The 72,089-nt window shown below is 37.0% G+C and overlaps 4 protein-coding genes and 1 pseudogene across 4 annotated transcripts; all 5 read left to right on the forward strand.

The window, feature by feature from the left end:
- The first annotated feature begins 9,299 nt into the window (after positions 1-9,299).
- LOC150079765 (poly(A) polymerase type 3 pseudogene) lies at positions 9,300-10,772 on the forward strand (annotated as a pseudogene).
- A 6,611-nt stretch (positions 10,773-17,383) lies between these two features.
- Positions 17,384-18,847, forward strand: LOC150079766 (poly(A) polymerase type 3-like). Its single transcript, XM_090383225.1, has one exon. The coding sequence runs from the start codon at positions 17,384-17,386 to the stop codon at positions 18,845-18,847; it is 1,464 nt and encodes a 487-aa protein (XP_090239351.1).
- Positions 18,848-25,303: 6,456 nt separating this feature from the next.
- On the forward strand, positions 25,304-26,774 carry LOC150079767 (poly(A) polymerase type 3-like). Its single transcript, XM_090383226.1, is given in 2 exon segments — positions 25,304-25,653; positions 25,655-26,774. Coding segments are annotated over 2 exon segments (1,470 nt in total).
- Positions 26,775-33,265: 6,491 nt separating this feature from the next.
- LOC150079768 (poly(A) polymerase type 3-like) lies at positions 33,266-34,702 on the forward strand. The gene has a single exon (XM_090383228.1). The coding sequence runs from the start codon at positions 33,266-33,268 to the stop codon at positions 34,700-34,702; it is 1,437 nt and encodes a 478-aa protein (XP_090239354.1).
- A 7,385-nt stretch (positions 34,703-42,087) lies between these two features.
- Positions 42,088-42,510, forward strand: LOC150079769 (uncharacterized). Its single transcript, XM_090383229.1, has one exon. The coding sequence runs from the start codon at positions 42,088-42,090 to the stop codon at positions 42,508-42,510; it is 423 nt and encodes a 140-aa protein (XP_090239355.1).
- The last annotated feature ends 29,579 nt before the right edge of the window (positions 42,511-72,089 follow it).

A 72,089-nucleotide genomic window follows, 5' to 3' on the forward strand; every position in this document is an offset into this window, starting at 1 on the left:
TGCTGTGTCTGAGCTATAACTGAAGTCTTGTCTAGATGATACTGCAGTGCTTCTTTAACCAGTGCCTCCATTAATTTTCCTGGAACAGAAGTTAAGCTCACAGGTCTATAATTACTTGTGTCAGCCTTTGATCCTCCTTTGTGAATTGGGGTCACATATGCACATCTCCAGTCCATGGGTACTTCCCCTGAGTCCAAGGAAGCTCTCATAATTATGGCTAAGGGTTTGCTTACTTCCTTTGCTGCCTCCTTTAATATAACTGGATAGATCCCATCCACCCCAGGTGCCTTTCTTGTATTTACCTTCAAAAATTTCTCCTCCACTTTACTCTCAGTTATTACAAGATTCTCTAGCTTACTGCCAGAGTTGAACACACCTCTGGCATTCCCCTCGCTGAATAACTCCTCATGTGTGAATGTCGATGCAAATTATTCATTCAGTTTGTTAGCTACTTGAGCAGGATCATCAATAGTTGACCCATCGATATCAAGTGGACCAATGTGATTCATCCCCTTCCTTCTAGAGTTTACATAAATAAAGAACTCTTTGCTGTTTTTCTTTGCATCCCTTGCCAAAGATTTCTCGTAATCTGCCTTCGCCTGCCTAACCTCCTTTGTAACTTGGTTACAGATCAACTTGTATCTATCATAGGCTTTTGTGTCACATGTTAATTTATATGTATCCCATGCATTTTTCTTCTCTGCCACATGCCTCATTAGTTCATCTGACATCCATTTAGGCCTGAACCTTGAACAATATTTCTTAGTTGGTATGTAAAGCCTAGTAGCTTCCAAGATAAGTTCGTTGAATGCTTCCCATTTTGCATTTGCTGTTGGTAACATCATCAGTTGGTCCCACTGTATAGAATTTAAATACTGTCTCAGTCCATCGTAGTCGCCTTTGCGAAAGCAATAACCCTTCCCTTTACCCCTAATGGTAATTACCTCTTTGAGTAAATCCCACTTCAGCACACTGTGATCACTGCCACCTAGTGGTTCATTTACCTGCAGATTCTTAATGCATGAAGAATTACTGCTGATAATCAAATCAAGATTATTACTCCCTCTAGTTGCCTCCCAAACAAGCTGATGTAGAAAACAATCATCCAATAAATCCACAAAAGCCTTGCTAGTGTGTGAGTGACCAGCTCCCAAATTCCAGTCAATATCTGGGAAATTAAAATCCCCCATTATAAGACTCTCTGATTTACTGGCCCACTCTATTTCCCCGTACAGTTTCTTATTGTACTCATCAGAGTCATTAGGCCTATTGCACACTCCTACTCTCAATTTTGATCTCCCAATGCTTATGTCACACCAAACTGACTCGACACTGCACTGTCCAGCGATGTCGACTGGCTTCACTTCCTTGGATTTTATGTATTTCTTAACTAATAGCATAACCCCTCCTTCCTTCCTACCCTGTCTATCCTTTCTGTAGACGTTGTACTCCCCAAATTGCAGTTCTGCATCCCTTATATCTGTGTGACACCACGTCTCTGAAATCCCCACAATATCTGCCTTTGATGTTTTGAGCAATACCTCAAATTCATCAAATGTATTTACTAAACTCCTAGCATTGGTGTACACTCAAGTATACCAGCACCTGTTCTTTTTCTTAGCTACCCTAACACAACTTATGTGTTTATTTGTACCCCAATTATTCTCAGCAGTCTCTGAACTATCCTGCATCTTATTTTCCAGGCTGCTGCTCATTCCAATAGAGGCAGTGCAAGAATCACTTTCACCTCTGCCAGTGGCTACTGTTAATCTATTAATCCTTGTATCCCCCCAATCTAGCAGTTTTCCGACCCAACTGACACTGCCTCGATAGCATCAGCAAACATTCTTGCACCCTTTCTATTTAAGTGTATCCCAACCCCGTAGAAGCAGTCTCTCCTGTTAACAAGTACAGTCCAGGCTGAAAAAAATTTTAACCCTTGAGCCTTGCACAATCCTTCCTGGGCCGAATTGATCGACAAGGCTCTCGTCATATACTCCCTCCTATCGTGTCTGGGCAGAATTGCAGACACTTTCAAATTCAACCCTAATTCACGGCTTTTTTTCAACAGTGACCTGTACTTGTTAAGTAATTCCGCCGGTCTAAGGTTATAAACGACTGGCACTCCTTAGACCAAGGTCTTCTGGTATGTCGGTCCTTACATATATGTATTCTGGTATATCGGTCGTGTAAATGGCACAGAGTTGAATTTCAGCAATTGTCATCTTTATGACTAGTACATAAGCGTCTTGAACAGCTCTTTCGGAGCGACACAGAGGATATCAATATTAGCATTCTTGGTATGAAGATCAAGGCAGTAAGTGCCAAAAGTATATTTTACTTCTCATAGTTTCGGCGTATTACAGAGGAACATTCTTCCTTGTGCTATCTTCAAAAACCCTCCGTCTTACTGATTGATTTATATTGATGAGCATTTTTAATCTGTGAATATTCTCCCCAGGCAAAACAAACTGACCATACTCCAACAGCAACTTTCAGTTCTTTGCAATTCATTAACATTTTGGGAGATAAAGAGACGTCAATTCCAACTTTTTTATACTCATTCAGGACTGGAACTATCAAAACAACAACAAGTGATAGAGACTTGAGAGTCCTGCATATAAAGAAAAAACGAAAAATTAGTAAATTTTGTCCTTTTTAAATCTACCGTATATTGTCAGAATTTTTGTGGAATTAATATTGCAAAGAATTAGTGAATAATTGCAGTCGCATTTGGGTAATGTTGGCAAATTTGTGCTACAAGAAGGGCCCAAGATACATCTCTTACATATCCATGAATATTGGAATATATAGGACGCCGTTTAACCCAAACTCTAATTTAGATTAAAGGCAATTCGAAATTCCTGCTGTTAGAAAGGTGCTCAATTTCATCATCAGTGACTCGACATCCATTCATACCTTGCACACATATGGGATCTAAGTTTTCTCAAGAGGCTGATATTCCTTAAATTTATCTTCAGGTATGAATTTCTCTTTGAATGGAGCAAATAACAATCAAGATTTTTATTACTGGTAAGGGAGCTTTATCAACAGCTCTTAATCTTTGACATTATGTCCTCTCCCCATAAATTCCAAGGAACGGTCACTGAAATCTATCAACGGACGTGCGTTGGAGAGGAAAAGGATATAATATATATTGGCAATCTTGGTAGGAATATAAGTTAAAAGAATATATTTTTCCTCTTACATAATTTGCAAAATGTTCTGTTTAAAATTAATGAATAAAAAGAAAGTATTTTATATTCCTCTCACATAATTTTTAAGCACTTCACTACTAGTCGCACATAATGTAAACACGAAAATAAACATAATTATGGTCCCCGCTGAGTGCAGTGTTCAAATGTACAGTATCCCAATTCACAAAGAGGGATAAAAGGGTGACACGAGTAATTCCAGACCTGTTTGTTGAACTTTTGTTCCAAGAAAAACCATGATGGAGAATTTATTGGTTAAAGAAGTAATTCAAGACCATCTAGATAAGGCTGCTATACTTCATGGGTTTGTTAATGGGGAAAAAGGTTTTCTGCCCAATTTCATTGGTTACCATGATGTTTTTTGTTTGTTTGTTTGTTAGTTATTGGTGCATTGGCTTCTGTGGCCATATTGCACCTCCCAAGGTTTTTGCATATTCTACTCTGATCCATGCCCGAGGCGGGATTCGAACATGCGACCTTTGGATTACCATGACGTCATCAAAAAGAAACAAGATGCAAAAAATATTTTAATATTAAAATAAGAGAGCCAAAGTTTACATGACTACATTGGAATGGGCATATTACCGGATAGATTTCCTTTAGTGAAATTCTTCAAAGAGAGAGAAAGAAGTATTTTGAGAATACTTCAAATGGAATAATTTTCTTTATATATAGTTATAATAGCACTTCTATTTTCCACACTCAGTACCTTACTTGTCGCATTTATCCAATAACATACAACAAAGATGCTTTCTAAATGAAGAGGATTAATTTAGATAACACTCTAGAATCATCCACAATATTCAAACAACACTCCAACTTTCTAGAATCATCTAAAACATTTTACCAACTTAATCTTCTATACGATGTTCTACAAACCTCACAAATTTTCCTCTACTACAGCGGTGTTAAACCTTTTCCATGAGGGGGCCATATTCAAAATTTCAAAGATATATTGAAAGAAATGTTTGCAAGATCAAACAGACACTACTTGATAGTTGTTTTATTCGTTTCCCCTTTTCTGTCATTAAATTAACAATTTCATGACGCGATTTAAGAAAAGATATAATATTGCCACGATTATTTATTAATTAAAACTTTGTATTCAGTTTTCTGAAAGAAATTTGAAATTTGAAATTTGAAATTTCTTTCAGAAATTTGAAACATATGGTGATTAAGGCCAAGTGATCGTATAAAATTTACACTTGAAATAACCACATTCATGATTCGATGGGGATCCAATACTTTCCCAAAGAGTTTCTTGTTGCACAATGTAATGAATTCCAATCGGAAGTTGGGCTTCGATATCTAGCATTTTCTTGATTATTCTACTCGTAACACCAATGTTTCTGCCAATCATATTTTTTTCCACCATCAGTTGTTGCCCCTATCAGGTTTCAAATATTTAATCTTAACTTTTCAACAGATTAGCAAAAAATTTAAAGATTTTCACCAGCAGTGGTTCAGCGGATACTCTGTAATTCAGCTGAATCTTCAAATGGTACAAAATTATTAATTCCACGTATGAAGATAAGGAATTGGACTGTGTCATGTACATCTATAACGTCATCCACTGCTACACAAAAATATTTCATTTTTTTCCAAAAGTTGTTCGAACAAATTCTTTCCAATATCTTCTATTCTTCACATAATTGTTTGTCGAGACAAACTATGGCAAAATATGGATAGTTCTACCAATAATTATTTGGATAGTTTGGGTCTAAGACTAAATATTGGAACGGAAGGCTCACACAATGCCTCGGAAAATTATAATGAATCGGAAATCAAAAAATGGTCGCTTTATAGAACTTCGAGATCTTATCCACAGCATAATAAATGTGCTCGGCAAAGTAAATAAATTAGTAAAACGCGTAATTTTTGAAGTTATCACAAAGAGGAAAATTCCAGTATATTACGCTGAAAACATGAGGGCTAAAATATGTATACTTTTTGACACTGACTGCCTTGATCTTTATCCGAAATGTGCAGACATTGATATCCTGTGTTGCCACGAAGCATAGATCGATCAGAATTTATTTATCATTTCCGTAAAATTGCTCAAAAAAACGATATGAATTCAAATAACTAAGAGCAGTTGAAGACGCCTATGTACCAATCACATAGATGGCATTTGCAGGAATTCAGATCGATATTGTATTAGCACGACTAGAAATGACAAATATACCTGAAGATCTAGAAATTAAAGGACGTCAGTCTGAGTTATAAGATTTAATTTGGCAGAATTATTAAAGTACATTATGGTGGCTTTAAAACACCAAAATCATAGGACAATATGTTTCTACACTGGAATGGGAAAAGCACAGCTACAATTAAATTATTTTTAAAAGTTTAAAATAGCAAATTGATTAATCCGTTGAAGTATAAAATTACTTCATATTACTCTAAATTTATTATAAAATTTTAATTCCATTAAATTTTTATTATTATTATTAAAATCCGTTTATTAAAAAATAGCAAGTGTTTGCTTTCACCCCTTATACACAGCCGATATACAAATGCTTAAGAAACCCATACTGGAATAATGTTGAATCTCAGAATGTAGTAGAGATGAATAAGGATCACAGAGTCTCTGAACAAGGAGCAGAAAAGTCTTTGAGTAGGAGCTAAAAACAGAACTCTCCTAAACCATTCATAGCTGAACACTCATTCGCTGCTCTTCCTGAGTAGCCCGTTCTTCATTATCACCACCCCTTAAGGGTCCCCATGGAATATGATGCGAGCCAGTTAAATAACGTTTGGGTGCATTTCTTGGGACTTATGTGAATGTCGAGTCAACTAATGGCAGAGTCTTTCAAGAATAAGCTGCCACAGATATGATATTTCTGAACGTATACAAACATGAATGGAAATGGATAATAAACTTCCGAAGACACCAACTTTCCAATTATTTTTCAAATAATATTTTCAATGTGCGTCAGAAACGATTCCGTGTCCAAGAGCGAAGAGGCTGAAAAGAACTGTTTCGTTAAAATAATGCAGAGAACACTGTCCGTCCAATAAGATGTAGTTAGGACAGTAATTTTGTTAGTTACTAAATGTATTCTATAAAAATTCATTTTTCCAAAGCACAACCTGAGATTGTGTTTCGGGAAAAGAATTTTACCGAATATCATCTTTCTATAGAAAGAAAATGGAGTTCGAGTTCTCTACAGAAAGATAAATGGAAACCCTTCAATATTTGTTCAACGAGCTTCTACCCAGTACGTGCTCCACATTCACAAATCTTTCCCTGATACAGAGAGAAGAATCCATTGAAAAAAAGCTAACTTAAAACCAAATATAGTAACTTTGAAAGAAAATAAGGAGGCTGATATAAAGTACAGCCATAACCTCAGAAATAGTCACCTATATGCTGAAAACACATTTCAAAACAATGAAAATATAAAGCGGTAAACTTGCCAGAAAAAAGGGGTTATACTGGAAACTGAAAATTTCCAGGACCTCACTAATTTGGAATCTTCTGCATAATAGCAAGTGCGCCTAAACGCACTTGCTATTAAGTGCTTATTTTTGACTTCACAAAATTATAATCGCCCAGGTACTGCGAGGATATGGATATTGATGTTGAAAATATATTGGCATGTCGCAAGTTACCTGGCAAGAAATATTTTAAAGAGCAGTAATTGTGAAACATGTAAAGATTTATTACTGGACCCAAAAGATCATGATATGGACAAATTGTTGTTGTAATAAAGATGTTAATTTGAGAGAGAGTATGGACTAAAATGGCCATCATAGGAATTGTTGAATTCACTGAGAAGTGTATCAAATATTTTGCTTTTCTGAAGTCTATTTTTTATTTCATGAGGAAAAGTTACCAAGCACATTGGAAACTCGGTACAAGAGTAATAAGCACACGTGAAAAAAGTGCTTATTCACTCTATCCTGTAAATTATGTCAAAACAAAGTGAAAAATATGAATTTGGCTTGCCTGTCGAGTCAGGCATGAAACTCGCTTCAAAAACTATAGAAATATGTGTAACCGGGAAATGTTAAGCATGTGCTGTGAAAGATAGAGGGGAAAATTGTCACGATTTTTCTTTTTAGAGATTACTTGTATCAAAGCAATGTAAATCGATCAATACTGGATTAACTGACCATTTTGAACGACATATACCTTAATGATAAATAACATATAGCTCCTATTGATACGGAGCCTTTGGTTTCATTGCCTGGTTGAGATTGTTGATCAATGAGGATGACCAAACTCAGCATTGAAGAATATGAAAAATGACAATACAAAATACCCAGATGACTCACCAACCATAGTTTGGAAAATGTCTGTCACCACTCTTAATCCTATCATGCTTCATATTTGAAACTTATCTCTGAGACTGGGCATTTACACAAATCATTTCAATCAAATTAAGATACTTCTGGTATTCAAATAAGGTGACAAGTGGTCTGTATAAGATTTCAGACCAAACAAACACCACCTTTCTAAACCATTTGTCAGAGTTGTGCATAAACTCCAATTTTTTCAAGCCTTACATACATCAAAATCAACATGGCTTTGGTTGTGGTAAGTCAGCAATCGGTAATTTGCTATACGTTTGGTTATGTACATCCAAAATTCTTTTGGATGTACATACTCTTTCTCCTTAATTAATATTGTTGAAGAACACTCTACAATCATCTATAATATACATGGAACATTCCCACTCTCCATATATTCTTAAATAACCTACAATGTTCTGTCACTTTCAGGAATCTTCTCCGATGTTCTACAACTTTCAGCTACTTTCTACGATTTTCTTTTACCAGAGGAATCTTTTACACTTTCTTGAATATTTCGATTCTTCTAGAAATTGTTTAAATATTATTAAAGTTTTTTTTTTTAATTTTTTAAAAATTGATAAACATGTTGTTCTCATTTTAATAATACCGCTAAAAATAAAGAAAAAGGAAATGCCGTTCCAAACTTTCTGCCAGGATTGCAACTTGTCTCTGTCAGAATATACCACTGATTAAAATAAATATGAACTCTATTTTATGTACAAAAAAAGTTATGAAATTAAAACCGGGAAAATATAAATGCAAAATTTTTGTAAAACATTTTTCAAGCAAAAACGTTTGATTTTACAGAAGTTAGATTATATGGCAAATTGCAAAATTTGAACAAATGATTGGAAAAGTCAAGAAAAATCAAGGTATTTGTTAGCTAGACAACGTGGTCAAGCTAACAGATCCCTTGACATGACAGACCAGTTTTCTAAGTGGGTGTGGTCAATGGTATAGCACCTGAGGGCGTCACTAATCCGCGTAACCTCTAACTGAGATCACCTTTAGCCAATGACAGTTAGCTTCAGGAGTAGAGTTACTCCTGAAACTAACTGTCATTGGCTAAAGGTGATCTGGGATAGAATTATGCCTGAACCCCCAATATTTTTAATCCCATATAAACTCTAATCCTCAGCAGTTTTTCATCAATATTAGAAGAGTTTCTTCAGAGTCACTGCGGTTTTTCATCAGCCTTAGAAGAGTCTGTGGTTTTGTTTTGAAGTAAGTAAATTTTTCAATTATTCCATACAATAAATTCATTCATTTATTAGCGGTTAAGGTATAATTGGAAATATTAAAGAAAGCTAAATATTTCAAGTTTGCTGAATTTTCTTTGAAACGATTTAAATTAAAATCACCAAAAAGACTGAGTTCAAAAAATTAATTCTTTATTTTGAAAAATTTCTGTTTGACGGTTGGTATGTTTTATGTCCACGACCAGAACAGAGCAACGTTTTAATTTATTTTAAAAGGGTCACAATATTTTTCACTTGTGGACAATTAGCTTTGTTTATTTTATCTTTTATATCAAAATAAATTGAAATAGTATTTTGATAGGAAATCTCCCACTGTCTTTTCCGCGTTAAATTTCATTTTAACAATTCTAAAAACATTTCTCTGCATTTTTTCAAATTTGCGTAAAAATTTCAGAACAATTAATTTTTTACAATATCTGATAGATTAAAAAAGTGCAAACGTTTCTAATTTTTAGTTTCTTCTTTATTTGCAGAACCACAAGTCATTGTTCCGGTATTATTCGAATCGTTCTGGATTTTTCTGAATATGGAGTCAATTCTCGATAATGGTTCGCAAGGTTCTAATGAATTGGAAAGAACAAAAGAACTGAAACAAGTGCTCGTGGATTATGGTCAGTTTGCAGAGCCTGGGGCGTTGCTTCAAAGAGTTCGAGTACTGCACAAAATAAATCATTTGGTAAATCGATGGATCTTTAAAGTTAGCAGGACGAAGAACATTCCTCCAAATCAGGCTCGAAACATGAGAGCTAAAATATATACATTCGGCTCTTACCGCCTTGGTCTCCACACAGAGGATGCAGATATTGATATACTCTGTGTCGCTCCAAATCACGTGAATCGATCAGATTTCTTTGACAGTTTCCTGGAATTGCTAAAAACACGATATGAAGTGAAAGATTTAAGAGCTGTTGAAGAAGCCTACGTACCAGTCATCAAGATGATTTTTTGGGGAATTCATCTCGATATACTATTTGCCCGGCTGGAATTAACAAATATACCGGAAGATCTAAATTTAATGGACGATAATCTTTTAAAAAACCTAGATCCGAAGTGTGCACGGAGTTTAAATGGATGTCGAGTCGCTGAGGAAATACTACACATCATTCCGAACAAAAAAAGTTTCCAATTAGCTTTAACCACAATTAAGTTATGGGCTAAACAACGTTGTATATATTCTAATGTTTTAGGTTATTTAGGAGGTATATCATGGGCCATGCTCGTTGCAGAAATATGCCAACGTTACCCAAATGCAACGGCTGCTACAATTGTTCACAAATTTTTTTTAGTATTCTCAACGTGGTCTTGGCCTAAACCCGTATTATTGAAGCAATTGGAGGACATCAACTTGGGATTTTCTGTTTGGGATCCAAGAGTAAACTTTGCTGACAGATTCCATGTGATGCCAATAATTACTCCGGCATATCCATATCAGAACTCTGCTTTTAATGTGTCATCGTCAACAAGGACTATAATTTGCAGGGAACTTAAGCGAGGTTTAATTATAACTGAATCTGTCATGATGGGAGAGGAAGATTGGAATCAGCTATTTGAGAAGCAAAATTTTTTCGAGGAGTATGAATATTTCATCATTGTTATTGCATGTGCGAGTACAAAAGAAAATCATCTACACTGGCATGGCCTGGTGGATTCAAAAATTCGATTATTGATTGTTAACCTGGAGAAGATTCCGACAATGAAATTAGCACAGGTGCACCCAGAATCGTTGACTCGTGCAGATGCTCGGGAGGCTAATTTTCGGTCAAAATGGTTTATAGGAATAAAGTTCAAGAACACTGAATATGTGAATCTCGAATTAAATAATGCCATCCATCTTTTCAAGAAGAAGGTCATGAAAGATGCTGTTTGTAGAAACGTGTACAAAGTAGGAATGGAATTAGATACTAAACAAATCCGAAGAAACAATCTTTCCAATTATTTGCCGAAAAATGTTTTCAATGGTTCCATAGAAACTATCCCTCTCAAGAAGCGAAAATGCTAAAAAGAACTGTTGTGTTGAAACGATCTTCCCTTGAGAAGTAATTTTGTTTTGTTGTTGTATATTTACTACTGTTGATTGTTCAAAAATAATGTTTTGTATTTGCATTTGTTACAATAAATGTTTATGTTTTGTAAAATTTCTTGAATTCTTTTCTTGCCTATTTCATTATAGCAGTTTAAAAAGAAAAAATTTGAACCTCATTCCAATTCAGAATGTCAAATGAATTGGGAAATGATTTTTTTACCTTTTTTGTTTTAATTTACACCGTATTATAGTTACTTTGAGGGTTATTAACAGTATTCTGTAAAATTAATTTTCCAATGCAGGAAAGTACTTGCACCCTTCAAAATTGGGGCATCTGAGAATGTTGTCGTCTACCCATATGTATTTTGACCATATTTGCATGTCTTCTCTGGTCGATTTACATGATTTCCACAGGTATAACCGAGTTTCCGAGGGAAATCCATTACTTTCCCCGCCTGGGAGTGACAAGGCCTGACGTAGCCCAGTGGTCAGGAGCGAGAGTGCATAGCACGCGTTCCTTGAGTGGACCGGGGTTCAAGCCCGTGACTATTAAATACGATAAATATTTGTATTGACGATTTATTGTAAACTCTACTGACTTGGTTTTCGTGCCGGAGTATAAACAGAAACTTACATTTATGTAAAAGACCACTGAGTCAGTAAAGAGATTCGAACATTAATCCCTTTACTTTTCCACGTCTCTAGTGATGCAAACTTCTGTTTGGGATACAACGATGGTTGTATATGCATTTTAAGACAAAAATACAAATATTTCTCATACTCTAGCCTGCTACAATGAAGCAGTGGACAATGACCACGAAACATATAGAATTTCAAGATGCTTATTAATCAGATATAAAGATGGCATTGGGTGCAATTCAGATCAATATGCTATCTGCACCGCTGGAAAGCTTACATTAGGAAATTGACTAAGGCGCATTTATGATGCTAAGCACTTTATATACATTAGGAAATTGATTAATCAGTTGAAACAAAAAATTTCTTTACAATATTGTTAATGTGGTATAAAATTTGATTGCCATTAAATTCTTAAGAAACCCATGCTGGAATAACGTCCAATCTATTGATCTGTTTCTTTTTAAATATTTTTTGTAATGTGTGAAAAAGAATTGCTCGCAAACATACGTTAATTAGAACAAAGTAGCCATTTTCTTTTATCAGCAGAAAATCTTCAGATGGGAGCCTTATAGGAATTCAAGTAGTTTATTATGTAGTGCATTCACTTATTTTTGGACAGTGCTTTGGCTTGAAGATCAATAATTTCAAATTGCAAGCTGGGTTTGTAGTTCATGTCTTTTTCATGAGATCATATATCATCAAACGGACTTTAAAATTCGTCAAAAAGTAATTGTAATAACGAAAGGCAACGATTCTTTGGAATTATGTGTTTCTATTTTAGAAGGTACAACATTCAACTTGAACTAAATTGTCTTACCCAATTAGGGATTTAAATAATAACAACTTATTCTTAAATTATTTCATGTCAACATACAAATTAGAGACAAATTTTCTTTTTCCCTTGTAGTTTTAAATTTAGAGCATTTCAGTTACTAGAAATGTTTGCAAGATCAAACAGACACTACTTGATAGTTGTTTTATTGGTTTCCCCTTTTCTGTCATTAAATTATCAATTTCATGACGCGATTTAAGAAAAGATATAACACTGCCACGATTATTTATTAATTACAGCTTTGTATCCAGTTTCAAATTTCTTTCAGAAATTTGAAACATATGGTGATTAAGGCCAAGCGATCGTATAAAATTTGCACTTGAAATAACCACATTCATGATTCGATGGGGATCCAATTTTCCCAAAGAATTTCTTGTTGCACAATGTAGTGAATTCCAATCGGAAGTTCGTCTTCGATATCTAGCATTTTCTTGGATATTCTACTCACAACACCAATGTTTCTGCCAATCATATTTTTTGCACCATCAGTTGTCGTCCCTACCGGGTTTCAAATATTTAATCTTAACTTTTCAACAGATTGGCAAAAATTTTTAAAGATTTTCACCAGCAGTGGTTCAGCGAATACTCTGTAAATCAGCTGAATCTTCAATTGGTAGAAAATTATTAATTCCACGTTTGAAGATAAGGAATTGGACTGTGTCATGAACATCTATACCGTCATCCACTGCTACACAAAAATATTTCAATTTTTTTCCAAACGTTGTTCGAACAAATTCTTTCCAATATCTTCTACTCTTCGCATAATTGTTTGTCGAGACAAACTATAATTTTTTAAATAGTTCTACCAATCATTATTTGGATAGTTCGGGTCTAAGACTAAATATTGGAACGGAAGCCTCACATAATGCCTCGGAAAATGATAATGAATTGGAAATCAAAAAATGGTCACTTTATAGAGCTTCGAGATCTTATCCACAGCATAACAAATGTGCTCGGCAAAGTAAATAAATTAGTAAAACGCGTAATTTTTGAAGTTATCAAAAAGAGGAAAATTCCAGTACATTACGCTGAAAACATGAGGGCTAAAATATGTATACTTTTAGACTCTGACTGCCTTGATCATTATCCGAAATGTGCAGATATTGATATCCTGTGTTGCCACGAAGCATAGATTGATCAGATTTTATTTAACATTTCCGTAAAATTGCTCAAAAAACAATATGAATTCAAATACCTAAGAGCAGTTGAAGACGCCTATGTACCAATCACATAGATGGCATTCGTAGGAATTTAGATCGACATTGTATTAGCACGACTAGAAATCACAAATATACCTGATGATCTAGAAATTAAAGGACGTCAATCTGAGTTATAACATTTAATTTGGCAGAATCATTAAAGTACATTATGGTGGCTTTAAAACACCAAAAACATAGGGCACTGCTACTTTTCCACACTGGAATGGGAAAAACACAGCTACAATTGAATTATTTTTAAAAGTTTAAAATAACAAATTGATTAATCCGTTGAAGTATAAAATTACTTCAGATTACTGTAAATTTATTATAAAATTTTAATCCCATTAAATGCTTAAGAAACCCATACTGGAATATTGTTGAATCTCAGAATGTAGTAGAGATGAATAAGGATCACCGAGTCTCTGAACAAGGAGCAGAAAAGTCTTTGAGTACGAGTAAAAAACAGAACTCTCCTAAACCATTCATATCTGAACACTTATTCGCTGCTCTTCCTGAGTAGCCCGTTCTTCATTATCACCACCCCTTAAGGGTCCCCATGGAATATGATGCGAGCCAGTTAAATAACGTTTGGGTGCATTTCTTGCGACTTATGTGAATGTCGAGTCAACTAATGGCAGAGTCTTTCAAGAATAAGCTGCCACAGATATGATATTTCTGAACTTATACAAACATGAATGAAATGGATAATAAACATCCGAAGACACCAACTTTCCAATTATTTTTCAATATGCGTCAGAAACTATTCCGTGTCCAAAAGCGAAGAAGCTGAAAAGAACTGTTGCGTTAAAATAATGCAGAGAACACTGACCGTCCAATAAGATTTAGTTAGGACAGTAATTTTGTTAGTTACTAAATGTATTCTATAAAATTCATTTCCCCAAAGCACAACCTGAGATTGTGTTTAGGGAAATGAATTTTACCGAATATCATCTTTCTATGCAAGGAAGTGTTTCGAGTTCTCTACAGAAAGATAATTGGAAACCCTTCAATATTTGTTCAGCGAGCTTCTACCCAGTAAGTGCTCCAGATTCACAAATCTTTCCCTGATTTTGAAAGAAAGTAAGGAGGCTGATATAAAATACAGCCATAACATCATAAATAGTCACCTATATGCTTAAAACATATTTCAAAACAATGAAAATATAATCCGGTAAACTTGGCAGAAACAAGGTGTTATACTGGAAACTGAAAATTTCCAAGACCTCACTAATTTGGAATCTTCTGCATAATAGCAAGTGCGCCTAAACGCACAGAACCTTTAGTGCTTATTTTTTTTTTTTGATTTCACAAAATTATAATCGCGTATTTGGTACTGCCAGGATATGGATATTAATATTGAAAATATATTGGCATGTAGCAAGTTACCTGGCTAAAAATATTTTAAAGAGCAATAATTGTGAAACATGTAAAGATTTATTACTAGACCCAAAAGATCATAATGTGGACAAGTTATTGTTGTATTAAAGACGTTAATGTGAGAGAGAGTATGGATTAAAATGACCGTCATAGTAATTGTTCAATACATTGAGAAGTGTATCAAATATTTTACTTTTCTGAAGTCTATTTGGTATTTCAAAAGGAAACGTTACCAAGCACATTGGTAACTAGGTACAAGAGTACTATGCACATGTGCAAAAAGTGCTTATTCAGTCTATCTTGTAAATTATGTCAAAACAAAGTGAAAAATATGAATTTGGCTTGCCTGTCGAGTCAGGAATGAAACTCGCTTCAAAAAATTGAAACATGTGTAACCGGGAAATGTTAAGCATGTGCTGTGAAAGATAGAGGGGAAAATTGTCACGATTTTTCTTTTTAGAGATTACTTGTATCAAAGCAATGTCAATCGATCAATAGTGGATTAACTGACCATTTTGAACTACATATACCTTAATGATAAATAACATATAGCTCCTATTCATACGGAGCCCTTGGTTTCATTGCCTGGTTCAGATTGTTGATCAATGAGGATGACCAAAACTCAGTATTGAAAAATATGAAAAATGACAATACAAAATACCCAGATGACTCACCAACCATAGTTTGGAGAATGTCTGTCACCCCCCTTAATCCTATCATGCTTCATATTTGAAACTTATATCTGAGACTGGGCATTTACCCAAATCAAATTAAGATACTTCTGGTATTCAAAAAAGGTGACAAGTGGTCTGTATAAGATTTCAGACCAAAAAAAAAAAAAAAAAAAACACCACCTCTCTAAACTATTTGACATAGTTGTGCATAAACTCCAATTTTTGTAAGCCTTACATGCATCAAATTCAACATGGCTTTGGTTGTGGTAACTCAGCAATCGGTAATTTGCTATACTTTTGGTTATGTACATGAAAAACTCTGTTGAACGTACATACTCTTTCTCCTTAATTAATATTGTTGAAGAACACTCTAGAATCATCTGTAATATGCATGGAACATTCCCACTTTCCATACGTTCATAGATCACCTACAATGTTCTGTCACATTCAGGAATCTTCTGCAATGTTCTGTCACTTTCAGGAATCTTCTCCGATGTTCTACAACTTTCAGCTATTTTCTACGATGTTCTTTCACCAGAGGAATCTTTTACACTTTCTTAGATATTTCGATTCTTCTAGAAATTGTTTAAATATTATTAAAGTTTTTTTTTTAATTTTTGATTTAACTAAATATATATTTTTTTAAAAAAATTGATAAACATGTTGTTCTCATTTCAATAGTACCGCTAAAAATAAAGAAAAAAGAAATGCCGTTCCCAACTTTCTGACGGGATTGCATCTTGTCTCTGTCAGAATATACCACTGATTAAAATAAATATAATCTCCATTTTATGTATAAAAAAGGTTTTTAAATTAAAACCGGGAAAATATAAATGCAAAATTTTTGTAAAACATTTTTCAAGCAAAAACGTTTGATTTTACAGATGTTAGATTATATGTCAAATTGTAAAATTTGAACAAATGATCGGAAAAGAAGTCAAAACTAATGAAGGTATTTGTTAGCTAGACAACGTGGTCAAGCTAATAGATCCCTTGACATGACAGACCAGTTTTCTAAGTGGGTGTGGTCAATGGTATAGCACCTGAGGGCGTCACTAATCCGCGTACCCTCGAATTCGAGATCACCTTTAGCCAATGACAGTTAGGTTCAGGAATAGAGCTACTTTTGAACCTAACTGTCATTGGCTAAAGGTGATCTGGGACAGAATTACGCCTGAACCCCCAGTATTTTTAATCCTTATAAACTCTAATCCTCAGCAATTTTTCATCAAAATTAGAAGAGTTTCATCAGAGTCACTGCGGTTTTTCATCAGCCTTGGAAGAGTCTGTGGTTTTGTTTTGAAGTAAGTATATTTTTCAATTATTCCATACAATAAATTCATTCATTTATTAGCGGTTAAGGTATAATTGGTAATATTCAAGAAAGCTAAATATTTCAGGTTTGCTGAATTTTCTTTGAAAAGATTTAAATTAAAATCACCAAAAAGACTGAGTTCAAAAAATTAATTCGTTATTTTGAAAAATTTCTGTTTGACGGTTGGTATGTTTTATGTCCGAGACCAGAACAGACCAACGTTTTAATTTATTTTAAAAGGGTCACAATATTTTTAACTTGTGGACAATTAGCTTTGTTTATTTTATCTTTTATATAAAAATAAATTGAAATAGTATATTGATAGCAAATCTCCCACTCTATTTGCCGCGTTAAATTTCATTTTTTAACAATTCTAAAAACATTTCTCTGCATTTTTTCAAATTTGCGTCATAATTTCAGAACAATTAATTTTTTACAATATCTGATAGATTAAAAAAGTGCAAACATTTCTAATTTTTAGTTTCTTCTTTATTTCCAGAACCTCAAGTCATTGTTCCAGTATTATTCGAATCGTTCTGGATTTTCTGAATATGGAGTCAATTCTGGATAATGGTTCGCAAGGTTCTAATGAATTGGAAAGAACAAAAGAACTGAAACAAGTGCTCGTGGATTATGGTCAGTTTGCAGAGCCTGGGGCGTTGATTCAAAGAGTTCGAGTACTGCACAAAATAAATCATTTGGTAAATCGATGGATCTTTAAAGTTAGCAGGACGAAGAACATTCCTCCAAATCACGCTAGAAACATGAGAGCTAAAATATATACATTCGGCTCTTACCGCCTTGGTCTCCATACAGAGGATGCAGATATTGATATACTCTGTGTCGCTCCAAATCACGTGAATCGATCAGATTTCTTTGACAGTTTCCTGGAATTGCTAAAAACACGATATGAAGTGAAAGATTTAAGAGCTGTTGAAGAAGCCTACGTACCAGTCATCAAGATGATTTTTTGGGGAATTCATCTCGATATACTATTTGCCCAGCTGGAGTTAACAAATATACCGGAAGATCTAAATTTAATGGACGATAGTCTTTTAAAAAACTTAGATCCGAAGTGTGCACGGAGTTTAAATGGATGTCGAGTCGCTGAGGAAATACTACACATCATTCCGAACAAAAAATGTTTCCAATTAGCTTTAACCACAATTAAATTATGGGCTAAACAACGTGGTATATATTCTAATGTTTTAGGTTATTTAGGAGGTATATCATGGGCCATGCTCGTTGCAGAAATATGCCAACGTTACCCTAATGCAACGGCTGCTACAATTGTTCACAAATTTTTTTTAGTATTCTCAACGTGGTCTTGGCCTAAACCCGTATTATTGAAGCAATTGGAGGACATCAACTTGGGATTTTCTGTTTGGGATCCAAGAGTAAACTTTGCTGAGAGATTCCATGTGATGCCAATCATTACTCCGGCATATCCATATCAGAACTCTGCTTTTAATGTGTCATCATCAACAAGGACTATAATTTGCAATGAACTTAAGCGAGGTTTAATTATCACTGAATCCATCATGATGGGAGAGGAAGACTGGAATCAGCTATTTGAGAAGGAAACTTTTTTCGAGAAGTATGAATATTTCATCATTGTTATTGCACGTGCGAGTACAAAAGGAAATCACCTACAGTGGCATGGCCTGGTGGAATCAAAAATTCGATTATTGATTGTTAACCTGGAGAAGATTCCGACAATGAAATTAGCACAGGTGCACCCAGAATCGTTGACTCGTGCAGATGCTCGGGAGGCTAATTTTCGGTCAAAATGGTTTATAGGAATAAAGTTCAAGAACACTGAATTTGTGAATCTGGAATTAAATAATGCCATCCATCTTTTCAAGAAGAAGGTCATGAAAGATGCTGTTTGTAGAAACGTGTACAAAGTAGGAATGGAATTAGATACTAAACAAATCCGAAGAAACAATCTTTCCAATTATTTGCCGAAAAATGTTTTCAATGGTTCGATAGAAACTATCCCTTTCAAGAAGTGAAAATGCTAAAATGAACTGTTGGGTTGAAACGATCGTCCCTTGAGAAGTAATTTTGTTTTGTTGTTGTATATTTACTACTGTTGATTGTTCAAAAATGATATTTTGTATCTGCATTTGTTACAATAAATGTTTATGTTTTGCAAAATTTCTTGAATTCTTTTCTTGCCTATTTCATTATAGCATTTTAAAAAGAACAAAGTTGAACCTCAATCCAATTCAAAATGTCAAGTGAATTGGGAAATGATTTTTTTACCTTTTTTTTTTTAATTTACACCGATATCTAGTTACTTTGAGGGTTATTAACAGTATTCTGTAAAATTCATTTTCCAATGCATAGCCAAAATAATAATTCGGGCATCTGAGAATGTTGTCGTCTACCCATATGTATTTTGACAATATTTGCATGTCTTCTCTGGTCGATTTACATGATTTCCACAGGTATAACCGAGTTTCCGAGGGAAATCCATTACTTTCCCCGCCTGGGAGTGACAAACTTACATTTCTGTAAAAGACCACTGAGTCAGTAAAGGGATTCGAACATTAATCCCTTTACTTTTCCACGTCTTTAGTGATGCAAACTTCTGTTTGGGATACAACGATGGTTGTATATGCATTTTAAGACAAAGATACAAATATTTCAAATACTCTAGTCTGCTACAATGAAGCAGTGGACAATGACCACGAAATATGTAGAATTTCAAGATGCTTATTAATCAGATATAAAGATGGCATTGGCTGCAATTCAGATCAATATATTATTTGCACCGCTGGAAAGCTTCCATTAGGAAATTGATTAATCTGTTGAAACAAAAAATCTCTTTACATTATTGTTAATGTGGTATAAAATTTGATTGCTATTAAATTCTTAAGAAACCCATGCTGGAATAACGTCCAATCTATTGATCTGTTTCTTTTTATATATTTTTTGTAATGTGTGAAAAAGAATTGCTCCCAAACATACGTTAATTAGAACAAAGCAGCCATTTTCTTTTATCAGCAGAAAATCTTCAGATGGGAGCTTTAAAGGAATTCAAGTAGTTTAATATGTAGTGCATTCACTTATTTTTAAACAGTGCTTTGGCTTGAAGATCAATAATTTCAAGTTGCAAGCTGGGTTTGTAGTTCATGACTTTTTCATGAGATCATATATCAGCAAACGGATTTTAAAATTCGTCAAAAAGTAATTGTAATAACGAAAGGCAACGATTCTTTGGAATTATGTGTTTCTATTTTAGCTCGGTACAACATTCAACTTGAACTAAATTGTCCTACCCAATTAGGGATTTAAATAATAAAAACTTATTCTTAAATTATTTCATGTGAACATACAAATTAGAGACAAATTTTCCTATCCCTTGTAGTTTTAAATTATGAGCATTTGAGTTACTAGAAATGTTTGCAAGATCAAACAGACACTACTTGATAGTTGTTTTATAGGTTTCCCCTTTTCTGTCATTAAATTATCAATTTCATGACGCGATTTAAGAAAAGATATAACACTGCCACGATTATTTATTAATTACAACTTTGTATCCAGTTTCAAATTTCTTTCAGAAATTTGAAACATATGGTGATTAAGGCCAAGTGATCTTATAAAATTTGCACTTGAAATAACCACATTTATGATTCTATGGGGATCCAATACTTTCCCAAAGAGTTTCTTGTTGCACAATGTAGTGAATTCCAATCGGAAGTTCGGCTTCGATATCTAGCATTTTCTTGGATATTCTACTCATAACACAAATGTTTCTGCCAATCATATTTTTGCACCATCAGTTGTCGTCCCTACCAGGTTTCAAATATTTAATCTTAACTTTTCAACAGATTGGCAAAAAATTGTAAAGATTTTCACCAGCAGTGGTTCAGCGAATACTCTGTAATTCAGCTGAATCTTCAACTGGTACAAAATTATTAATTCCACGTATGAAGATAAGGAATTGGACTGTGTCATGTACATCTATACCGTCATCCACTGCTACACAAAAATATTTCAACTTTTTTCCAAAAGTTGTTCGAACAAATTCTTTCCAATATCTTCTATTCTTCACATAAATGTTTGTCGAGACAAAATATGGATAGTTCTACCAATAATTATTTGGATAGTTCTGGTCCAACACTAAATATTGGAATGGAAGGCTCATACAATGCCTCGGAAAATGATAATGAATTGGAAATCAAAAAATGGTCACTTTATAGAGCTTCGATATCTTATCCACAGCATAATAAATGTGCTCGGCAAAGTAAATAAATTAGTAAAACGCGTAATTTTTGAAGTTATCACAAAGAGGAAAATTCCAGTACGTTATGCTGAAAAAATGAGGGCTAAAATATGTAAACGTTTCGACTCTGACTGCCTTGATCTTTATCCGAAATCTGCAGATATTGATATGCTGTGTTGCCACGAAGCACAGATCGATCAGATTTTATTTAACATTTCCGTAAAATTGCTCAAAAAACAATATGAATTCAAATACCTAAGACCAGTTGAAGACGCCTATGCAGCAATCACATAGATGGCATTTGCAGGAATTCAGATCGATATTGTATTTGCACGACTAGAAATGACAAATATACCGGAAGATCTAGAAATTAAAGGACGTCAGTCATAACTATAACATTTAATTTGGCAGAATCATTAAAGTACATTATGGTGGCTTTAAAACACCAAAAACATAGGGCACTGCTACTTTTCCACACTGGAATTGGAAAAACACAGCTACAATTAAATTATTTTTAAAAGTTTAAAATAACAAATTGATTAATCCGTTGAAGTATAAAATTACTTCATATTACTGTAAATTTATTATAAAATTTTAATTCCATTAAATGCTTAAGAAACCCATACTGGAATAATGTTGAATCTCAGAATGCAGTAGAGATGAATGAGGATCACCGAGTCTCTGAACAAGGAGCAGACAAGTCTTTGAGTACGAGGAAAAAACAGAACTCTCCTAAACCATTCATAGCTGAACACTTATTCGCTGCTCTTCCTGAGTAGCCCGTTCTTCATTATCACCACCCCTTAAGGGTCCCCATGGAATATGATGCGAGCCAGTTAAATAACGTTTGGGTGCATTTCTTGCGACTTATGTGAATGTCGAGTCAACTAATGGCAGTCTTTCAAGAATTAGCTGCCACAGATATGATATTTCTGAACGTATACAAACATTAATGGAAATGGATAATAAACATCCGAAGACACCAACTTTCCAATTATTTTTCAAAAAATATTTTCAATGTGCGTCAGAAACGATTCCGTGTCCAAAAGCGAAGAGGCTGAAAAGAACGTTTGTGTTAAAATAATGCAGAGAACACTGACCGTCCAATAAGATGTAGTTTTGTTAGTTACTAAATGTATTCTATAAAAATTCATTTCCTAAAAGCACAACCTGAGATTGTGTTTCGGGAAAAGAATTTTACCAAATATCATCTTTCTATAGAAAGATAAATGGAGTTCGAGTTCTCTACAGAAAGATAAATGGAAACCCTTCAATATTTGTTCAGCGAACTTCTACCCAGTAAGTGCTCCAGATTCACAAATCTTTCCCTGATACAGAGAGAAGAATCCATTGAAAAAAAAGCTAACTTAAAACCAAATATAGTAATTTTGAAAGAAATAAGGAGGCTGATATAAAGTACAGCAAAAACAACAGCAATAGTCACCTATATGCTAAAAACACATTTCAAAACAATGAAAATATAATCCGGTAATCTTGTGGGAAAAAAGGGGTTATACTGGAAACTGAAAATTTCCAAGACCTCACTAATTTGGAATCTTCTGCATAATAGCAAGTGCGCCTAAACGCACAGAAACTTTAGTGCTTATTTTTGACTTCACAAAATTATAATCGCCCAGGTACTGTGAGGATATGGATAATAATGTTGAAAATCTATTGGCATGTTGCCAGTTACCTGGCTAGAAATATTTTAAAGAGCAGTAATTGTGAAACATGTAAAGATTTATTACTAGACCCAAAAGATCATGATATGGACAAATTGTTGTTGTATTAAAGATGTTAAAGTGAGAGAGAGTATGGATTAAAATGACCATCATAGGAATTGTTGAATACATTGAGAAGTGTATCAAATATTTTGCTTTTCTGAAGTCTATTTGGTATTTCATAAGGAAAAGTTAACAAGCACATTGGTAACTTGGTACAAGAGTACTAAGCACATGGGCAAAACGTGCTTGTTCAGTCTATCTTGTAAATTATGTCAAAACAAAGTGAAAAATATGAATTTGGCTTGCCTGTCGAATCAGGCATGAAACTCGCTTCAAAAACTATTGAAACATGTGTAACTGGGAAATGTTAAGCATGTGCTGTGAAAGATAGAGGAGAAATTTTGTCGCGATTTTTCTTTTTAGAGATTACTTGTATCAAAGCAATGTCAATCGATCGATACTGGATTATGACCATTTTGAACTACATATACCTTAATGATAAATAACATATAGCTCCTATTGATTCGGAGCCTTTGGTTTCATTGCCTGGTTGAGATTGTTAATCAATGAGGATGACCAAAACTGAGCATTGAAGAATATGAAAAATGACAATACCAAATACCCAGATGACTCACCAACCGTAGTTTGGGAAATGTCTGTCACCACTCTTAATCCTAACATGCTTCATATTTGAAACTTATCTCTGAGACTGGGCATTTACCAAAATGATTTACCGAAATCATTTCAATCAAATTAAGATACTTCTGGTATTCAAAAAAGGTGACAAGTGGTCTGTATAAGATTTCAGACCAAAAAAAACACCGCCTTTCTCTACCATTTTACACAGTTGTGCCTAAATTCCAATTTTTTCATCCATTGCATACATGAAAATCAACATGGCTTTGGTTGTCGAAAGTCAGCAATCGGTCAGCAATTTGCTATACTTTTGGTTATGTACATACTCTTTATCCTTAATTAATATTGTTGAAGAACACTCTAGAATCATCTATAATATACATGGAACATTCCCACTTTCCATATTTTCTTAAATCACCTACAATGTTCTGTCACTTTCAGGAATCTTCTGCAATGTTCTGTCACTTTCAGGAACTTCTGCAATGTTCTGGCACTTTCAGAAATCTTCTCCGATGTTCTAGAACTTTCATTTTTTTCTACGATTTTCTTTCACCAGAGGAATCTCTTACACTTTCTTGAATATTTCGATTCTTCTAGAAATTGTTTAAATATTATTAAAGTTGTTTTTTAATTTTTGATTTAATTAAAAATAAATTTTTTTAAAAAATTGATATACATGTTGTTCTCATTTTAATAATACCGCTAAAAATAAAGAAAAAGGAAATGCCGTTCCCAACTTTCTGCCAGGATTGCAACTTGTCTCTGTCAGAATATACCACTGATTAAAATAAATATAGTCTTTATTTTATGTATAAAAAAGTTATGAAATTAAAACCGGGAAAATATAAATGCAAAATTTTTGTAAAACATTTTTCAAGCAAAAACGTTTGATTTTACAGATGTTAGATTATATGGCAAATTGCAAAATTTGAACAAATGATTGGAAAAGTCAAGACAAATCAAGTTATTTGATAGCCAAACAACGTGGTCAAGCTAATAGATCCCTTGACATGACAGACCAGTTTTCTAAGTGGGTGTGGTCAATGGTATAGCACCTGAGGGCGTCACTAATCCGCGTACCCTCGAATTCGAGATCACCTTTAGCCAATGACAGTTAGGTTCAGGAATAGAGTTACTTTTGAACCTAACTGTCATTGGCTAAAGGTGATCTGGGACAGAATTACGCCTGAACCCCCAGTATTTTTAATCCCTTATAAACTCTAATCCTCAGCAGTTTTTCATCAAAATTAGAAGATTTCATCAGAGTCACTGCGGTTTTTCATCAGCCTTGGAAGAGTCTGTGGTTTTGTTTTGAAGTAAGTATATTTTTCAATTATTCCATACAATAAATTCATTCATTTATTAGCGGTTAAGGTATAATTGGTAATATTCAAGAAAGCTAAATATTTCAGATTTGCTGAATTTTCTTTGAAAATATTTAAATTAAAATCACCAAAAAGACTGAGTTCAAAAAATTAATTCTTTATTTTGAAAAATTTCTGTTTGACGGTTGGTATGCTTTATGTCCGAGACCAGAACAGACCAACGTTTTAATTTTTTTAAAAGGGTCACAATATTTTTAACTTGTGGACAATTAGCTTTGTTTATTTTATCTTTTATATCAAAATAAATTGAAATAGTATATTGATAGGAAATCTCCCACTCTATTTGCCGCGTTAAATTTCATTTTTTAACAATTCTAAAAACATTTCTCTGCATTTTTTCAAATTTGCGTCATAATTTCAGAACAATTAATTTGTTACAATATCTGATAGATTAAAAAAGTGCAAACATTTCTAATTTTTAGTTTCTTCTTTATTTGCAGAACCTCAAGTCATTGTTCCAGTATTATTCGAATCGTTCTGGATTTTCTGAATATGGAGTCAATTCTGGATAATGGTTCGCAAGGTTCTAATGAATTGGAAAGAACAAAAGAACTGAAACAAGTGCTCGTGGATTATGATCAGTTTGCAGAGCCTGGGGCGTTGATTCAAAGAGTTCGAGTACTGCACAAAATAAATCATTTGGTAAATCGATGGATCTTTAAAGTTAGCAGGACGAAGAACATTCCTCCAAATCATGCTAGAAACATGAGAGCTAAAATATATACATTCGGCTCTTACCGCCTTGGTCTCCATACAGAGGATGCAGATATTGATATACTCTGTGTCGCTCCAAATCACGTGAATCGATCAGATTTCTTTGACAGTTTCCTGGAATTGCTAAAAACGATATGAAGTGAAAGATTTAAGAGCTGTTGAAGAAGCCTACGTACCAGTCATCAAGATGATTTTTTGGGGAATTCATCTCGATATACTATTTGCCCGGCTGGAGTTAACAAATATACCGGAAGATCTAAATTTAATGGACGATAGTCTTTTAAAAAACGTAGATCCGAAGTGTGCACGGAGTTTAAATGGATGTCGAGTCGCTGAGGAAATACTACACATCATTCCGAACAAAAAATGTTTCCAATTAGCTTTAACCACAATTAAATTATGGGCTAAACAACGTGGTATATATTCTAATGTTTTAGGTTATTTAGGAGGTATATCATGGGCCATGCTCGTTGCAGAAATATGCCGACGTTACCCTAATGCAACGGCTGCTACAATTGTTCACAAATTTTTTTTAGTATTCTCAACGTGGTCTTGGCCTAAACCCGTATTATTGAAGCAATTGGAGGACATCAACGTGGGATTTTCTGTTTGGGATCCAAGAGTAAACTTTGCTGAGAGATACCATGTGATGCCAATCATTACTCCGGCATATCCATATCAGAACTCTGTTTTTAATGTGTCATCGTCAAAAAGGACTATAATTTGCAGTGAACTTAAGCGAGGTTTAATTATCACTGAATCCATCATGATGGGAGAGGAAGATTGGAATCAGCTATTTGAGAAGCAAATTTTTTTCGAGAAGTATGAATATTTCATCATTGTTATTGCACGTGCGAGTACAAAAGCAAATCACCTACAATGGCATGGCCTGGTGGAATCAAAAATTCGATTATTAATTGTTAACCTGGAGAAGGTTCCGACAATGAAATTAGCACAGGTGCACCCAGAATCGTTGACTCGTGCAGATGTTCGGGAGGCTAATTTTCGGTCAAAATGGTTTATAGGAATAAAGTTCAAGAACACTGAATTTGTGAATCTCGAATTGAATAATGCCATCCATCTTTTCAAGAAGAAGGTCACGAAAGATGCTGTTTGTAGAAACGTGTACAAAGTAGGAATGGAATTAGATACTAAACAAATCGGAAGAAACAATCTTTCCAATTATTTGCCGAAAAATGTTTTCAATGGTTCGATAGAAGCTATCCCTCTCAAGAAGCGAAAATGCTAAAAAGAACTGTTGGGTTCAAACGATCTTCCCTTGAGAAGTAATTTTGTTTTGTTGTTGTATATTTACTACTGTTGATTGTTCAAAAATAATGTTTTGTATCTGCATTTGTTACAATAAATGTTTATGTTTTGTAAAATTTCAAGAATTCCTTTCTTGCCTATTTCATTATAGCAGTTTAAAAAGAAAAAAATTTGAACCTCATTCCAATTCAAAATGTCAAGTGAATTGGGAAATAATTTTTTTACCTTTTTTTTAAATTTACATCGTATTCTAGTTACTTTGAGGGTTATTAACAGTATTCTGTAAAATTCATTTTCCAATGAATAGCCAAAATAATTATAGGAAGGTACTCGCACTCATCAAAATTGGGGCATCTGACAATGTTGTCGTCTACCCATATGTATTTTAACCATATTTGCATGTCTTCTCTGGACGATTTACATGATTTCCACAGGTATAACAGAGTTTCCGAGGGAAATCCATTACTTTCCACGCCTAGGAGTGACAAACCTACATTTCCCTAAAAGACCATTGAGGCAGTAAAGGGATTCAAACATTAATCCCTTTACTTTTCCACGTCTTTAGTGATGCAAACGTCTGTTTTGGATACAACTATGGTTGTATATGCATGTTAAGACAAAGATACAAGTATTTCTCATACTCTAGCCTGCTACAATGAGCCAGTGGACAATGACCACGAAATATATAGAATTTCAAAATGCTTATTAATCAGATATAAAGATGGCATTGCCTGCAGTTCAGATCAATATCATATTTGCACCGCTGGAAAGCTTACATTAGGAAATTGATTAATCTGTTGAACAAAAAATCTGTTTACATTATTGTTAATGAAGTATAAAATTTGAATGCCATTAAATTCTTAAGAATCCCATGCTGGAATAACGTCGAATCTATTGCTCGTCTATTGATCTGTTTCTTTTTAAATATTTGTTGTAATGTGTGAAAAAGAATTGCTCGCAAACATACGTTAATTAGAACAAAGCAGCCATTTTCTTTTCTCACCAGAAAATCTTCAGATGGGAGCCTTATAGCAATTCGAGTAGTTGATTATCTAGTGGATTCACTTATTTTTGAACAGTGCTTTGGCTTGAAGATCAATAATTTCAAGTTGCAAGGTGGGTTTGTAGTTCATGTCTTTTTCATGAGATCATATATCAGCAAACTGACTTTAAAATTCGTCAAAAGTTATTGTAAAATCGAAAGGCAACGATTCTTTGGAATTATGTGTTTCTATTTTAGCTCAGTACCACATTCAACTTGAACTAAATTCTCGTATTCAATTTGGGATTTAAATAATAACAACTAATTCTTAAATTATTTCATGTCAACATAGAAATTAGAGACAAATTTTCCTTTCCATTGTAGTTTTAAATTAAGAGCATTTCAGTTACTAGAAATGTTTGCAAGATCAAACAGACACTGCTTGATAGTTGTTTTATTGGTTTCCCCTTTTCTGTCATTAAATTATCAATTTCATGATGCGATTTAAGAAAAGATATCACACTGCCACGATTATTTATTAATTACAACTTTGTATTCAGTTTCAAATTTCTTTCAGAAATTTTTTTCAAATAAGTTTCAAATTTCTTTCAGAAATTTGAAACATATGGTGATTAAGGCCAAGTGATCTTATAAAATTTGCACTTGAAGTAACCACATTTATGATTCTATGGTGATCCAATACTTTCCCAAAGAGTTTCTGGTTGCACAATGTAGTGAATTCCTATCGGAAGTTCGGCTTCGATATCTAGCATTTTCTTGGTTATTCTACTCACAACACCAATGTTTCTGCCAATCATATTTTTTGCACCATCAGTTGTCGTCCCTACCAGGTTTCAAATATTTAATCTTAACTTTTCAACACATTGGCAAAAAATTTTAAAGATTATCACCAGCAGTCGTTCAGCGAATACTCTGTAAATCAGCTGAATCTTCGAATGGTACAAATTTATTAATTCTCACGTATGAAGATAACGAGTTGGACTGTGTCATGTACATCTATACCGTCATACACTGCTACACAAAAATATTTCAATTTTTTTCCAAAAGTTGTTCGAAGAAATTCTTTCCAATATCTTTTACTCTTCGCATAATTGTTTGTCGAGAGAAACTATAATTATTTGGATAGTTTGGGTCTAAGACTAAATATTGGAACGGAAGGCTCACACAATGCCTCGGAAAATTATAATGAATTGGAAATCAAAAAATGGTCAGTTTATAGAGCTTCGAGATCTCATCCACAACATAATAAATGTGCTCGGCAAAGTAATTAAATTAGTAAAATGCGTAATTTTTGAAGTTATCACAAAGACGAAAATTCCAGTACATTACGCTGAAAACATGAGGGCTACAATATGTATACTTTTAGACTCTGACTGCCTTGATCATTATCCGAAATGTGCACATATTGATATCCTGTGTTGCCACGAAGCATAGATCGATCAGATTTTATTTAACATTTCCGTAAAATTGCTCAAAAAACAATATGAATTCAAATACCTAAGAGCAGTTGAAGACGCCTATATACCAATCACATAGATGGCATTTGAAGGAATTCAGATGGATATTGTATTAGCACGACTAGAAATGACAAATATACCTAAAGATCTAGAAATTAAAGGACGTCAGTCCGAGTTATAACATTTAATTTCGCAGAATCATTAAAGTACATTATGGTGGCTTTAAAACACCGAAAACATAGGGCACTGCTACTTTTCCACACTGGAATGGGAGAAACACAGCTAGAATTAAATTATTTTTAAAAGTTTAAAATAACAAATTGATTAATCCGTTGAAGTATAAAATTACTTCATATTACTGTAAATTTATTATAAAATTTTAATTCCCTTAAATGCTTAAGAAACCCATACTGGAATAATGTTGAATCTCAGAATGTAGTAGAGATGAATAAGGATCACCGAGTCTCTGAACAAGGAGCAGACAACTCTTTGAGTACGTGGAAAAAACAGAACTCTCCTAAACCATTCATAGCTGAACACTTATTCGCTGCTCTTCCTGAGTAGCCCGTTCTTCATTATCACCAACTCTTAAGGGTTCCCATGGAATATGATGCGAGCCAGTTAAATAACGGTTGGGTGCATTTCTTGCGATTTATGTGAATGTGGAGTCAACTAATGGCAGAGTCTTTCAAGAATAAGATGCGACAGATATGATATTTCTGAACTTATACAAACATGAATGGAAATGGATAATAAACTTCCGAAGACACCAACTTTCCAATTATTTTTCAAAAAATATTTTCAACGTTTCAGAAACGATTCCGTGTCCAAAAGCGAAGAAGCTGAAAAGAACTGTTGCGTCAAAAAAATGCACACAACACTGACCGTCCAATAAGATGTAGTTAGAACAGTAATTTTGTTAGTTACTAAATGTATTCTATAAAATTCATTTCCCCAAAGCACAACCTGCGATTGATTGTGTTTCGGGAAAAGAATTTACCGAGTATCATCTTTCTATAGAAAGATAAATGGAGTTCGAGTTCTCTACAGAAAGATAAATGGAATATTTTTCAATATTTTTTCAGCGAGATTCTACCCAGTAAGTGCTCCAAATTCACAAATCTTTCCCTGATACAGAGAGAAGACTCCATTGAAAAAAAAAGCTAACTTAAAACCAAATATAGTAACTTTGAAAGAAAATAAGGAGGCTGATATAAAGTACAGCCATAACATCAGAAATAGTCACCTATATGCTGAAAACATATTTCAAAACAATGAAAATATAATCCGGAAACTTGCCAGAAAAAAGGGGTTATACTGCAAACTGAAAATGTCCAAGACCTCATAATTTGGAATCTTCTGCATAATAGCAAGTGCGCCTAAACGCACTTGCTATTAAGTGCTTATTTTTGACTTCACAAAATTATAATCGCCCAGGTACTGCGAGGATATGGATATTAATGTTGAAAATATATTGGCATGTCGCAAGTTACCTGGCTAAAAATATTTTAAAGAGCAATAATTGTGAAACATGTAAAGATTTATTACTAGACCCAAAAGATCATAATGTGGACAAGTTATTGTTGTATTAAAGATGTTAATGTGAGAGAGAGTATGGATTAAAATGACCGTCATAGTAATTGTTCAATACATTGAGAAGTGTATCAAATATTTTACTTTATTGAAGTCTATTTGGTATTTCATAAGGAAAAGTTACCAAGCACATTGGTAACTAGGTACAAGAGTACTAAGCACATGTGCAAAAAGTGCTTATTCAGTCTATCTTGTAAATTATGTCAAAACAAAGTGAAAAATATGAATTTGGCTTTCCTGTCGAGTCAGGAATGAAACTCGCTTCAAAAAATTGAAACATGTGTAACCGGGAAATGTTAAGCATGTGTTGTGAAAGATAGAGGGGAAAATTGTCACGATTTTTCTTTTTAGAGATTACTTGTATCAAAGCAATATCAATCGATCAATACTGGATTAACTGACCATTTTGAACTACATATACCTTAGTGATAAATAACATATAGCTCCTATTGTTACGGAACCCTTGGTTTCATTGCCTGGTTCAGATTGTTGATCAATGAGGATGACCAAAACTCAGTATTGAAAAATATGAAAAATGACAATACAAAATACCCAGATGACTCACCAACCATAGTTTGGAGAATGTCTGTCATCCCCCTTAATCGTATCATGCTTCATATTTATAACTTATCTCTGAGACTGGGCATTTATCCAATTCAAATTATGATACGTCTGGTATTCAAAAAAGGTGACAAGTGGTCTGTATAAGATTTCAGACCAAAAAAAAAAAAAAAAACCACCTTTTTAAACTATTTGACACAGTTGTGCATAAACTCCAATTTTTTCAAGCCTTACATGCATCAAAATCAACATGGCTTTGGTTGTGGTAACTCAGCAATCGGTAATTTGCTATACTTTTGGTTATGCACATGAAAAACTCTGTTGAATGTACATACTCTTTCTCCTTCATTAATATTGTTGAAGAACACTCTAGAAGCATCTGTAATATACATGGAACATTCCCACTTTCCATATATTCTTAAATCACCTACAATGTTCTGTCACTTTCAGGAATTTTCTCCGATGTCCTACAACTTTCAGTTTTTTTCTACGATTTTCTTTCACCAGAGGAATCTCTTACACTTTCTTGAATAATTCGATTCTTCTAGAAATTGTTTACATATTATTAAAGTTTTTTTTAAATTTTTTATTTAATTAAAAATATATTTTTTAAAAAATTGATAAACATGTTGTTCTCATTTTAATAATACCGCTAAAAATAAAGAAAAAAGAAATGTCGTTCCATACTTTCTGCCAGGATTGCAACTTGTCTCTGTCAGAATATACCACTGATTAAAATAAATATGAACTCTATTTTATGTATAAAAAGGTTATGAAATTAAAACCGTAAAAATATAAATGCAAAATTTTTGCAAAACATTTTTCAAGCAAAAACGTTTGATTTTACAGATGTTAGATTATATGTCAAATTGTAAAATTTGAACAATTGATTGGGAAAGAAGTCAAGACTAATCAAGGTTAGCTAGACAACGTCGTCAAGCTAACAGATCACTTGACAGGACAGACAAGTTTTCTAAGTGGGTGTGGTCAATGCAAGGGTACGCGGATTAGTGACGCCCTCAGGTATAGCACCTGAGGGCGTCACTAATCCGCTTACCCTCGAACTCCAGATCACCTTTAGCCAATGACAGTTAGGTTCAGGAATAGAGTTACTTTTGAACCTAACTGTCATTGGCTAAAGGTGATCTGGGATAGAAATACGCCTGAACCCCCATTATTTTTAATCCCTTATAAACTCTAATCCTCAGCAGTTTTTCATCAAAATTAGAAGAGTTTCATCAGAGTCACTGCTGTTTTTCATCAGCCTTGGAAGAGTCTGTGGTTTTGTTTTGAAGTAAGTAAATTTTTCAATTATTGCATACAATAAATTCATTCATTTATTAGCGGTTAAGGTATAATTCGTAATATTCAAGAAAGCTAAATATTTCAGGTTTGCTCAATTTTCTTTGAAAAGATTTAAATTAAAATCACCAAAAAGACTGAGTTCAAAAAATTAATTCGTTATTTTGAAAAATTTCTGTTTGACGGTTGGTATGTTTTATGTCCGAGACCAGAACAGACCAACATTTTAATTTATTTTAAAAGGGTCACAATATTTTTAACTTGTGGACAATTAGCTTTGTTTATTTTATCTTTTATATCAAAATAAATTGAAATAGTATATTGATAGGAAATCTCCCACTCTATTTGCCGCGTTAAATTTCATTTTTTAACAATTCTAAAAACATTTCTCTGCATTTTTTCAAATTTGCGTCATAATTTCAGAACAATTAATTTTTTACATAATCTGATAGATTAAAAAAGTGCAAACGTTTCTAATTTTTAGTTTCTTCTTTATTTGCAGAACCTCAAGTCATTGTTCCAGTATTATTCGAATCGTTCTGGATTTTTCTGAATATGGAGTCAATTCTGGATAATGGTTCGCAAGGTTCTAATGAATTGGAAAGAACAAAAGAACTGGAACAAGTGCTCGTGGATTATGGTCAGTTTGCAGAGCCTGGGGCGTTGCTTCAAAGAGTTCGAGTACTGCACAAAATAAATAATTTGGTAAATCGATGGATCTTTAAAGTTAGCAGGACGAAGAACATTCCTCCAAATCACGCTAGAAACATGAGAGCTAAAATATATACATTCGGCTCTTACCGCCTTGGCCTCCATACAGAGGAGGCAGATATTGATATACTCTGTGTCGCTCCAAATCACGTGAATCGATCAGATTTCTTTGACAGTTTCCTGGAATTGCTAAAAACACGATATGAAGTGAAAGATTTAAGAGCTGTTGAAGAAGCCTACGTACCAGTCATCAAGATGATTTTTTGGGGAATTCATCTCGATATACTATTTGCCCGGCTGGAATTAACAAATATACCGGAAGATCTAAATTTAATGGACGATAGTCTTTTAAAAAACTTAGATCCGAAGTGTGCACGGAGTTTAAATGGATGTCGAGTCGCTGAGGAAATACTACACATCATTCCGAACAAAAAAAGTTTCCATTTAGCTTTAACCACAATTAAGTTATGGGCTAAACAACGTGGTATATATTCTAATGTTTTAGGTTATTTAGGAGGTATATCATGGGCCATGCTCGTTGCAGAAATATGCCAACGTTACCCTAATGCAACGGCTGCTACAATTGTTCACAAATTTTTTTTAGTATTCTCAACGTGGTCTTGGCCTAAACCCGTATTATTGAAGCAATTGGAGGACATCAACTTGGGATTTTCTGTTTGGGATCCAAGAGTAAACTTTGCTGAGAGATACCATGTGATGCCAATCATTACTCCGGCATATCCATATCAGAACTCTGCTTTTAATGTGTCATCGTCAACAAGGACTATAATTTGCAGTGAACTTAAGCGAGGTTTAATTATCACTGAATCCATCATGATGGGAGAGGAAGATTGGAATCAGCTATTTGAGAAGCAAAATTTTTTCGAGAAGTATGAATATTTCATCATTGTTATTGCACGTGCGAGTACAAAAGCAAATCACCTACAATGGCATGGCCTGGTGGAATCAAAAATTCGATTATTAATTGTTAACCTGGAGAAGGTTCCGACAATGAAATTAGCACAGGTGCACCCAGAATCGTTGACTCGTGCAGATGCTCGGGAGGCTAATTTTCGGTCAAAATGGTTTATAGGAATAAAGTTCAAGAACACTGAATTTGTGAATCTCGAATTGAATAATGCCATCCATCTTTTTAAGAAGAAGGTCATGAAAGATGCTGTTTGTAGAAACGTGTACAAAGTAGGAATGGAATTAGATATTAAACAAATCGGAAGAAACAATCTTTCCAATTATTTGCCGAAAAATGTTTCAATGGGTTGATAGAAACTGTCCCTTTCAAGAAGCGAAAATGCTAAAAAGAACTGTTGGGTTGAAACGATCTTCATTTGAGAAGTAATTTTGTTTTGTTGTTGTATATTTACTACTGTTAATTGTTCAAAAATAATGTTTTGTATCTGCATTTGTTACAATAAATGTTTATGTTTTGTAAAATTTCTTGAATTCTTTTCTTGCCTATTTCATTATAGCAGTTTAAAAAGAACAAATTTGAACCTCATTCCAATTCAGAATGTCAAGTGAATTGGGAAATGATTTTTTTACCTTTTGTTTTTAAATTTACACCGTATTCTAGTTACTTTGAGTGTTATTAAGAGTATTCTGTAAAATTCATTTTCCAATGAATAGCCAAAATAATTATAGGAAGGTACTTGCACTCATCAAAATTGGGGCATCTGAGAATGTTGTCGTCTACCCATATGTATTTTGACCATATTTGCATGTCTTCTCTGGTCGACATACATGATTTCCACAGGTACAACCAAGTTTCCGATGGAAAACCATTACTTTCCCCGCCTGGGAGTGACAAACTTACATTTCTGTAAAAGACCACTGAGCCAGTAAAGGGATTCGAACATTAATCCCTTTACTTTTCCACGTCTTTAGTGATGCAAACTTCTGTTTGGGATACAACGATGGTTGTATATGCATTTTAAGACAAAGATACAAATATTTCAAATACTCTAGTCTGCTCCAATGAAGCAGTGGACAATGACCACGAAATATATAGAATTTCAAGATGCTTATTAAACAGATATAAAGATGGCATTGGCTGCAATTCAGATCAATATATTATTTGTACCGCTGGAAAGTTTACATTAGGAAATTGATTAATCTGTTGAAACAAAAAATCGCTTTACATTATTGTTAATGTAGTATAAAATTTGAATGCCATTAAATTCTTAAGAAACGAATGCTGGAAGAACGTCTAATCTCAGAATGCTGTAGAGAAGAGTAAGGATCGCGATGTCTCTGAACAAAGAACAGGAAAGTCTTTGAGGACGACGAAGAAACAGAACCCTCATAAACAACGCATAGCTGAACACTCTTATCCGCCGTTCTTCAATATCACCACCCCTTAAGGGCCCCTATCGCAAGTGACAACCCCATTATGAGCCAGTTCAATAATGATTGGGTGCATTTCTTTCAACTTGTGAATGCCAAGTTACCGAATAGCGAACAGTCTTTCAAGAAAAAGGTGATAAAAGATGTTATCCAGAAGCTTATACCATCAGGAATGGAAACCCTTCAATATTTTATACTTCATTCTTAGGAAACATTTTCCTCAAACACAAGAAATTGAAATTCATTAAAGTAAACAAAATGATGCGCGTCAGTACCCTCAATGGACGTTCGATGCTTTTAACACGAGTAAGGCGATATAACATACAACAGAGGGACTTTAAAAGTGTTTGATAATTGGTTTAACAGAACATGGGTGGTCACCGCGCTTGTTTATTTCTATTAATAACAAGATTATTTTATTATCCATTATCAGAGAATAGAACAACGAACAGATTTGGTAATAAGAAGAAATCGAACTGTAACATCCATCATTGACATACGTTCAACATTAAAACCGTATGCACAATATAAGTATGCCTTAAGAAAAATAAACTACGTTACTTAAACGAAAGGTAGTCACTTTGAAATTCAAGAGTCAAGGCAAACTTGTGGATGATGTTGAATAGTGACGGGAAATAGACAAGAAAAAACAATGGTAGAGTCACTATCTGATTTCGCTCAGTGGATGGAACTTCATAAAGTCCTGGTGACAGAGTAAAAGCGAAACAGCATAAGATTCTTCATTTGTCTACGAAGAACATGGAAATTAATTTCACTAAGAATATCAGATTCTTCATGGGTTGCAGTGATTACTTTGGGTAGACGACTTATCTCAGCCATGAGTCTTTTTGAGCTCATGAAAGTAACCACAAAGTGTTCTGAGTGATAAAATACAGGTCTACGGAACGGAAGGCATCGAAAAAAATTTTGGACTGCCTTCAATTTTGTTAATAAAACTCTTAGTATGAGGATTCCAGATCGGTGAGCTGAAATCAAGGGTTGGCAGAACAATGGGTTCATATAGGATGACAGAATATCTGTATTTTTTCAACTTGTAGGGTTCCATTTGATAAACCCCAGTGTGTTCACTGATTTGGAAGTGATGTGCTTTGGATTCAGCATTATATCATTGATATATGGGCATGAAGACTTGTTTCATGATAAGAATGGTATCTTGTAGTCATTATATATTCGCACGTTTCTGCTTGGGTGTATGAGGCTATCAGCATGTCCATTTGCAGACATCACAACGATACAAGTTAATCTAGCCTTCATCAGGCAATGGATTTTCTCGACCACGCAATACGCGAAATTTACGTGCATAAAATAATTAAGCCTCACACTGACAGATTGACTGGTTTGGGATCTCTTGGTACAAAGGAAGGGTTGTTTAGGAATAAGAATGGTATCTTGTCTTTAGTGACGCAAGTTTCTGTTTAGGATGTGAGACTAACTCTATGTTCATTTGGAGACATCTCAAGGATACAGTTACTCTATGCTTCATCAGGGAATGCATGAAATTTACAGTCTTAATATAATGAAGTTTCATAGTGACGCTTAAAGCACAGTCTCTGACTTATTGATTTGTCTGGGGGATTTGTTTTATCTATTTGTCTGTCGTGCAGGAACGAGATTAGAATACCCTAATTATTATTCTCCAAAGAGAGAGAGAGAGAGAAAGAAGTATTTTGAGAATATTTCATATGGAATAACTTTCTTCATATATAGTTATAATTGCACTTCTATTTTCCACACTCAGTACCTTACCTGTCGCATTTATCCAATAACATTCGAAAAAGATGTTTTCTAAATGAAGAGGATTAATTTAGATAATACTCCAGAATCATGCACAATATTCAAACAACATTCCAACTTTCTAGAATCATCTAAATCATTTTACGAACTTAATATTCTCTCACTGGGGTGGCCATCGAGTCGATCGTGGACTAATCAAGGGATTTGTTAGCTAGACAACGTGGTCAAGCTAAGAGATTCCTTAACATGACAGACCCAAAAAATGGGATGCACATTTGAAATCAACGTTATAAATACACAAAAGCCACATTATATCTAATGGAAAACTGTCTTATTGTAATTCAGGATAATAAATAGATTGATCTGATCTGGCATGTGTGTGACGTTGCATAACGAATTACTCGGTCACTTGATGAGCTAATATTGCTCTAGTGAGAGAATAGGATTTGTTGCCAAAGAAACTTTTTGACGCTGTTATATCGAACTTGGTTCACCTACTGCTGTCCAAGCCAAGAAAGAGGTCTCTGGCCGGACAACCAAACGAAAAACATTACTAAAAACCCCAAATTTAATTTTTCTAAAACCTACTGATAACCAAGAAATTAAGTCTAGTGAAGAAGTCAAGAATACAGTTATCAATAAATTGAAGGAGCACTTTATAACTACAAGAATTAAATTGATCAGGAAGATCCGAAATGTTGAGGTACTGATGGAAACTGGATCATCAGAAGAAAGAGAAGACAAAGAATCTCGACACTTGGCCTTACTTCAGAACAACCAAAGAAGAAAGGCCCCTGAGTAATCATATTTGATGTCAGCAAGGACTCCACACCTATGCAAATCACCGAGGAACAATACTACAGTAACCTGCAAGCGTCTCAACCCCAGAAGTGATTATTAATTAAAAATTTCATTAAAAATTTAAGTCAGATATTAATGTAAACTGGATGGTGGAATTAATCCCCCAGCTTTAAATACAATAAAAAATTAAGACAGAATATGTATAGACTGGGCCAGCCATCGTTTTAATGACAAGTGGTTGTCCCAAAGGGTTTCAACTACAGCAGGTTTGGCCACACCTGCACTCAGGCTCAGTCAACCTGTGGGCGCTGTGCCCAGAAGGGACATCAGTATAAGGACTGCTCCAACAAAACCAGCAAGCCTGTCTGCGCAAACCACAAAAGCTCAAAACGTTCTCATAATCAGTCAATAAGAGACAACAGTTGTCCAGTTTATCTACCCACAACAAAGTAGAACCGATCATAGGCCTATGCCTTAAACATTTCAACACCTGACAGATGAAATTCATCCAACTTAATGCGCAGCGGGCCAAGGGGGTCCAGACTAGCTAAAAGTAATTGCAAATTAGGAAAATATTGACATCATGATCCTTGAAGAACGTTATAACCATGCCAAGCAGGTGCGGGGTAACCCACTTTCATGCAAAATAATAAAACTCCCTGGCCAGCAATTGCAGTCAAGAACTCGCCACCACAAAATATATCAAGTCCTTGCACATCCTGGATAGTGTACCTACATGTCAAAGGCAAATTGTAGTTTGATGCACGACCTACAAAAATATCGGTGAAATTATGTGGTATCAGATTTGTTACTCAAGGGGATTCAATTCATTTCGATGATGTTTGCCCAATTTAATAATTCTCTTCCACAGAACGAAGTTTTCTTCCCAACAATAAAACCCGCCTTATTTGACGAAAAAAAAAAAAAAACTAAATAAATAAAAAACTGAGATTTCTCCGTATTAAGAAAATTGCAGTAGGGGCAATTGCAACCAAAGATCTTTTCTTGGTTAGAAAAAATATTTCAAGAAACGTGTTGCTCTCTAGATTTAAATGAAACAAACGTTTCCGGGAAAAAAAAACACCATGCAACCTCCTCTAAGACCACCTACCCCAGCCTCGTTGTGAAAAATACCCTATAACCGTTCCTCACGTTACTAACGGGTTTCAATCTCACAACTATACCTGACACTGTGGGAAGAACTGAAATTCTACCAACTGTGCTACCACGAGGACATACACTCACCATCAACTGAATTATGAACAACTCTTGGTCCCTTTCTTTCCTCTGTTCGTGATTTTCCATATTTTGTTTTGTACGTTGAGAAACTAAATTGATTGTTTTGTAATAATTCTCAATTGCAATTTAAGTTATTTTAATTGGACAACAGGTTTTCGCCCATCTGACCTCGCGGGTAATGTGTGGAAATTTTTATAACATGATTACCCAAACCGATTGGGAAACCTGAGGTTTCAATGGCGCTAGTGACAAGAGGACATTTTATGGGCTTTTTTTTTCACTCCATGGCTGATTTATTTGTTCTCAGGTGAGGGTTGCTTGGTTTTCTCTCCAGAAAAAGTTGATTTGTCCAGCTATTTAACAACAGAATCAAAACATTTAAAAGGCACAGTACACCAGTAGTTTCAATACCCCAACCATTCTCGCCAATGCACAATGAAAGTTAGACACCATTTCAAGTCCCTGCATATCATCGGCCCCCTTGGAACCCTTTATGTGGTTTCTATATATAACAGACCTGGAGAGGATATTCTTCGAACAATTAACTATCTGAAAAACAAAGGTGTCCTCTTTCCCAATGAGAAAATTGGGATGTAAATGGGGGGTGTAAAATGGGGCGGATGTCAATTGCCGCTCTCCTGCTTGGTTTGCAGGATCAACAGTGGCACCACCCAAAATGAGCAGCGATTGGAAGAGTTTAATACCAATTCACAGCTTGCCATATTAAATTGGCCACACAATCTGCCAACATTTTCATCCAATCACTGGGAATCAAATATCGATATCACACTGACTAGCAGACAGATGGCTGGTGTGTCCAGGAGGACTGAACCACCTTCTAAATGTGTAGAATCCAATAGCAACCATTGATCCCTAGTAGTAGTGGGGTCACTTTGAACCAAACGGACTTGGGGGGGCGGTCTATCCCCCGCCCGCTAGAGGCTGCGCCAAACTGACAAGGGGGCGGTCTGTCAAGCCTCCCTCTCCCCACCCCCGCCAACCCTCCCCTCACGGCGCAGCGGTCTGCCTCCTTTCCCACCCCGCCGCCATCGAAAAACTTTGAACCGATTTTGTCAGCGGGTGGTCTTCCACATATTTGCTGCTAGGTGGCGCTGCCACCGAAACACTTTGAACAAAACTGACCGGGGGTTGTATTCCACCCCTCCCTCTTCTAACCCCCCACCGCTAGACGGCGGCACCGTCGCACAATGTTAAAACATGCATAGTGTAACATGTCTTATGATGTCATAATCCTTTGTAGTAATTCTTGGAATTCAAAGAGAGGGTTTTGTTTCCCCATGAATATGAAGGTGTTTTTTTTATTTTACTGCTGGTTGGTATATTTTTAAAAGAATTTTAAATGAGAAGACTATTTTAAACATGTTAGTTTTAGGCAATAAATTAATTAGTGCTATTCGTGAACAAATCAGTGGTATTATTTGAACGTAATTAAAGTAGTCATGATCAATATTTTTAACCAATGGTATTTTTTAAAGTATTCATGAACAAATCAATGGTATTATTTGAACATAAAATATAATAGTATTTTTTAAAGTGTTCACGAACAAATCAATGGTATTATTGGAACATAATTAAAGTATTCATGACCAATATTTTTAATCAATAGTATTTTGTCAGTTGAAAGTGATTTTAAATATCTTTTAAGGAAGACACAGAATTATAATGAACGAAGTCTTTTATTGAGCACTGTTAACAAAATTATTTACAAAGGAATCATTATTCTAATAAAATCTTGACACAGCTCTCTTTTCAAGGATAGTCCACAATTCTCCCATTACAAAAAGTATGAAAAGTACTATAAAGATAAGTATCTTCTGTTCCAGGGTTAGTGTTGTTTTACCTGCAATAAAGAGAACATGTTAGAAGATTATTATAATCCTACTGTGGTGGGGAGCTTTGCTAGTGTTAATGCTTTACAAAAACATACAAAATTACCCAAACATACTGTGAAAGAATGGTTATCGGGACAGCCCACATATGTGAGACACAGACAGCAACGAAGAAATTTTCCTCGTAACTAGATGAAAGTTCCTGGTCTTCACCATACATTTCAATGTGATTTAGCCAGCATGTCAAATCTTGCTAAAGCAAATAATGGTGTTCATTTTCTTCTCGTGTGTATTGATTGCTTTTCACGATATGGTTGGGTAAGACTATTAAAATCTAAACATTCACAAGTAGTAGTTAAAGCTTTCAAATCTATTTTTAAAGAAGAAGTACCATTTAATATTAATAGTGACCAAGGAAAGGAATTTACTAATAAACAAGTGCGTGCATTATTCAAATCTAAAAATATCCACTTTTACACCACTAGAAGTGAAAAGAAAGCTTCTATGGCAGAAAGATTTATTCGAACATTAAAAGAAAAAAATTATAAATGTGTTACATATTCAAAAAATGATAAATATATTCATGTGCTGCAAAAATTAGTGAAAACGTATAATGAAACTGTACACAGATCTATTGGTATGTGCCCTGCAGATGTCACCATGCATAACGAAGAAACAGTTTATGCTAAATTATATAGACCCCATCCAAAAGTTTCGGAACCCAAGTTTAAAATCGGTGACCATGTTGTTCTTAGTGATGATAGCCATAATTTTCGAAAAGTGTTCAGAGGGAATTGGTCTGAGGAGGTGTTTTTCATAGCTCAGGTAATCAAAAGGCACCCTGTAGTATATAAGGTTAAAGGTAGAGATGGTGAGGTGATAGAAGGTACATTTTATGAACATCAGCTACAGAGAGTCAGTTTTGATAACGAGGTACCTGAAAACGTGAATCTTATTGAAAAAGTACTTGGGAAGCATACAGTGCGTGGCCAGAGACAGTTACTTGTGAAGTGGCTTGGATACCCTGCATTCTACAATTCTTGGGTACAAAGCAAAGATGTTTTACCTAACCCTACCAAGTAACGCAAGTATGGACCTGTATACCGATAACACCCAATCACGTTTCAAAGTTCAATTACCCCGGGAAATTAATCTGAGTGGGAAGTGGGTGGTGGCACTTTCTGAAATCCATATACCAGGAGTGTGGAACAATATCACAAAAGGATGCGATGAATTTCATATACTTCGCGATGATTATGACTCTGAACAAATTTTACATGTGCTTTCTTTAAAGTATAAAGATTATCAACATCTTTTAGATGAGTTGAACAGTGTTCATCCCCTTGTTTCATTTACAGTACACACAAAGACTGTTGCAAAATATCAATTTTCAGTGAATATGCATGGAAAAGGTAAAATACAATTGCCCGAGAAACTAGTAAAATTATTTGGACTTCAAAAAAGCGGGTGTACGGGGAAAAGGCTGCCGTTTATTTACAGATACATCTGTTGGTGAGAGTGTATTACCTATCAAAGGTCAAATTTCTTTCGCCCCAAGTGCAAGAGATGTTTTTACTCTTGTTACTGGTGGCAGTTACCAGATGTGTGTGCTTCCACATGAAACTATGAATCCATCTCTAGTATTCTTGATGCAATGTTGAGTGTCTGCCCGAGTTTAAGTGGAAATGTTAATTCAGACGATACCCTGACTTTACATATACCAGAAAACTTTTCATTAGTGTTTCCATAAGATTCCCCAGGTTTAGGTCTTATGCTTGGCTTTCACCAGATTGGTACTAAATTGAGTGGAGCTGTCAGTGGGAAGTACCCTGCAGATATAAAACGGGGTGCCTCAGCGTATTTTGTTTATTCCAACCTGGTTCAGGACCAGATTGCAGGCAATACATGTGCTCCACTGTTACGTGTTGTTCCCTGTATTGAACAGAACACATTTACATACGAAAACCCAGACTATTACCCCCTTTTGAGACACAGGTTTCGCACCGTGTCCATCAGTATTTGTACAGACAGTGGACAGTTTCTAGAGTTCAGAAGTGGGAAGACTTTAGTGAAGCTGCATTTTCGCAAAGATGAGTGAAAACATTGATTACTACATGGTACAAGTGGGAGGTGGTAATGCATTTGCCGGACAACCTTTGCAGCATGGGTACGGACTTGGTAGCATTTTTCGTTCAGCATTCTCTTTTCTAACACCACTTTTGAAACCCGCTGCCCGTTTTGTGGGTAAGCATGTTTTAAGAGCAGGTCGAAACGTGATTGGTAAAATCCTATTTCAAAAACCGGCTATTAACCTATCTATCAAACGTTCATCTTATGTGACTTTTCAACCACTAGGCAGTGTGGATAGTGGAGGCCCCATCGAATTGTTTATTCCCAGTACTTTCGAAGAATATTTAGATTTTGGAAAAACATTTTTACGTCTGAAAGTTCATGTTACACATAGTGAGGAAAGAGATAGATGCCATATCTGTGAGTGTGGTGAACAATTTTTTTTCATTCCCTTTTCAGTCAGGTCGATCTGTTTTTACAAGATAAATTAATCAATGCATCAGCAGATACTTATCCCTACAGGGCATATTTAGAAAAACTGAATTACGATCGCGGTGCCAAATGTACCCAATTAACAACAGAACTGTACGCGAAAGATGACGTTGCAGATGTCAGTAAAATGTTCACCAAGACAGAATGCGGGATGTGTAAATGACAGGATTCAATTGCAAAATCAAGGAGTGTGGAACTTCTAGGGCACCTACATCTGGATTTGTGTCACCAGGCAAGATATATCATTAATAATGTGTCACTACGTATTCGTCTAGTGCGAAGTAACCCTGAATTCCGTTTATTAGCCGTCACTAAAGAACTAAAATGGTCTTGGGCAGGACACATAGCTCGAAGACATGACAGATGGACTAAGAAAATAACAGAATGGTACCCAAGAGGAGCTAGAAGAAAACCTGGAAGACAAAGGCGGAGATGGATAGATGAAATTCATGAGTTTTTGGGTAGTAAATGGATGGCCAGTGCTCAAAACAGAAGGAACTGGAAAGTTGCTGGAGAGGCCTTCATCTTGCAGTGGATTGAAATGGCTGATGATGATGATGGCCGTCACCACAGACATGAAATGCAGAATTCATATTCAGGAAGCAACCCACTTCGTGCACAAAGTGAGATTAAATCCTAAAGTTCTGTTAGCCCACTTGACTGTGCTTGAAAAAATCCTATTCACTACCCCATAAACAGGGTGAAAATCAGCTATTACTCGATTCCTAAAGGTATGAGTGATTCTACAAGAGACAACATCTATCTGGGCGACATTCCTTCTCGATTAGTTATAGGTCTAGTTGCAAGTGAAGCATTCAATGGTTCGTACAGTCGCAATCCATTCAATTTTTCCCACTTCAATTTATGTTATCTGGTAGTGTTAGCTGATGGTATTCAGCATCCAAGTCAACCTCTGACACCTAATTATAAAGAGGGTCATTACACCAGATCATACCTCTCTTTTCACATCACTGAACAAGTGGACACGTGATGTGGGTAATGATATTTCCTATAAAGAATACCTAGAAGGTAATGTGTTGTATGGATTTGACCTCTCTCCTGACCATAATGCCTATGGGCATTATGGTCAGGAGACCATAGGCGAATACATCAATACTCATAGATGAGGAAGTGTACGTATCGAACTGAAATTTTCTGCTCACCTATCGGAGAACGTTACAGTGGTGTTGTTCGCAGAGTTTGAAAACATCCTTTCGATCACCAGGGATCGCTCGGTACTTCTGGATTATGAACACTGAACAGATTTTACAGATGGATGTCTACACACGGAAATTTCCATTGGGAGTGTGTGTGCACGTGATGAACTACCTACACACATGCTACCAAAACCGTGTCTCCTTGTAGTCGATACAGATCCCTCATATCTACTTGGGCAGCACTGGGTTGCCTTATTTCTACAGGAACAATGTGGCGAATACTTTGACAGCTATGGTCGCAAACCAAAAAAGGACTTTGTGAAATTTTTAACTAAACAATGTAAAAAATGGACGTATAATGCTACTGTTATCCAACACAAGTTGTCTATAGCCTGTGGTTTACACTGTATTTATTTCTATACACACAGGTGTCGTGGCTTAACCAAGCACCAGATTGTTAATGTGTGTTATTCTCCCGATTTGAGGATGAATGATGTTATTGCAACTGTTGACATAACAGAACATTTGTTTCTAAATAAAAATAATTTTAAATAAAAAAAAAGATGTTTTATTACTTACATTCGAACACAATTCAGCTTTCTTGCTCTCAACCGCCTTGGGGAGGGTAGGAAAAAAGATGATTTTTTCTTTTCTTCACAGGAACATTTGACGGGGAACAGAAAGGTAGTTTAGTCCACGCTATTACATTGGCATCTTATGCTGAAGAATTTAAATGTGAAAAGCAGTATTGAAAATGAAGCCAACTTACAAATGCTTTTAGCATAAGTTAAGCATTTCCACTACTAAAATAAAGCTGGATATCCTCTATGAGAGTATAGTAGTTTACCACTTGTCACATTAGCATTAGCATTAGTAGAGTCATTTGATGAAAGAAAGCAAGCTTATGCAGCATCAGCCAAAAAAAAAAAAAAAATAAAGTAAAATAAATAAATAAAAAAAACCCACTTCCACTTCACCCCTCTGTTCGTTCAAAATACCTGTCCAGCTGAGCCTTAAACTTATTTAGGCTATCAACCTCCACCACAAGGGATGGAAGTCTGTTCCACCAACCAACCACCCGCTGGCTAAAGGCAAATTTCCGCACGTCTATCCTACATCTGTCTTTCCTCAATTTGAATTTATGCCCTCTCAGGTGATTATTCTGAGCGAGAGGAAGAATCCCATCAGCATTGATCATGCTTAAACCATTCAAGGCTTTATACACCTCTATCAGATCACCTCGCTGGTGCCTAGTCTCCAGACACTGTAATTTGCAAAACTTAAGCCTTTCTTCGTAAGAGTACCCCTTTGTTCCATTCACTAATCTTGTTGTCCTTCTCTGTACTCGTTCCAGCAGCTCTACATCCTTCTTGAAATGAGGCCTCCAGACCTGTATACAGTACTCTAGGTGTGGCCTGACCATTGCCTTATACAATGGAATAATCACCTCCTTATCCCTGCTGGAAAAATTCCTGTATATCATTGACAATACTCCATGAGCTACTCTTGCAGCCCATCTGCACTGCTCAAAGAACTTCATATCTGCCTGCACAACCACCCCCAGGTCCCTTTCATTCTCTACCACTGTCAGTGTAGTACCACAGAGTTGATACGTTGCTCTGGGGTTGCTGTTTCCCATGTGTAGTACTTTACATTTGTCAATGTTAAACTTCATTTGCCACCTCTCAGCCCATCTGCTCAACCTTTCCAGATCCTGTTGCAGCAGCATAGTGTCAGTAGTGTCCTTGACAACCCTGCCAACCTTCGTATCGTCTGCAAACTTGGACATTAAGCTTGATATACCATCATCAATATCATTTATAAATACAGAAAACAATAAAGGACCCAATACTGAACCCTGAGGGACTCCACTAATAACATTAGTCCACGATGAGCAGTGTCCATTGATTATCACTCTCTGTCTTCTCCCCCTCAATCACCCCTTTATCCATAGCAGCAATTTGCCTCCAGTGCCACACTGCTCCAATTTGTGCAGCAGTCTTCCATGTGCAACAGTATCAAAAGCCTTTCTAAAATCCCAGTATATAATATCAAAGTTATTCCCTGCATCCAGTTCTTTTGTGACTGCATCATAGTATCCAATCAAATTGGTCAGGCAAGACGTCCCCTTAACAAAACCATGATGTGTCCGAGCTATAACTGAAGTCTTGTCTAGATGATCCTGCAGTGCTTCTTTAAACAGTGCCTCCATTAATTTTCCTGGAACAGAAGTTAAGCTAACAGGTCTATAATTACTTGTGTCAGCCTTTGATCCTCCCTCGTAAATTGGGGTCACATTTGCACATCTCCAGTCCATGGGTACCTCCCCTGAGTCCAAGGAAGCTCTCATAATTATGGCTAAGGGTTTGCTTACTTCCTTTGCTGCCTCCTTTAATATAACTGGATAGATCCCATTCACCCCCAGGTGCCTTTCTTGTGTTTATCTTCAACAATTTCTCCTACACTTGACTCTCAGTTATTACAAGATCATCTAGCTTACTGCTAGAGTTGAATACACCTCTGGCATTCCCCTCGCTGAATAACTCCTCATGTGTGAATGTCGATGCAAAATATTCATTTAGTTTGTTAGCTAGCTGAGCAGGATCATCAACAGTTTACCCATCCATATCAAGTGGACCAATCTGATTCATCCCCTTCCTTCTAGAGTTTACATAAGTAAAGAACTCTTTGCTGTTTTTCTTTGCATCGCTTGCCAAAGATTTCTCGTAATATGCCTTCGCCTGCCTAACCTCCTTTGCAACTTGGTTACAGATCAACTTGTATCTATCATAGGCGTCTGTGTCACGTGTTAATTTGTATGTATCCCATGCATTTTTCTTCCCTGCCACATGTCTCATTAGTTCATCTGACATCCATTTAGGCCTAAACCTTCAACAATATTTCTTAGTTCGTATGTAAAGCCTAGTAGCTTCCATGATAAGTTCTTTGAATGCTTCCCATTCTGAATTTGCTGTTGGTAACATCATCAGTTGATCCCACTGTATAGAATTTAAATACTGTCTCAGTCCATCGTAGTCGCCTTTACGAAAGCAATAACCCTTCCCTTTACCCCTAATGGTAGTTACCTCTTTGAGTAAATCCCACTTCAGCACACTGTGATCACTGCCACCTAGTGGTTCATTTATCTGCAGATTCTTAATGCATGAAGAATCACTACTGATAATCAAATCAAGAGTATTACTCCCTCTAGTTGCCTCTGAGCATGCTGATGTAGAAAATAATCATCCTATAAATCCACAAAAGCCCTGCTAGTGTGTGAGTAACCAGCCCCCAAATTCCAGTCAATATCTGGGAAATTAAAATCTCCCATTATAAGACTCTCTGATTTACTGGCCCACTATTTTTCTGTACAGTTTCTTATTATACTCGTCAGAGTCATTAGGCCTATAGCACACTCCTACTCTCAATTTTGATCTCCCAATGCTTATGTCACACCAAACTGACTCAACACTGCACTGTCCGGCGATGTCGACTGGCTTCACTTCCTTGGAATTTAAGTGTTTCTTAACTAATAGCATAACCCCTCCTCCCTTCCTATCCTGTCTATCCTTTCTGTAGACGTTGTACTCCCCAAATTCCAGTTCTGCATTCCTTATATCTGTGTGACACCACGTCTCTGATATCCCAACAATATCTGGCTTTGATGGTTTGAGCAATACCTCAAATTCATCAAATTTATTTACTAAACTCCCAGCATTGGTGTATACGCAAGTATACATGCACCTGTTTCTATTCTTAGCTACCCTAACACAACCCATGTGTTTATTTGTACCCCCATGATTCCCAGCAGTCTCTGAAATATCCTGGATCTTGTTTTCCAGGCTTCTGCTCATTCCAATAGAAGCAGTGCAAGAATCACTTTCTCCTCTGCCAGTGGCTACTGTTAATCTATTAGTCCTTGTACCCCCCAATCTAGCAGTTTTCCAACCCACCTAACACTGCTTCGATAGCTTCTGCAAATATTCTTGCCTCCTTTCTATTTAAGTGTATCCCATCCCTGTAGAAGCAATCTCTCCTGTTAACAAGTACAGTCCAGGCTGAAAAAAATTCTACCCCTTGAGCCTTGCACAATCTTTCCAGGGCCGAATTGATCGACAAGGCTCTCATCATATACTCCCTCCTATCGTGTCTGGGCTGAATTACAGACACTTTCAAATTCAACCCTAATTCACGGCTTTTTTCATCAGTGACCTGTACTTGTTAAGTAATTCCGCCGGTCTCCTACTCTTGATATCATTAGTGCCAACGTGAACAACTATATCACCTTTTGTGCCCTTAAAAGATGATATCCAGTCTACAACGTCATCAACCTTTGCCCTGGCAGACATACCCTGGTCCTGTTCCACCTATCCTTTTTACAAAGCATGTTTCCCTGACAGAGTCATCAACAACTACTAGTTCATTTGGGACCAGCGCATTCTGCCTTGGGGGTTGCCGCTGTGTTGCGCGATGACCAAGTGCAAGTTCTGGAATTGGTGTGGGCAGCTGAGAGCTTGATGGGACCCTCACTTGTAATCCTTCGAGGGCATCCACCCTGTCCTTCAAGCTCTCATATAGGCCCATAACAACGCCGAGTTGTCGCCTGATTTCCTTACATCGCGCACATGCAAAGACATCCCCTATGGCAGTATCATGTGCCATACCTGACTACTCGGCAAACATCAAGCAAATAGTGCATCTTAAAAGGCTGTGATTCAGAGAGCAACTGCCCCCCTCAGTTCTCCCCTGAGCCACAGCATTCCCATTAGCTCAATTCAATGTTATCTGAACTGAGATCCATGTTGTTAGACCAAGCACGTGCTCATTTTTATTATTAGTTTCCCTTGTGCATATTGAAGAGAGAACTGTGTCAAGATTTTATCAGAATAATGATTCCTTTGTAAATAATTTTGTTAACAGTGTTCAATAAAAGACTTCGTTCATTATAATTCTGTGTCTTCCTTAAAAGTTATATTTAAAATCACTTTCAACTGACAAAATACCATTGATTTCTTCATGAATACTTTAAAAATACCATTGGTTAAAAATATTGATCATGAATACTTTAATTACGTTCAAATAATACCACTGATTTGTTCACGAATAGCACTAATTAATTTATTGCCTAAAAATAACATGTTTAAAATAGTCTTCTAATTTAAAATTCTTTTTAAAATATACCAACCAGCAGTAAAATAAAAAAAGCACCATATTCATAGGGGAACAAAATCCTCTCTTTGAATTCCAAGAATTACTACAAAGGATTATGACGTCATAAGACATGTTACACCATGCATGTTTTAACATTGTGCGACGGTGCTGCCGTCTAGAGGCAGGGGGTTAGAAGAGGGAGGGGTGGAATACAACCCCCAGTCAGTTTTGTTCAAAGTGTTTCGGTGGCAGCGCCACCTGGCGGCAAATATGTGGAGGGAGGGTGGAAGACCACTCGCTGACAAAATCGGTTCAAAGTTTTTCGATGGCAGCGCCACATGGCGGCAAAGAGATAGGGAGGGTGGAAGAACACCCGCTGACAAAATCGGTTCAAAGTTGTTCGATGGCAGCGCCACCTGGCGGCGGAGTGGGGAGGGAGGCAGACCGCTGCACGGAGAGGGGAGGGTTGGCATGGGTAGGGAGAGGGAGGTTTGACAGACTACCCCCTGGTCAGTTTGTTGCGCCCTCTAGCGGGCAGGGGTAACTGCCCCAGGTGAGTTTGGCACGCCCTCTAGCGTGGGGTAGACCTCCCCCAGGTTAGTTTGGTTCAAAGTGACTCCACTATTACTATCACTAACTCAAACTGAACAGATTTAAAATTGAAAATGCTAACTGAGACAACTCAGAGCAGCTCTGGACATCGCTGTCATACAATTCCTAGCGGGGGACTAACTTGCTCGATCCAGAAGTGCACCAGAAAACTCTTTTCAGGGTCATTACAAATGCCTGTACTACAATCTTTAAAGAAAAAATCCGCTCCCTGGTGATCCCAAGAGCTGCAGCGCCTCTGTAGAGAGGTAAATAGTAAAATGAAAGCTTTCCAAAGAGCAAGGAAATCATGGCCACAGCGAGAGGTGCAGGTCGTGAGATAACAATATAGACAACACCTGTACGGCTCTAATCTGCCAATGGAAAAGGACATATTGGTGGCATCGACTGGGAATGCCGACCCTTCAGGGGTTGTATATAAAATTACCACCAATAACCTTCCCAGGAGAGAGGTTCTGACAACCGCTCATCAAGCACAATAATCACTAACATCAGCATGTTTCTGAGGTAACAAGAGGGAGTAATACTCTTGATTTGATTATCAGCAGTGATTCTTCATGCATTAAGAAGCTGCAGATAAATGAACCACTAGGTGGCAGTGATCACAGTGTGCTGATGTGGGACTTACTCAAAGAGGTAACTACCATCAGGGGTAAAGGGAAAGGTTATTGCTTTCGTAAAGGCGACTACGATGGACTGAGACAGTATTTAAATTCTATACAGTGGGACCAACTGATGATGTTACCAACAGCAAATGCAAAATGGGAAGCATTAAAAGAACTTATCTTGGAAGCTACTGGGCTTTACATACCAACTAAGAAATATTGTTCAAGGTTTAGGCCTAAATGGATGTCAGATGAACTAATGAGGCATATGGCAGAGAAGAAAAATGAATGGGATACATACAAATTAACACGTGACACAGAAGCCTATGATAGATACAAGTTGATCTGTAACCAAGTTACAAAGGAGGTTAGGCAGGCGAAGGCAGATTACGAGAAATCTTCGGCAAGGAATACAAAGAAAATCATCAAAGAGTTTTTTACTTATGTAAACTCTAGAAGGAAGGGGATGAATCAGATTGGTCCACTTGATATCGATGGGTCAACTGTTGATGATCCTGCTCAGGTAGCTAACAAACTAAACGAATATTTTTCATCGACATTCACACATGGAGTTATTCAGCGAGGGGAATGCCAGAGGTGTATTCAACTCTGGCAGTAAGCTAGAGAATCTTGTAATAACTGATAGTAAAGTGGAGAAATTGTTGAAGACAAACACAAGAAGGGCACCTGGGGTGGATGGGATCTATCCAGTTATATTAAAGGAGGCAGCAAATGAAGTAAGCAAACCCTTAGCCATAATTATGAGAGCTTCCTTGGACTCAGGGGAGGTACCCATGGACTGGAGATGTACAAATGTGACCCCAATTCACAAAGGAGGATCAAAGGCTGACACATTTAATTATAGACCTGTGAGTTTAACTTCTGTTCCAGGAAAATTAATGGAGGCACTGGTTAAAGAAGCACTGCATGATTATCTAGACAAACTTCAGTTATAGCTCGGACACAGCATGGTTTTGTTAGGGGGAAGTCTTGCCTGACCAATTTGATTGGATACTATGATGCAGTCACAAAAGAACTGGATGCAGGGAATAATTTTGATATCATATATTTGGATCTTAGAAAGGCTTTTGATACTGTTGCACATGGAAGACTGCTGCACAAATTGGAGCAGTGTGACATTGGAGGCAAGTTGCTGCTATGGATAAAGGGGTGGTTGAGGGGGAGAAGACAGAGAGTGGTAATCAATGGACACTGCTCATCGTGGACTAATGTTATTAGTGGAGTTCCTCAGGGTTCAGTGTTGGGTCCGTTGTTGTTTTCGGTGTTTATGAATGATATTGATGATGGGATATCAAGTTTAATGTCCAAGTTTGCAGGCGATACAAAGGTTGGCAAGGTTGTCAATGACACTATGCTGCTGCAACAGGATCTGGAAAGGTTGAGCAGATGGGCTCAGAGGTGGCAAATGAAGTTTAACATTACATTTGTCAAAGTACTACATATGGGAAACAGCAACCCCAGAGCAACGTATCAACTCTGTGGGACTACACTGACAGTGGTAGAGAATGAAAAGGACCTGGGAGTAATTGTGCAGGCAGATATGAAGTTCTCTGAGCAGTGCAGACGGGCTGCAAGAGTAGCTCATGGTGTCTTGTCAATGATATGTAGGAATTTTTCTAGCAGGGATAAGGAGGTGATTATTCCCTTGTATAAGGCAATGGTCAGGCCACACCTAGAGTACTGTATACAGGCCTGGAGGCCTCATTTGAAGGATATAGAGCTGCTGCAACGAGTACAGAGAAGGGCAACAAGATTAGTGAATGGAACAAAGGGTTGCTCTTACGAAGAAAGACTTAGGTTTTGCAAATTACAGTGTCTGGAGACTAGGCACCCAGCGAGATGATCTGATTGAGGTGTATAAAGCCTTGAATGGTTTAAGCATGCTCAATGCTGATGGGATTGTTCCTCTTGCTCAGAATAATCACCTGAGAGGGCATAAATTCAAATTGAGGAAAGAAATGTAGGCTAGACGTGCGAAAATTTGCCTTTAGCCAGCGGGTAGTTGGTTGGTGGAATAGACTTCCATCCCCTGTGTGGAAGTTGATAGCCCAAATAAATTCATGGCTCAGCTGGACAGGTATTTCGAACGAACGGAAGGGGTGAAGTGATTTTTTTTGGCTGATGCTGCATAAGCTTGCATCAATGCCTCTACTAATGCTAAAGATTGACGTAATCGAAATGAGATTGTCATCGTGCACATTGACCGCCAAACTAGTATCAGTTTATAGTAGAGGGATAAGGCTTTCACGGTTTACGATTGCAACAGTGGATTTCGTGGGATGGGCGAATTACATAGGATGGTCGAAGATAGTTTTCCCTTATTACTAGAAGAGGTTATCCTGGAAAGTTTGGCTACAGCAATAGTCTGCCTTGGTACATTCTCCAGGAATATCATTTTTCCCTTGTTAAGGATTCCGTGATAATCTTTGCAAGGGGTCGCTTATTTTATTGAACAGTAGCTGGCCGGTATAGGATTTTCTGCCGCTAGCATTGGTGGTATGACTAAATGCTTAATTCTAACCGGTGTTTTATTTTTAATAACACTTGAAAGACTGCACTAACTAACAAGCAAATGTCCACAAAAAAAAAGTTTTCCTGTAAAATGGAAATACATGGCTTCATTGAAAGAAAAAACCAGAGCTTCTGGCGAATAAAGCTTTTCTTTTGAAAAAGAAAAAAAATCGAAGACTTCCCAAGGATTACGTTAAGCTTAATTTTCCTATTATGAATAAATGGAAAATAAATTTCAAAAAAACTGTACAATATAAATATGTATTGAACAGTGCTGGTTACAAATATTACTAGTTGCATATAGAAGTATATCAAAACACACTTAAACTTGAATAAAAACATACTGAAATTCATAGTAAAATAGGATCGGATCTGGAAAATTCGTTCTTAAGCGACGGTCGATGAGCACCCTTATTAGTTAGAACAGACTTTTGGATACTTTAACTTTCGTATGTCATTGAGAATATTTTTGGCAAATATTGGAATATTCATACTATCGGTTGTACAAGTCCCAAGGATACCACTGGTTTCATCACCGAATTCTTGAAAGCTCGCTTTTTTTTTTTTTTATGAAAACCCCAAACACGAAAGGTATCGAAACCTATAATACTTAGTACCATGCATGGGTTGAAGGAGAAGTATGGGGGGGGGGGATGCCGAAACTTTGCTCTAGAGACTAAACATGGGTTTAACCACTTCAAGCCTCCAATAAGCAAAGTGGTGGTATTTCACCGGTTGATGAAAGTCATCTACCATCTACTTGGGAGAAGTTCTCTATATTCACATAATCGAATTCTTAAACTATCCCCAATAAGACCTTTGTGGGTTGCACTGTTTGGAAAATTTCGAACCTCGTCAATGTGAGAAAATCTTATGGGCCTTTTTCACATGGTGGCCGTCTCAGGCGAGGCTACCAATAAAAAATTGGTAGCCTCGCCTCCAAGAAACCAGGTTTTTCGTCAAACAAGCAAACAGCAAGTTATCGGTTGGTTAATCACGAGTTGATGGTATGCCACTCTGCAGCGATGATGTAGAAAACTTAAAATGTCATAGTTATGCACTGTCAGAGTTGGGCTGCTGATTCCGGTTTGAAAGAAATGGATATTAAAGTTACTCTTTTTCCAAATGGAGCTTTGTGATACCAAACTTCGCCAGTGGCTTAATGAACGAAATAATCAATTTCGTGTCCTCAAGTTTTTAACAACATAAGTTTAGGACGTTATCACTTCAATAATGCTACGAACAATTGCAGTTGGGTAAAGTTTGTATTCCTACAACAAGTAGGACCCAAGACACACATCCAAACTTAACTAGAACGTTAGAATATACACCACGCCGTTCAGCCCCATAATTTAATTGAGGGCTAATATCAATTGGAAACTCTGGAATAATGCGCAGAATATCTTTGATGCAACATACTCTTCAAACTCAACACACATTTGGGATCTAAGTTTTTTAAACGACTGACGTCACTTGAATCTATATGTTCGGGTATTTGTCAATTCCAGTGGCGCCAATCGAACATCAACCTGAATTCCAAACTTCGGTTTCGTTACTGGTACATAAGTTTAACAGGTTATGTCTTTGACTGCATATCGTTCCTTTAGCAATTCCAAGAAATTGTGAAAGAATTCTTACCGATCGATGTGTTTCAGATCGACACAATATCACTATCAGCACCCTTGGTATTAAAATGAAGGCAGTAAGAACCAATGGTATATATTTTATCAAGTGTTTTCAGCGTAATGTACTGGACTTTCTTCCTTCGAAAGAAAAAAAAAAAATTGCGACTCAAGTAGCTCAATCCATTCTGCCTTTTTAAATATTTTTATTGCACGTAGTGATTGGTTACATGATTGCCTGATGCAATAATACCCACAACATCGACAATGCTAAGGATTTAACATCAATTAACTAATACAAGAAAAGTTACTTAAAACATTAGGACATAAAACGTATAATTACATATAAAATTAATATTAACATGTGAAATTAAGACATGAAAAGCGATGGCAGTCACTCAGTTGAAAACGAAAGCTGTTCCCTCATGATGCGTCTTCTGTACGATTTATCCTCTATGAACTTTTTGTAGTCTACATTATTTTCCATCACGACCAACCCTATATTTATTCCTGAATTACGATTAAAAAAAATCGTAATTAATAAAACATTTAAAGGAGAATTGTCACGTGGATATGCCGGAATAATGATCGGTGTCAGCAACGTTTACACTTCGATCTCAAACAAGAGATCGAAATTTGCCCTCAAATTGTTTGAACAACAGACCTAGGCCAATATGTCTTTCGCAGACGCAATCACCATGATAAAATTCTTATACATTGCGAGTAGCTTTCGTCGTTCAAATAGCTTATTCCAATTTTATTTCGCCATCATGATGGTATCGGTGATAACTAAACCTCGCTCCAGTTAATCGAATTAGTGAAACATCAAACGAGAAGCCCTGATGGTGAACACGCCGGCATAATCGGCATCAGAGATCCGTCAGCAACCTTCCACTTGGATTTCAAACAATTTGAAGAGAAATTGTTTGAACAACATAGGTCGCCAACATTACTGCGAGAATTCCACAAGGAATTTATGAACAATTGCAGTTGCAGTAGCATTTGGGTAAAATTGACAAATGCGTGCTACAAGAATTTCTCAATATACACCTAAATAAACGAGGTTATTGGAATATACATAACGATGCCATGCAGCACGTGCTCTAATTTTGATTAAAGGCAATTGGAAACTTCCGCTGTTACGTAGAAGATGCAGAATTCCATCTATGACACCGCATCCATTCATCTTCCGTGCACATTTGGGATCTAAGTTTTTCAATAGGCAAACGTCCCGCATTCAAATCGGTACGAGTATAATCCAAGCAGTAATCAGTGGTAGTATAATAGAACTTGAGGATTCTGCAAATAAAGAAGAAAAGCTTCAATTAGAAATTTGTTTATTCACTTAAAAACAATATTTTCGTAAATCAATTATGATATTTATATTATAAAGTGAAAAATGAAATATTTTTCTGCACTCTAAGGAAACTAATGGAGTCACTGGTAAAAGTAGGAATACAGGATCATCTAATTAAGGCCACGATTATGCTTCAAATGATGCATGGTTTGTTAAGGGGAAAATGTCTGCACAGTTTGATTGGATATTCAACGTGGTCAAAAAGGAACGAAATACCAAAAAAAAAAAAAAAAAAATTAATATTAAAATTAGAAAGCAAGAGTTTACCCAAGTAGTTTGGAATGGGCAAGATTACCGGATACACTCCCACTAATGAGATGAGTCTTTCAAAGAGTAATTTTATTTTGCATTGTACACAAACATTAGATTGTATTCTTGAAAGAATTTCTACCAGACTTGAAAGGATTTACGACCTGCACTCCTTGAGTCATTAGTATAAACTATTCAGAAGTCTTCAAGAAGATTTTCTAGGCTTTTATGTACGAGATAAAAGCTAAATATAGTATAAAGGGTGGTTTAATCATTTTTATTCACAAGATAGATTCTTACACAAGATGCTGAGAATGGGTTCTTAAATTATATTTCAATGAGAACTAACGTTCAAGATTAGATTTCAGTCTGGCTTTTTCACAGTTGTGAAGAATTACATTAAGGTCTCCGAACGTCAAATCAGATGGTGTGGAGGATCGTGCTTAATAACAAGTACTGCATTGTAATACTGTGGCGTTCGTAAGAGTAGTTACTCATTTACCTGTCCTCCCTCCTAAGCGCGACAGAGTCTGTTGATTCAAAAAAAGTTCGAGTTCGTGGTAGGAACTAAACGTTTTCCATTAATATCTATAGACACTTTCTTCGGGTTAGGACCGGACGCTACTCTATCCACTGGTTGGAGCCAAATACCACCCGAGAGGAATACTAATTCAACGGATTTGGTCTGAAAACAACAAAACCTTTCAACTAAGGTATATGCATATAGAAGGCTCTTACTATGCTGAAAGGGAGGGGGAATCACTATCTCTGGCGCTACATGGCCACCATCCAATGAAAACTCAAGTTAAAGAATGCATCACCTTAGTGAAGTCGTGTCCATCTCAGTTCTCTTGCGTCATCGATACTCAAAAGTGCTGTCCATCAACTACCTCCCATTAATACGCATTGCAATGCCTGCATCCCTACCTACATATATGCTCACTTCCAACAGCTTAGTTTCTTGTTAGTCAAATATGAAGGGGAAAGAAGGGTCATTTGTTTGTGTCAGCCATTAATGTTTGTAGATTATACTTCAAATAATAATAAATACCAGCCTACCTGAAATTATTTCCTCCTTATACCATCTACTTCTCGCACTAAGAACTGCTTCATTGATATGTTTATACGCTGATTGCAAAGCTGTATTTATGTGAATGATCACGTACTCTAAGACTAAGGTTACTCTAAAAATAAAGTCGCCGTCTCCTTGAGCCAATCAAATGCCAAGATCTCTAAGGCCACATGGTTCTACTGACACCTACTATATTAATTGTTTTTTTTTTATTAATAGAATATTAATGCTCTGTATAAATAGAATTTTCAAATTCCATGTCTCTCAGCAGATTATGGAAATTATTTTGATGCAAAACCTATCAAAATATTGGTGATATCATCTTGTGCCAGAGTCGTAAGTCTAGGGGACTCAATTCATTTCGATAATATTTGCGAAATTTAATATTGCTCATGCGAGGAATGGAGTTTCCTTCCCACCAATTAAACACGCAATATTTCAGGAAAAAACAAATTCATTTAAAAAAATTGAGATTTCCCTGTATTAAGAAAATGGCAAACTGGAGCAACCAAAGTTCTGCCATTGAATAAAAAAATGTTTCACGATGGGTGTTGCTCTCTGTATTACACGAAACAAAATTTTCCCGGAGAAAAACCATGTTGTCCCTGTCTGAGACCAAAAACTCAACCACGTGTGAAAAAACCCATAAGTTTCTCGCATGACTGACCGATTTCGAACTCAGAACTGTTCCTCCCAGCAGTAAGCAAGGAAATTCTACCAACTATGCTACCCACGAGGACGTATACTTATTATCCATGAATTATGATCAATCCACATGTAATGGACTATGCTGCATAGCTTGAATTGTAATTTGCCAAACAGCTTTGCACGCTAGAGAAATAGTAATTTTCACCTGGTCGTAGAAGTCAAAGTGATAAAGTAGTAATTATGGAATGTAGTAAAGATATCACGGAATTTCCTAAGGGCATGATTGTGGGATTGCCGGTTTCTAGCATATCGGTAACAGCAAGTCTTGTGGGTTGCTGATGGCACCGGGGTACACAAACAATGGTGTCGAACTGGTCAAGCCACCTCCCGATGTCGTGGATGGCACATATGATAGAATCGCCGTCCTCCCCACAAAGGGTGGAAAAGGTCTGGGTTTGAGCCCTGTCGATACCGAGAGGAAATTTTAACATATTGGTTGAGTGAATAAGCCTTAGACGAGAGTGGTATTGCATTTTCTCACAAAAACTTTGGTTTTTCGTCCTGAAAACAGAAAATCAACCACAGAACACATGCAATTTGCAGACAGTATATGCAAAGCAATATGGCCTTAGTCACTAATACTCTAAAACCCTATTACAACAACAAATAAACTCCTGAAGACATAGGATTATGCGAGGTGCATGTTTGTACTGAGTGAAGAGCGCAGGGCATTTTACTGGTTCAAAGACAGCTCACTGTGCGGTTTGAAACTCAATCCAGTACAGGGAATGCAAAAACAATATTCCAAATGATGTTCCGTACACTCAGACGTACGGTGTTCCATAGCTTCGACACCCAAGAGACATTCCCTCCTGACTGCTGATCAAAGTCGTTGGCGAATATTGTGTTGTCAACAACACGATGGTTCGACCTGCAGGAATGGAAAGCAATGTGCTGGTCGGATGAATATAAATACCATGTGAAATAGACTGAAGGATGCCTTCCAGTGTGAAGCCCTCGACACGAGTCCATAGACCCATCTTTCGTGGTGCCCATTGTCCATGCAAGTGGCGGTGGTTGCATTATATGGGCCATGATTTTTGACAAGAATTAGGACCCTGGTACGTATGGTCCATTGATTCAGGGTTGCGATTTACCGGTAGCTTTCAAGATGCTGTAGCACAGTGGTATCATGGAAAAGGTTGGAATCCTGTCAACGACGCGAGGAACTTATGGACTGGACCGTTTCACCCCGTGGCTGGGATAGTCGGTCTCAGGCGTAGATAGCACAGTATTTTCACAGAAATTGGTTTTTTCGTCCTTCAAAACAGGCAAATCGACCAGAGAACACATGCAATTAACAGACACAATATATGTATCGGTATCTGTATTAACTTTTTTTTTCTTTATGTGAACCCCAAACACGAGAGGTATTAGAACCTATAGTACTTAGTACTGTGATTGGGTTGGAGGTTGGAAGACGAAAGAAGATATTTGTTGACATTGGACTTGAACTTCAGTAGACGGTAATTTTCAGGAAATACGTATGAAGGAAGGTTCGGACTGTTCTGAAAGAGAGCGGGAATTATAAAGCCAATTCAGAAGAACAGTGCCCACGGAAGTATCTGTAGAAGAGGCATGTAGCAGAAACAGTACGTCTATGAGACAGTGAGTGGAGAGACTCTGTTAGAGATGAGGCATTAATTAACCTAACTGCCCTCTTCTGAATAAAATCAAGAAGCCTGAGAGAGGTTTTGGTGGCACCACCCCAGATGTGGGAACAATATTCCATGGTAGGGCGGATTTGCAATTTACACAGAGTGAGCAGCTGTTTGGAAGAAAAGTAACGCCGAGAGCGAAAGAGAAAACCAAGTTTCTTAGATGCAGAGGAAGCAATATTTGTAATGTGCTTGTGCCAAGAGAGATTAGAAGTCAGGGTAATCCCCAAAAGAGATATATCATTTTGCCTAGAAATCGAAGTGTCACTAAAGATAAGCATAGGAGCAGAAGAATCCTTTTAGCGAGATATAAGGCAAGACTGAGTTTTAGAAGAGTTGAAATCAACTAAGTTGTCTTTGCCCCACTGGAGAATTACCTGAAGATGGGCATTTAAGGAATTGGTAGCAGATTTTCGAGAAGTTGAAGCTCATTGAGCAGGACAAGGTTTCTCAAAATGGAAAGTGGAATGCAATGTGCTATCATCGGCAAAACTATGGATAGGATTTCCAGTCAATGGAAGAAGGTCATTAATATACAAGAGGAAATGAGTGGGGGAAAGAAATTAACCTTGGGGGCCACCGGCATTAGTGGAGAAGATAGAAGACAGAGAGCCATCTACCATCACCCTCAGTGAGCGATCAGAGAGAAAACTGGATAACCAATTACTAAAAATAGTTGGCAAACCATAAGATGGAAGCTTGTTTAGAAGACCTTTAAGCCAAACACGATCGAAAGCCTTTGAGATGTCAAAAGCAACTACTTGTGTTTCACCAAACGTTTCCATTGAATTAGTCCATAAATGGGTAACATAAGCCAGAATATCACCAGAGGATCGACATTGACGGAATCCATTCTGACGATCATTGATCAGACAGAAGGTTTCTAGGTAGTTTAAGAGTTGGCGGTTAATTGATTTCTCCATTACTTCAGAAAGAGTAGAAATAATTGCAATGGGACGATAATTGGATGAGAGGGATTTGTCACCCTTTTAAGGAACTGGCTGGATATGAGAAAATTCCAAGCAGAAGGAAAAACACTATTGGAATAAGAAGGTGAAAAAAGGCGGAAAACAATTGGAGTAAGTTCAGGAGCAGAGGTTTTGAGAACAAGTGGAAAAATACAATCGGGACCTGGAACTTTCTTAGCATCAAGATTCGTCAAAATCCTTCTGACATCCTTTTGACGGAAGACCACAGGAGGCATTGAATGGAGCTTGTTGGGAATGGCGGGAGGTGTTTTACCAAGACCATTAATACACGAGTTGGAAGAAAAATGGGATGCTAGCAGGTCAGCTTTATCCTTGGCTGAAGTAACAACAGAACCATTTGATTTGGACAGAGGGGGGAGCAGAGATGGGCAAAAGTTGTGGCAAATAGCTTTGGCAAGAGACCAGAATGCTCGGCTACCATTAGGGCAGGAAGCAAGTTTTCTACTCTTAGCCTGTTCAAACTCTAGTTTGGACTGATTAATAACTGCTTTACAATTGTTGCGAGCTTTGGTGTAGGCAGAAAATGAAACTGAAAAATTAGAAACAAGCCAATTACGATTTGCAACATTCTTCTCTTGAACAGCCTTAGCACATTTATTGGAAAACCAAGGTTTACATAAAGGACGAGATTTTAAAGTGGAGTGTGGAATAAAGCATTCCATTCCTGCAAGAATAATTTCACTGTCACGATCTGAGCAAACGTTGACATCAGAAATCCGACCAAGGAAAAGAAGAAAAGAAGTCTCGCAGGTCATCCCATTTTGCATTCTTGTAATGCCAAACAACACGAGGTTGGGATTAGCCATGAGATAAAGGTTCTATTGGAGAGGAGACAATCACCAAGTTGTGATCTGACGTCCCTAAAGGACCTCTCACTTCGACCGTGTACTTAGAAGGGTTGTTTGTGAGAAAAAGATCAAGCGTGTTGGCTGTATGATTAGGACTGTCCGGTATTCTTGTAGGTAAATGAACAGTCTGTGAAAGGCGCATTAGTAATTGCAAAAGCCTCACCTCTCGACCAACTGCGCCAGTGTGACTAGAAAACGGAAGCCAGCTGGAGTTGTGAACATTAAAATCACCAAGGAAAATTACCTCACTGTTAGGAAAGTTGTACTGGATAAAGTCAAGATGCAAAGAGAGGAAGTCAAAGAGCTCAAAGTGATTAGTGGAGTTGGGAAAAAAGGTAGAGACAACAGATGAATTTGACACAATGAGGTAGAGAGATTTTAAGCCAGAGAAGATCAAAGAGAGGAGATTCCAAATTGCCAAGTCTCTGACACGGAATATCAGAACGAACATGGGCACAAATACCACCTTTGAGGCGAAAGAAATCATACAGCGAATAATTCGGGCATCTGAGATGAGCAGTAGTTGAATCAACTGATAACTGAGATTCTGTCAGAAAAAGTACATGGGATTTGGCAGACTGCAAGTGGAAATCGACATCGTTGAGATTAGAATTGAGACCACTATATTTGTGAAATTAATTAGGAAGTGCTTGGGAGGTTTAGATCTTTTCGCAGATAAGCTTGCTCTATTAGTTGGACAATTCATGGTGTATTCAATAGCAAGAAAAAGTGAGTGGGACATGCTGTATGAAGTAATGAAATTTTTGTATATGACGTGCACATGGTAAAAATATACCCACATCCTTGACATAACGTGGCTTCGACAATGTACTCTGCATACACACTACTCGGACTCCCTCCAGTCACTATCTGGCAGAGTAGAGGTAGCAAGATCCGGAAGCCTCCTAGAGAGTTACCAATAGGTTCGTTCCGGTGTACTAACTAGCGGCCGGCCTGCGAACACCGTTTTAGAGCTGTACCCTCGAAATGTAAGGAATATTGGATCTCGCCACAATGTTCATCATAACCTCAAAAGTCATCAATCATACTGCATGATGGAAGAGATAGGGAAGTGTTGATCGGAACTTAGCTCTAAAGGCTAAACATGGGTTCCACCACTTCAAGCCTCCAATAAGTAAAGTGGTGGTATTGCACCGGTTGATGAGAGTCATCTACCACCTAGTACTGCCTGGTAACATAGAGGGCCGGCATTGCTCCATGTGGTGTGGGCGCCACACCTCGACCCCTGCTTACGTTGGTTCACACGTGGGTGGTCACCCACCATGTACTTGTGCATGGAGGTTATACCCAGGATTATTAACACTCCCACCATCGTGACGGTGCAAGCAGAGGATTTGGCACACCCAGGGTCCTGTGCTAGATATTATCATTCTTCTTTTTCTTGGCGATTCCCTTCTCTCTCACTCTCTCTCTCTCTCTCTCTCTCTGGGTAACACAGACATTCTTTTTTCTTTTCTTTTTTTTGGCTTTGGCTTGTGCAGAAAAAGCCTTGGACTTCCTTGCACCATACGGGTAATTATAATAATAATAATAACTCAAGACGTTTATCCATACTGGCATCGAATTATCGTCTACGTGAATGCAGGATACCTATATATCTGCCAAGCTGTGGGTAAGTCCACTAGTGAGAGAGGTGACAGCGTTGCCCAGGAAACAGGTATCCCATGAAGCCTGTCATTTCAGCGTATGTTTATTGGAAAATAAATTCTTTGTTTTTTGTGAAAATTAAAATATGCCTAAGAAATTTTAACAATTACTTTTTAACTTATTTTCTTCAATTTTCATTTTATTTTGTTAAACCTTGTGCTATTTTATGATGGGATTCTGTATCGACCAGAGTTACTTGAAAGGATAATACAAAAATCTCATCAGATATCTCTGCAAAACAGCAACCTGTAGTTTACGGCCTCATCACAGGTGGAGGTCTCTATGAACTTGTCCTGTATGGAGTTCCAATGCCTCAGCTTTAATGGAAGTGCAGCAGCTCATAAGCCAAAATATAAGTAGCCACACTCTTTGCATAGCATAACAAACTATGTAATTAGTCCATAAAGCAGCTAAAATCGAATGACAAATTTTGCTGCGTCAGTACAGATCGAATGGGTGGGTGTGGAGGATTCTTGAAGAAAATGTGTGCTGTTGGAGTGAACTATGGCAACGTTGAAATTCGAAGAGGTGCGGTTATGCAATGGTGACATTTCTCGTGGTATATTCTGGGAGCTTTGGTGGTTATGCAGAGTACAAGCACCACCACCACCACCAACGCTTATAAACTATAGGTTTTCGGTGTTGTGCTGGTTGTAGGCACAACTATGGAAAACCATCACCAGTGAAGAATGAGGCATCTATCGACGTGGTATTGAATCGATTAGCACTAAACAAAACTCCAGCAGCATACAATGTAAACGATTTTAATAACATATCAGCGGCCGAAATGGAACATTTTCGAACCGGAACGCTCGTTAATAAAATATCTCATTTTAAATAATTGATTAATACATTAAATCAACCAAACATCCGAGCTTTCCAAGAATAGTCTCCGTATTTGATTACTTTACCCCAGAATGTTCCCGATTTTTAGAATATGTTCCTTTAATAGTGGATCATAAGAACTGCTAATCGTCATGTAATTGAGACTATAATTTCCAGGAGAGTATTCCGCACATAACATAGCAAACTCTCTCCAATTGGCCAATGATAACATAGTCCCTTACCATTACTCTGGCTGCATTCGTCGAATTGAATTACAAATATAGCCTAGAACCACAGAGCAAACTTCTTCCATCGATTGCTCTTCCTGGTATTGCAATGCTTTCAACTAGATTTGTTTTCAAACTACTAGGTAATTAACCTTTTAGATGACATTCCATCCCAAAAAGTTAATTTGTCATCTTGTAAATAAATGACAAATTAACCTAGTTGCAATGGCATTTATTTGAAAGCAGTGAAACACTTTAGTATCTTTTTGTGATACACTTTAGTATCTTTTTATGAATCATGCAAGCCGACAATAAGCTTTTCAATCTATTAATGGATACACTCTCCACATAGAATAGCAGACCTGAGTTCGAATCTTGTCAATTAAGCGAAAAAACGTGGTGGCAGAGTATATTAAGTTTCTTGCAAGGGTACCACGGATTTTTCTCCAGGAAACGATGGGTTTTCGTCCTACAAATAGCAAAATCGACAAGAGAACACACTAAATTTACACATATATTATATTCTGCAGAAAAGGCGTACGTTTTAGCATTAGTAAAGGCATACGATGCAAGAAAGCAAGCTTATGCAGCATCAACCAAAAAAAAAAACCCCTCCCATTTCACTCTTCCATTCGTTCCAAATGCCTGTCTAGCTCAGCCTTAAATTTATTTAGGCAATCAAATTCCACAACAAAAGACGGAAGTCTGTTCCACCAATCAACTACCGGCTGGCTGAAGGCATATTTCCACACATTTATTCTACAATTGTCTTTCCTCAATTTGAAACTGTTCCCCCCTCAGGGTCTTAATCTGAGCAAGAGGAAGAATCCCATCAGCATTAAGCTAGCTCATCCCATTCAAGGTCTTATACACCTCATTCAGAGCACCTCGCAGGTGTCTACTCTCCAGGCTCTGCAATTCGCAGAAATTAACTCTTTCTTGGTAGGAGCACCCCTTTGTTCCACACACCAGTCTTGTTCCCCTCTTTGTACTCGTTCTAACAACTCTACATCTTTCCTAAAATAAGGCCTCCAGACCTGTACACAGTACTCTGACCACTGCTTGTATAACGGGACAATCATCTCCCTGTCCCTGCTAGCAAAATTCCTATATATCATTGACAAGACTCCATGACCTACCCTGGCAGCCCGTCTGCACTGCTCCGCGAACTTCATATTTGACTGCACAATTACCCCCAGGTATTTTCCACTTTGCACACCAGTGTACTCCTGGTGTACAAAATTTAAGGCCCAGTCAGGTTTTCACCAGTAGCTTCTCATAGGAGTGACCTGGATATGGGAAAAGCATACCACAGGAACCTCGTGAGGTACAGAAATGATTACAGAAACAAAAGGGGACTTTTTTTTAGAAATGGCAACATGGCACTGGTTGCCATGATACAGATGCATCGCTGCCAAAGATGGAACAAAGGGAAGAGGTGGCCCTCAGTAGGCGATATGGCCACCCCTAATGTCGATGCAGACTTTGCACTGCCTTTCCATAGTTAGAACGATGTTGTTGATACACTGTACTTCCACTTAATTAGGTACACCTATCTAGTAGAGTATTGAGCCTCCTTTAGCCTTCAAAATAGCCTGAATTCGTCTAGGCATGGATTGAACAAGATACTGAAAACGTTGTGCAGGAATGGAATACCATGCAGTCATCAGTGTGTCACGCAATTCCTTGAGATTCGACAGAGGTGTAGGCTTGCAGCGAACAGCCCTTTCCAGCTCATCCCAAAAATGTTCAATAGGATTGAGATCCATGGAGTGAGTGGGCCACTGCAGCAAAGAAAAGTTATTGTCATGTTCCTGGAACCATTCCATAGTGATTCGGGCTTTGTGCACCGGCGAATTATCCTGCTGGAAGTAGCCATTTGACTAAGGATAAACTGTCAACATGAACGGATGCACTTAGTCAGCAGCGATGTTTAGGTACGATGTGACATTCAGAGGTGATTCTATGGGTATCAATGGACGCAATGTGTGCCAAGAAAACATTCCCCACGCCATAATACTTCCCCCACCACCATGGGGGCAATAGTCGTCAGACATGACGGGGCCATGGATTCATGTTGTTTTCACCAAATTCTGAACCTTTCGTCAACATGATGCACCAGGAACTTCGACTCGTCAGACCAAGCAACTGTTTTCTAATCCTCGATAGTCCAGTGCTGGTGTTGCTGTACTCAAAGGAAGCGTGCTCTCTTGTTCTTCATTGATAACAAAGGTACGCGATGTGGCCGGCGGCTGTTGTTGCCATTCTCGACAAAGTGCGACTAGTTGTCCATTGCGATATTTTGTTCTGCGCTCCAAGGTTGTATTCTGGTGTGATGGTGCGACATTGTGGCCCGTCTGTTTGCTTGAATAATTCTAGCCACCCTTCTCTGACTTCTCTCATCAACAAGCGATTTTCTTCCAAAGGGGTGCCATTAAGTGGATGTTTTCCGTTCGTTGCCCCATTCTCTATACACCCTTGCAAATGTGGTGGGTGAAAAATCAGGAGATCAGCCGTTTCAGAGATGCTTTAGCCAGCACATCTTTCACTTACTACCATACTACGTTCGAAATCTGTTAGATCACTCCTTTTCCCTATTCTTGCTACGGTTTGTACGCTTAACTGATACTAGAAAGGTTGGTCTGCTGCATTTATATCCACAACTGTGTTCATGTGACTTGCAACGTTGTGGGATAAACCATTTGTGTGCACAATAGTGGTGTTCCTTATTAAGTGGCAGCACAATGTAAGTTCTTTTGGTAACATCGTCCATTCCTCTCTCACCGCCATCTTCAGCTGGTGAACATTTTCTCGTGGGTGTGGACGTGCTGCTAGGCGTCTCCCCAGAGCGTCCCATATGTGTGCGATGGGATTTCAATCGGTTAGAGGAACGGGTAGGCCAATTAATACGAACAATGTCCTCACTTACCAAAAGCATATCAACAGCTGCAGTGCAATGGGGTGTGGCGTTATCATCCATAAACACGAACTCGGGGGCCAATGACACTTCATATCAGACGCACATGGGGAAGGATTACCTCAGTACAGTAGCCTGCACCAGTTACAGTACTGCCTTCCAGTATTTGGAGTTGTGTACATCCTTTCAAGTTAACCCCCCCCCACCCAAACTATTATATTTAGGCAACTCGCATAATTAAATTCATCTGCCATGCTGAGTGTCTTATGTCTGTTAATTGCGTGTGTTCTATGGTCGAATTGTCTGTTTGCTGGACGAAAAACTCCAGTTTCTGGGGAGGGGGGAACCTTGTTAACCTATTTACGCCTGAGACGACCAACTCAGTCACGGAGTGTAAAACTTTCCAAGATAACGCCACCCCAGACGAGAACACCTCGACCGCTATATCGTTCCCTTTTAGTGATGTTTCGGAGTGATAACATGTGCCAACCTCTCGCCAGATTAGTTGACGTCCAGAGTCGCTGCCGAGACTGAATCTTTTCTCATTAGTAAAGAGTACCTTAAGTAAAAATTTTGTGGTTGTAGTCTTTAGAAATAGTGTTGGTCCCTACGTTTTGCACACCAGTGTACCACACAGTTGGTACGTTTCTCTTTGGTTATTGCTATCCATACGCAATACTTTGCATTTGTCAATGTTAAACTTCAGTTGCCACTTCTCAGCCCATTTGCCCAACTTATCTAGAGCCAACTGGAGTAGCATTCTGTCTTTACTGTCGTTAACAACACTGCAAATCTTTGTATCATCTGCAAACTTGGAGATTAAACCTGATATACCTTCATCAATATCATTGATAAATATACAAAACAACAATGGGCCCAACACCGAACCCTGGGGAACACCATTAATAGCATTTGTCCACGAAGAGCAGTGTCCATTGATTACCCCTCTCTGTCGTCTCTCACTCAACCATCCCTTTATCCATTGTAGCAACTTACTCTTAATGCCATACCTCTCCAATTTGAACAGCAGTCTTCCATGTGCAACAGTATCAAAAGCTTTCCTGAAATCCAAGTATATGATATGATATCAAAATTATTTTTGGCATTCAGTTCCTTTGTGACCACATCATAGTAGCCAGTCAAATTGGTCAGACAAAACTTCCCTTCAACAAACCCATGCTGTGTCTTAACTATTACTGTAGTCTTGTCTACGTGATCCTGAAAAGTTAGTGATGCTCTTAAAACCTTTCCACAATAACATTGATGGATACTTTCCCACACCGTGTGGTAAAGACCTGAGTTCGAGTCCTTATTTAATAGGGAGGAACATTTATGGGCCTTTTTCACAATGTTGCTGTATTAGTCGGCCTTGGAAAAGGGTAGAATGGTTTTTCTCACTGAAACTCGGGTTTTTCTTCCAGCAAACAGAAAATCGACCAAAGAACACACGTAACTTACAGACAGACGGAGCAATGTGGCCTTATTCGCTGATTCTAAAATCCCACTACAAGACTATCGAAAATAATGGATACGCCATATAGTGAATGGTCGTTTATGCTACGTTTCTTATTACAACCTCACTTATAGTGTCCATCAGTGTTTCACCAGTTTTCTTGGCAGGGAATTGAGAAAACTGGGAAAAGAAAAAGTTTGACTGCTATGAAGAAATTAATACCTTTAGCGAAGTTGGCTTTGATTCTACTATGAATCCTATGGTGGAAAAACAAAAAAAAAAAAAAAAAAAACCCTAGAAACACAAAGGCTGAGCTTAACGAGATCTCAAATTCGGGTTCTTAGTTCCAACTCTGAATAAAGTTTTCCAAACACCAATAATTCGGTCACGATAGATTACCTTCTACTATGTATCCTGTATCAACCAATAATCTCAAGATAAATAAACGCATGTTTTTTTGTGTAACTTGGCTGATTCTGTATAAGCTTTTTTTTTTTTTAATGTGAACCCCAAACACGAGAATTATTAGAACCTATAGTACTTCGTACGGTGCTTCGGTTGAAGGTTGAGAAGACGATAGAAGATATTTGTTGACATTGGACTTGAACTTCTGTAGATTGTAATTTTCAGAAAATACGTATGAAGGAAGGTTGTTCTAGAAAACGGCAGTTGAATGAATAAATGAGAAAGATGAGAAGTTGGTTCTGTGGGTTTTAAGTTGGACAGTAAATGGATGTTGGCTGGTGGCAGCACGTGTTCGGACTGTTTTGAAAGAGAGAGCGGAAATTATAGAAGCCAATTCAGAAGAACAGTGCCCAAGGAAGTATCTGCAGAAGAGGCATGCAGCAGAAACAGTACGTCTATGAGAAAGCGAGTGGGGCGACTCTGTTAGAGATGAATCATTAATTAACCTAACTGCCCTCTTCTGAATGGAATCAAGAAGCCTGAGAGAGGTTTTGGGGGCACCACCCCAGATGTGGGAACAATATTCCATGGCAGGGCGGATTTGCGATTTATACAGAGTGAGCAGCTGATTGGAAGAAAAGTAACGCCGAGAGCGTAAGAGAAAACCAAGTTTTTTAGATGCAGAGGAAGCAATATTTGTAATGTGCTTGTGCCAAGAGAGATTAGAAGTCAGAGTAATCCCCAAAAGAGATATATCATTTTGCCTAGAAATCGGAGTGTCACTAAAGATAAGCATAGGAGCAGAAGAATCCTTTTTGCGAGATATAAGACAAGACTGAGTTTTAGAAGGGTTGAAATCAACTAAGTTGTCTTTGCTCTACTGGAGAATTACCTGAATATCGGCATTTAAGGAATTGGTAGCAGATTTTCGAGAAGTTGAAGCTGATTGAGCAGGACAAGGTTTCTCAAAATGGAAAGTGGAATGCAATGTGCTATCATCGGCAAAACTATGGATAAGATTTCCAGTCAATGGAAGAAGGTCATTAATATACAAGAGGAAAAGAGTGGGGGAAAGAACTGAACCTTGGGGGCCACCGGCATTAGTGGAGAAGTTAGAAGACAGAGAGCCATCTACCATCACCCTCAGTGAGCCATCAGAGAGAAAACTGGATAACCAATTACTAAAAACAGTTGGCAAACCATAGGATGGAAGCTGGTTTAGAAGACCTTTATGCCAAACACGATCAAAGGCCTTTGAGAAACCTTTCCATTGAATTATTCCATAAATGGGTAACATAAGCGAGAATATCACCATTGGATCGACACTGACGGAATCCATACTGGCGATCATTGATCAGACGGAAGGTTTCTAGGTAGTTTAAGAGTTGGCGGTTTATTGATTTCTCCATTAATTTAGAAAGCGTAGAAGTAATTGCAATGAGACGATAATTGGATGGGAGGGATTTGTCACCCTTTTTAGAAACTGGTAGGATATGAGCAAATTTCCAAGCAGAAGGAAAAACACCTTTGGAATAAGAAAGTGAAAAAAGGCGGCAAAGGTAGGAGTAAGTTAAGGAGTACAGGTTTTGAGAACAAGTGGAGAAATACCATCAGGACCTGGAGCTTTCTAAGCATCAAGATTCATCAAAATCCTTCTGATATCCTTTTGACGGAAGACCACAGGAGGCGTTGAATGGAGCGTGTTGGGAATGGTGGGAGGTGTTTTACCAAGATCATTAATACATGAGCTGGAACAAAAATGGGATGCTAGCAGGTCAGCTTTATCCTTGGCTGAAGTGACAACAGAACCATATGATTTCGACAGAGGTGGGAGCAGAGATTGGCAAAAGTTGTGGCAAATAGCTTTGGCAAGAAACCAGAATGCTCGGCTACCATTAGGGCAGGAAGCAAGTTTTCTACTCTTAGCCTGTTCAAACTCTAGTTTGGACAGGTTAATAACTGCTTTACAATTGTTGCGAGCTTTGGTGTAGGCAGAAAATGAAACTGAAGAATTAGAAACAAGCCAATTACGATATGCAACATTCTTC

This window comes from Mastigoproctus giganteus, chromosome 10 (assembly GCF_048544385.1).
Source record: "Mastigoproctus giganteus isolate SK-2022 chromosome 10, ASM4854438v1, whole genome shotgun sequence".
In the NCBI taxonomy this organism is placed as follows: domain Eukaryota; kingdom Metazoa; phylum Arthropoda; class Arachnida; order Uropygi; family Thelyphonidae; genus Mastigoproctus; species Mastigoproctus giganteus.

Bases quoted from the DNA above. Each gene is read 5' to 3' on its own strand.
- LOC150079766 (XM_090383225.1), top strand. From the start codon at position 17,384: ATGGAGTCAATTCTGGATAATGGTTCGCAAGGTTCTAATGAATTGGAA.
- LOC150079768 (XM_090383228.1), top strand. From the start codon at position 33,266: ATGGAGTCAATTCTGGATAATGGTTCGCAAGGTTCTAATGAATTGGAA.
- LOC150079769 (XM_090383229.1), top strand. From the start codon at position 42,088: ATGCATAACGAAGAAACAGTTTATGCTAAATTATATAGACCCCATCCA.